This window comes from Triturus cristatus, chromosome 9 (assembly GCF_964204655.1).
Source record: "Triturus cristatus chromosome 9, aTriCri1.1, whole genome shotgun sequence".
Taxonomy (NCBI): domain Eukaryota; kingdom Metazoa; phylum Chordata; class Amphibia; order Caudata; family Salamandridae; genus Triturus; species Triturus cristatus.
Genome location: NC_140592.1, coordinates 1044898490 through 1044970578, shown reverse-complemented (window position 1 = coordinate 1044970578; position 72089 = coordinate 1044898490). Strand labels below are relative to the sequence as shown.

Below are 72089 nucleotides of genomic sequence, written 5' to 3'. Positions count from 1 at the left end.
TATTGTCATTATGGTTGCCGTTTTTCTTGTATTTGACAAGGTCACAGACTGTGAATATAACACTTTCACTGAGTGCCTCCATGATTGCCATACCTGAGAAAACAGTATCCCTCTTCTCAGGCGAATAATGGGAATATTCCTTCTTTGTTTTTCTTCCCCTTCACGCTGCCCTGAGCACTTTCCCATTATCCTGGTCTCTTATATTTCACGGTAACTTTCCTTACACATCACCGGGTGATATTAGATTTCTTTATAGACTCTAATTCATCTAACAATTTTTCACAAATATCTTTTTTCAGCCTTGAGAAAGCCCTGGCCCGATATTGTGCCATAAGGGCGAAACGCGTGTCGGCTGTTCACCTCCGCTTCAAATGTGCTTGTTCGTTTTATTTTGACAAATATAAGCTTGAATGATTGGATCAGCTGAAATACAAGTACTTCATTTGAATAAATAAAACAATAATTTGGATTCACCAACTCATTTGACTCTCTTGCTTTTCAAATCTATTTGAGAAGGAGTGAACTGACTCACTACTGAATGCAAGTATTTTTTTGAGACCATAGAGGTCCAGTGTCTTGAGTCATCCTCCACAAGAAAAATGTTTTATACAAATTGAGCAATTCCCTCCAGAATTGGGATCCCTGGACCTTGGTATCTCCATAATACAAAGGATAGTGGAGTTGGGGTCGCTGGGGTTGTCGAGGTGGAAGTTCAGGTCTCCAAAGAGTATGTAGTTTGTTGAGGCGATGGTGTGGGGTGCGATGAAGTCGGTGATGGTCCTGGCGAAGGGTGTTCTGGGGCCGGGGGGTCTGTAGATGAGGGTTCCTCGGAGTGTGGCTTTGGGGGTGGTCTGGATCTGGAAGTGGAGGTGTTCGGCAGAGGGGAATGTTTTGCTGGAGGTGGTGAGGTGGAGGGTGCTCTTGTGGGAAATGGCGAGGCCCCTCTCCTGGGTAGTTGGGGCAGTATTTCCTCTGGATCTTGTATCCGTCTGGGATGGCGGTGCTGATGTCGGGGGCAGAGGATGCGTTGGTCCAGGTCTCTGTGAAAAAGGTGATGTCGGGCGTGAGAGAGTTGAGTAGGTTCCAGATTTCCATGGCGTGTTTGTGTAGGGAGCGCACGTTGATGAGGATGCATTTTAGGGTGTCGCCGGTGCTGGCGTCGGCGGTGTTGGAGGCTGGGGTGGCGGTGAGGGTCTGGCGGCAGTGGAGGAAGGAGAACTGGCCGTGGGTTGTGTTCGGCGAGGCCTGTTGGCATTCTCTAAGTCCTCCAGGGTTGAGTGGTGGTGTCATAGCAATGGTTAGTGGGAGGTCCAGGGTTCCTAGCGCTGGCCGCAGTCGGGTCGCTAACAGGCACAGACGAGCTTGCCTTTGGACCCCTGGCGGTGCAACCGCGCATCAGCCGCAATTAAGGAGGAGAGGCTGGGAGGCGAGAACAGGAAAATTACGGGGGTATTCCTGGGGGAGGGGCCGCAGGGGCAGCAGCGGCGAAAGGCAAAAGGAATAGGCAGGCACGAGAAAATAAAAACAGTGGTGGAATTAGAGCAAGACACAGATGGGCACAATAACAGTGGCACACCAGGGAAAAATTAAGAAAAAATGTCTGAGAAAGGTTACGGTGGTTGCAGGCAGTCTAATCCCAGTTGGAGCGGGCAAGAGGTGCAAGAGCGGGCAGCAGCCTTGAACCTCCCAAGGTGGAGGTCGGGCCTGGAGGCAAGAGAGGGCACAGCAGAGCTGCGGGGAGAGAGTGGACCCAGAATGAGGGTCGGAGGTCTTACTCTGCATTTCACAGAAAATCCTAGTGAAACGCTTGAAATAATTTTTTTTTTTATCAAAGGAACACAATATGGTCAAGAATCTGTGTAGTAATAATTGTGTCTTTGAGAATTGTGGCAGCTAAATGCGAGTATCAAGAGAATACTGACATCTACAGGGGTACTGGCATTAATGTTTGGAGTACTGAAGTTATGGTACTGAAGTTATGGGAGTTCAGAAAACTCCAAGCATCACACAAAGAACAAACATAACAAATGAGTCACGACTATTCTGCAAGAGAGTGGTAAGTTTGTGGTACGTAGACGGTGGTACATTTCATAGCACATGGTCACAAGTATATTACTAATGCATGATGTGGAAGCACACAGTTATTTGCAGACAGCATATCTTTAATTGAAGAGGTCACAAATTGTGCTCTGACATCGTCTTCCATTGAAATAAAACTATATAGCGAACAAATGATAATGGGTGGAAGTATGTTTTCAGCAAGTATTTGCCTTTTGCACATCACCAAGCAAAGTGTCTAGATTCATTTTGGTCCTATTAAAAACTGTGGGGCAGATTTACAAGGCCCTTGCGCCACTTTTGCGTCATTTTTAACATGGGAAAGTGACGCAAAAGTGGCGCAAGGGCCTTGTAAATAAGCCCCTGTGTATCCATCACACTTCAGAATTACAAAAAATGTGCTTCATTTGTGCTTTCCTAAATGGTCATTTATTTTGAAATATTTGTACACTTATTATACAAGTCTCTCTGTACAAAGCAAAGATTGTCAGACAGTTCAGTTTATAAAATCCACTGGCTTTGCAGTTAGAGAAAGAAACGTAAACATCACTCCCCTTGGTAAAAGGATAGACATAAATTTGTCAAAAGTTATAAACTGACATTTGTCCTCTTTCTTTGAACACACAGCAAATGTGACTCGAAAAAATAAAAATTTGAAGGCATCTTTATTGCTCATTCACATTTTGAACACCAGCATGATTAGTTTGGGGGGAGGGGCTGCACCAACACCTGAACCCCTACTTCCAGAGCCTAGGGACACCTATATCAGAAACCAGTTCTTATTCAATTGTAACTTGAAGAAGATACAAAAATGCCTGTGTGGGTATGCAAACCCTTTTAAAAATACCAAAAGGAATAAAACGGTCAAATGTTTCAGTGAAAGCCTCAGCTTTGGAGGGCTTTTGTTAAACTTCAGCTAGGTTTACAGTACAGGACATAGACAAAATACCAAAAAGTTCCTAAAAAAAAATGACATTACAAATGTGGTTCAAAATTACATATGGGCAATAGTCCGAATTGTCTGCTAATGGAAAAAGATGTAACAGGGTTAAAACAATAGGTCACTTTCAAAGTGTGTGTAGGAGTAATAAGACACTGCTTCCAGTAAGCGTAAATGTGGTAGAGAAGTGAACTAATCATGTTGCTCACTGTGGATAGTCAAAGTAATGCTGGGCCAATAACTACTAACTTCAAAGCGCCCTTAGGGTTTTTCAATATTTGTAAAGTGACCATAGATTTAATAGCATATTCAGATTCTACAATCACAGACATCTCTAACACAAGCATAGTTAAAAAATGAAGAGATGTCACTTTGAGAAAACTAATATTAATCCTTGAGCTAGTGGGGTTTTTGAAATTGCAATACTAGGTTTATTTCAGGATATTCTTGAGTTTAAAGGATGGTCTATCCACGCAAAAATATACGGGAAAATTAATGGAATAGAGACTGTGGGATGGTCTGTTTTAGGTAGGCTGGGAATTGTGTAAAAGCCTGGTTATGTTTGTCCAATATCTCACGGAGAAAGGCCTCTTTTTAGCATTGAATTCAAAATAAACTACTACGAATAAATAATGCAAGGCAGTTTTTGCTCCTCATGTAGGCTGTGTTAAGGAGTTGGAGCATAGAATCAAACTTAACACATAAAGTTCATCCAGTACCATTAAGTATTAAAGAAGATTTGAAAAACAAAGATGTATGAGATGTTAGCAGCTATGGGGTATGTTTCTTCTCAATCATTGATCTCAAGTCAGACTATTATCAGGGCTCTCTAGCTAAATAATCACATGATTTGATTATGTTTGTAATGTCATTTAGGGCTTGTAGAAATTTGCACTTACCATTTGGGCTGACCTCAGTGGCCAGGGTCTTTCAAAAGGCTATTGGTAGTCTTGTTTCACAGCTTCCATGAAGTGTAAACATTTCAGGGTGATATTCTAACATTGCTACAAATCAAAAAGAGCACAGCATTCTGTTAGATAAAGTGTTACAAGTATATTTTGTATAAAACTATATCCGATCATTTAAAAATAACCATAAAAGCAGTTACAAATATAAATAAATACATAAGCATTATGTTAGAAGGACAATACGCATTTAAGTAAATCATAATAAAATTATAATTCATACATTTAAGTGCAGAATATAAAAGCCCAACAAAATTAAAACATAATTGGTGTCCTATGTTGTAGAGAAAGCTTTGTAAAAGAACACACACTAAAACAGACTAAAGGTGAGAAGAGCTGTTGAAGAAATAGTAAAGCGGGTCTGCACCTCACCAGACCCCAACTCCTCAAACCAGGAATTAAAAGATTTTTAGCAAATGAACCCTGCCATTTAGAAAAGTAACTGAAAATGTAACAGAGTTCTCATCACATGGACAAATAAAAATAGCTGCGGAATCATAGTGGCCGAGTAGGAAGTATAAATGGCTTCTAAATACCCCCAATCTAAATCCGGTTAATATAATCCAATCCCAACAAGAGAGCACCCGATCAAAATACGGCTCCGGAGCCACAGTGGTTTCCATCATATCATGATCAATGTTAGATAATTTGTTCAGCTTCACAGCCTCCCTTTCCTGTTGTCTTGGACCAAAATTGTAAATTGAACCTATTTTCTGTCTTTAGGGCATGGACTCCTGGGAGTTGAAAAGATCAGAGATTTCCCTAACTTAGCACTGATCTGTTTAATATAGGAAAGCCATTGAATTTGAGTACTGGTTCACAAGACAGACAATCCTCAATAATCTCCTTTTTAAAAGTGGCCTGCAGATTTAACCATATTGAGCACTATAGCAATAAGGGGGCTAGTTATTATGATGCACAATAAAGGAGACAACCATCTCCTCATACCTTTCCATTTCACAGGCTGGGGATCTAGCAGGCAAACCTAACATGCACCTTCATGCTCTGGAGGGAACTTACACTTTTACAACCACAGACACTGGAAGCGTAGGTTAGGATTAGTAAACACCAGCTTACCTTCCATTGTATAAAGCCAAGTTAATGAGAAACTCCACCACAGTTGCAAATCTCTGGATTCTCCTGGCCAGGCACGGCACCTAGGTGCCCCGAGACTCTCATACAAGAAAGCTTGTGGGTTCTAGATATTGGGTTACCATGGATGGTCAAGCAGTGAGACTTAAGATTGCTTGGACCATAGGCCTTGGCAAAAGCTTTAGTAAGGTTGGTTTCAAGATCAAGTTGGCCGATAAAGTTAACAAAGGCATCCAACAAAAGCTTGAGACCATTAGACATTCTAGCCAACAACACAGCATTGTCTACTTGCAGAATAACTGGAACTGCTATTAACTTTGTGCATATCCTTACTATTCCTAATCAAATCAGCTTCAAGTCCATTATTATATAATAAAAATAACACAAGGGCAAGAACACAGCCCTACCCTACCCCTCTAAACTGTCGAAAAAGTTTGGTACATTTCCCCACATTCCTGTATCTGACAGCGGTTTTGAGATCAAAATGCAAGACTAGTCGAAATACAACTATGCCTTTTTTCACTCACAATTGTTCTAAGATTGCCCACAGCTTAAAGCTAACAAAGCTGTCAAAAGTGTAGGAGTGATCCACAAAGGCTGGGTACATGGAACTAAACTTAGCAATCATATACTTGCTAATTAAAAGATGTATGTTTAAACAGCATAGTACCTAGCAGGTCCTGAAACCATACTGCATCCCCAAGATTATATTATTGTCCTCCATTCAAGTAGGTTCTCTATACAAGACCATTCTTCCAACATTTTTTTCAGGGAAGTCTGAGTGGGAAATTGGACGGTAACAAATAGGGCTCACGGGGTCCCCTTTTTAAACATGGGAACAATAATTGCATGATGCTATGAGCGGGGGAAACCGGTCTTGCAAGCAGTATTTATTAAGTTTGTTTACAATGGTGCCCACAGATCTAAATTTAATTTATAAAGATCCACTGGAATCTCATCCAGCAAAGGATCTTTATTACCAGGACTGTTTTTCACAGCATCAGTAACTTCCTCCAAAGAGAACTGGATGTCAATCGGAAAAGTAGAAGGTAACCAATCTGTATTTCCAATACCACAGTACGGTGGATTATGCATTATACAAGTATTAGTAAGCAGATGCATGACTGTGAGCATAAACAAGTGCAAACAAATAAAGCAAAAAGAAGGCTATTCAGATAATGTCATCACTGTGGAAAGGATTGTGCCAAAAACTGTCTTGTTGGATAGCATTAGGAACAGGGCCGGACTGGCTACCGGGCATTTCTAAGTAAACAATGCAAAACCAAATGGTTTTAAAGTATGCTTTATAACCATTTGTTTTGCTTTGTTTATTTAGAAGTGCACACAGGTCCCCATCCACAAAATCAGCCCTTACCGCAGTGAAATCGGCCCCCAGGTTTGCAGCCCACCAATACGCCCGGTAGCCAGTCCGGCCCTAATTAGGAAAGCACAACATCCATGTGACAAGATACTCTTCTTTCTTTTTTAGGATTAGAACAGTTTTATTCAAGATTTGTGAAGGAATATGCTCTTCAGGTTGAACACCCTTGAGATGATTACAAAAAAAAACTTAAGCATTTTGTTTGGTGACACAAGCAAGAACTTGCATTCAAAGAAGTAAAACGGTTGATTGTAAATGCACCAGCAGTTAAACATTTCGACAAAACGTGTAAATGTATAGTCACAGTTGATGCTTGCTAAGTTGGTTTAGGGCAGTTTTGTGTCTAATCGCTAATAACAAAGAACAAGCTGTGTTATTTATAACTTTAACATTGAAGGGGCCAGAGCTTTACTACTTATGTTTGGGCTATTGCGAGATTGAAACCATATCTATGGGGTAACAAATAGGGGTGGGCGGACAACTCCGTTCCGCCCACGGAATGTGCGGAGATTTGCCCTTCCGCCTTCTGCGATATAGGTGGAGAAACAAGGCAAATCTCCGCACACTCAGGCGTAACGGAAGTTGGCCTCCTGCCCGCCGCCCACCCGCAGTATTAAATAAATTTAAAAAGCACATTTCAAATAACCTTACCTTATCAGCGGCATCCCCGGGGTTCCACCCGTCTCCATTGCATCTTCTTCTGGGAACTGCACATGCGCGGGAGCCCGCGCAGGCGCATTCCTCGGCAGGAATGCGCATGCGTGGCCTCCCGTGCATGCGCAGTTCCCAGAACAAGACACGATTGAGACAGATAGAAGCCCGGGGATGCCGCCGGTAAGGTAAGGTTATTTGAAATGTGCTTTTTAAATGTATTTAATACTGCGGGTGGGAGGCGCGTAACGGAACTATGCGGAGAGTGCGGACCCATCTCCGTGCCTCTCCGCGTAGGTCCCTTACTCACATTACGCCCACCCTTAGTAACAAATCATGAACTTTTTTTTTTTTTTTTTTTTTTTTTTTTTTTTGAAAACCTTTATTTAACAGTTCAATAAGAACAAGTATGGGCCTACAACCCCCCAGGGCCGGCCGCTAAGCAATCAGGGCAATAACGACAAGTACAAACACAGGCAGCACGTCGGGGAGCAAAATCGTACTACTATTACTGTGAACAGCGTAAGTAGGGCACCAGGAGAAAAGGTTTTCATTTTATAATGAGACAAGGCAGTAGGATCAGGTGACAAGCAATTTTAAAACAACAATCACGGATCTGCAGAGTAATGAATGTTAGCGATTTACAGCAATCTGTTAGGTCGATGGCGCAAACACAAGAACATCAGGATGGGGAAGAACATAATATACAGTTGCGCCCGCAGGCCCCCGCCAAAACTCCCCAAGAACACCTCGGAAGTTGTGAACACATGGAACGGCAACGAGGCATAACAACAGGGAGTGTATCACGCTGATCCCAGAAAAAGAAAAAACAAAAAGAGTCAGAGAAGAAAAAGGAGGCCATAGAAAAGAAGATGAAAGAATACAGAATCCCCTCCCCCAACCCCCCACCCTGCACCTCTGCAAATGAGTACGGCCCCCCCCCCCAGCAGTGTGCCTGTCGCCCTGGAACCAGACCCGAAATATAGAAGAGTAGGGAAAAAGAGGTAGGAAAAGACCCCCACCGGGCGGGGGGGTAGAGAAAGTATTTATAAACTTGGAGGAGGGCCTTCATAACAGACCCCCGGCGTTCTCCCTCCCGCACAGTAAGGTTCCCCTAAAGTGAACAAGGAACAGCACCAAGACAATCTTCTCAAACCACGATGGGGAGCATTATGCACCTATTGTGCCAGTAGCCACGTCAGGAGAGCACGCCACCCCTAAGCCCGCCCGTCCACTAGGCGACCACCCCAGCGGGGCAGCCTCATCCCTGACCACTCTTCGGAATTCTGCCCACGCCAACCCCTCGACCCAGCATCACACCCAATGTTCCCAGGCAGAGAAATGTCCAACAACGACAGAGAAGCGACACACACAGGTGGGGTGGAAGTCTCTGAGGAACACAGTCCGCCGCGTGAAGAAACTGGCTTCCCAGGGCTGCCCTAGGATCTGTACTGCATGCAGGGTTCAGGGAGGCAGAAGCAGCCAAAGCAGACATTAGTTGCTGGAGTTGTCCCTGAGTCGTAGGAGGGCATGTACGGGACGAGGCCACCACAGCACACACAGGTCCATCGCCTCCGGGAGAGATCAGGCCCTCAGAAGGTCGAACACACTGTAGCATACTGGCCGGGGCGTCTAGTCGTGCACTAACCTCAGGGGCGGCCGCCACAGCATCCTCCTGCGCGCAGTGTGGGTAGTCTCTGCGTTCGTGTGAACAGGCGGGCCGCCACTGCCCCAACTCCGACGCAACACCATCGAGCCTATTCCCTAGGATCACGAAACCATGAACAAAGGAGGAGTGAAGAGTACCAAGAGCCTCGAGGAGGTCGCCGTACCCCAGCTCAGCTCTCTGCGCTCTTGCCGCCATACTCCCAGAAGTCGTACGCTCACAGGCCCGCCGCGACCCAGCGGACAGGATGGTAGGCTTCATCGCCCAAAGATGGCCGCCAAGTATGCCCGACCCTCACCGGGGCCGAGACAAACGTCGCGGTGTCCACGTCGCGGGTGGCCGGGTTCCGGGGGCAAGCAAAAAACTATCCTTGGTCACGGGCAACAGTCGTCCCCACCACGGACCAGCCCCCGCAGAAATCCGGGGGCGGCCCGCCGCGATCGGGGCAGGATACGGACGGCGGCCGGGCAGCTCACCAGCAAGGCAGGGGCAGCCACCGGAGGATCCAAAATTTGCACCCCCGGTCATGCACTCGGTCCGCTACGCTGGACAGTAGAAGTGACCATGTCGAAATGTAGGCCGAGTCCAGCACCGCTCCGGTGACCGACTCCACCCAGTCACCACTGGCCGCTGTTGTCGCACTGCCACCCGGCCACGGCGTCCACTCGATGTCCCGGCTCCAGGGCCGCGTCGGCCGCAAAGTTCAGATGCGATTTTCTCCGGCGATACCGCAGCTAGCAACTTCGGAGTCAGACAGTCGGGAGCCCCCCTCCTTCAGAAACACGACCACGTAGCACAGGTTGAGGATCTCAGGCAGGATATCCGTGCGGGATGCGGAGGTTCACGGAGCCGGGAGTCTACGCTGCCGTCCCGGTCGCCATCTTGGCTCCTCCTCCAAATCATGAACTTTTAATATGAACTTTTAATATACAAGATGAATGGATGCAGAGCAGGAAGGGCATCATCCAGATTATTGTGGCTGGTTTTGAGATTGCAATAATTTACTTGTCAAATTATAAACATTTCAGGAACTAAAGGGCACATTGTTTGTCCAAAATGCCACTCAAGCATGATGATGAATGTATTGTGATGAATGAACAAAATCGTGTGGTAGCAGCAGGAGAAACTGTTAGCAATTGTGGAGGGACAAAGCCTGAAAAAAATGGATTGATGTATGCAAATCAGATGAGCAATCGGAATGGTAATAAAATACCCTGTTAATGAAAAGATTAATCAGTTGTGTGCATTGACAACATCCTGGAACAAAAGCCACTAAGCAATTGCTTAAAAAGCATTATTGTTGGCCATCCATGGATTCAGCTTTTGATGCATATGTGGATCAAGTAAAGAATGTGTGCTTTTGGATAATCATTGCAAGTCCTCCAGGAAAACCTAGGTAGAAAGATTTGATACGTTTTTCAGGGCCATATAATATTCTTGCCCTTAACATGAGACTTTTGATAGTCTTAATAGATAATATTTTCGAAAGGGTGTGCTATTTATTTCTGATCCACCCTACCACTGAGGTAATTATTGAAATCCTCAGGCATGTATTTTGTATTGAGGGTATCCCCAAAGCATCTCAGGAAATTGTGGGATTTGTAAGGTTTAACTGTATGAAACAGAGAAAGTATCTTTATATGGTCCTTCAGCCAATGGTCATGTTAAGCGCACTAACAATTTTCTTACTGAAGAGATACAAACTACTTTAGCATGCAAGATGGATGTAACTAGGTATTTGCATGAAAAGAAATGGAGGTATCATAATACTCCATATCCTGTGACTTTATTTCCCTTTTTCATTTGCTAAGAGGTAGGAAGGTCAAACGTTATTGACTCCTTCATTGTCATTGAATTTAAACAGCTCAAACAACAATTCAAATTTCAATACTGTTCAAGATAGAATATCTCTAAAATAAAGTCAAAACAGATTCTATTCCAATGTGCTGAATGGGACCAAAAAACAAATTAACTATAGAAGATTAGGCTATCATTAAGAAACCAGGAATGGTTCAAGATTGAGTTATCATTAGGGAACCAGGAATGGTTCAGACAGGGCAATATGTCTTTACATGCAAGAGAAAAGGTATTCGCTGAGTGCTGCACTTCTCAAGGACAGAGAATGGTGTAATAAAAGTTCTGTGTTTGTGCTTTAACCGAGTCAGGAGAAGATCCTTAATATGAGAGAAAATGTAGATTTTCATCAGCTTTGATGGACAGAAAATCGGTATTTTATTAAAGACACGGAGGCTAATATTATGCAATCTTCTTCATTGCGCCACCCACAGCAGCACCTTCAAAGAATATAGAACACAACAAAATTCTAAGATGATCAACAATGAGCCAGAACATCCATGACTCTTCCTTCTTTTTGTGCACTGCCATAAATACAAACATAAGTCTTTAAAATATGAAACTTGAGAATTAGAAGAAGACGTTTATCCACTTTGATGAATAATCCATCTTCTTGTCATATTGTTGTCCACAAGCTGTAAAAGAACAAAATACAATTACCAACAAGGGTAGGGAGAGGTGGGATAATATTAGCCTTCATGTCTTTAATAAAATCCAGATTTTCTGTCCATCAAAGCTGAAGAAAATCTACATTTTATGTCAAAAGCCTCTCTAATAAAAAAAGAACTTGCATGAGTCACAGGTTTAAAATAGAATTTCCTAAAAACAGAATCATTAGACCAATCGGCACATCTCAAAATATCATGTAACTAACCCCCTAGCATAAAGGCTTTTGAAGCTGAAGACCCCCTCACTGAATGTGCACCAAACCTGCTCACATCAACACCAGCATTCCTCATCACCTCTTTCACCGATCTCACCAAGGTTGGATTTGAAACAGCTTTGTGAGGTTTCCTATAGGAAATTAGAAGCTGCCTTTCATTAGGAGGTCGAACATCTGAAGTCCTCTTCTCGCACTCCTTTAAACAACGCAGAACACATAAATGTTCACGTCCATCAAAGTAACGATAGAATATGCTTTCAGAATTTGTTTTCGTTCTGCTGGAAAGATAAAAACAAGCACCCTGGGGATTGAAGATCCTTGCATCCACATCCAAAGCTTTCACATCCGAAACTCTCCTAAAGGATAGTAAAGAAAATAACATTGTCAAGTTCCCACTTAAAATTCTTAAGTCCAATTCACTGTTGCTCCCTAAGTTCTCCAAATATAAAAGAACTTTTGAAACATCCCAAATAGATGAGTATCTGTCCACAGGGGGCTTTGAAACCCTTACACTCTTCAACAACCTCTTCACCAAAAGATTCTGACCTACAGAAACTCCATTAACCAGGTCGTGACCAGCAGCGATGGCTGATCTATGCAGATTGATAGTTCTGTACGCTAAACCAGAGGCAAACAAAGATGCCAAATAATTCACCACAAAGACTACATCCACTGAAACGGGATTGTAATCCCTCTCCAAACGCCAGCGTAACCATTTCTGCCAAGCCAATCTATACATTTTTCGTGTCCCTGGAGCCCAGGATTCCCTGATTAGTTCAGAAGCCTCATTCGAAAGTCCTGGCACTTCCCAAACTCTCCTGAAATTTTCCATGTCATCAGTCTCAACTGGCCCGATAGAACTAGATCGTGTGACTTCCCCAATGAACCCCTCAGGATTTTTGGAAATGTAGGAAGTAGGATTGGACAATCTATCGACATTTCTAAAAGGATAGGATACCAGACTTGTGACTTCCAAAGGGGGGTTATCAATACCAGTGTCTCTTCCCACTTGCGTACCAACAAGGTTACCCGTGTTATCAAGACAAATGGGGGAAAGGCATAAGGCCGAGACTCCTCCAATCCTGTCTGAATGCATCTATCCCAGCTGAGTCCGGATCCAGACGCCAACTGAAAAACTTCTCTATTTGAGTGTTCCACCTGTTCGCAAACAGATCCACATGATGAGGACCCCACATTTCTATCAATTTCAAAAACACCGATCTGTGTAGAGTCCAGTCGCTTGAATCCAAGTGATTCCTCGAATACCAGTCAACTTGCACATTCTTCTGACCGGTATATACTCTGCCTAAACTAAGATATTCTGATTCAGACAATAATCCCAAAACAGTCTCGCAAGATCAGCTAGGTCCTTTGATTTCGGTCCCCCTAGTTTGTTCACATATCTCACCGCTGAGACATTGTCCATTCTCAAAAGGACTGAACACTTTGCCTTGTCCTTTGTAAAACTCTTTATAGCAAAGGACCCTGCAAGGAGTTCTAGACAATTCATGTGCATTGACCTATCCTCTTCAGTCCACATGCCTCCTGTCGAAGTAGCACCGCAGCGAGCTCCCCAACCAGTTAAACTCGCATCCGATTCTATAATCAATTCCGGATTTACTCCGAAAATTGCTTTCCCATTCCAAGCCTCCATATTCCTTAACCACCAGTCGGGTTCCGATCTTGCTTCTCCAGAAAGTGTAATCTCCTGTGAATACTTCATACCACGCCTTAAGTGACTGCTCTCCAGTCTTTGAAGAGCACGATAATTCAAAGGTCCTGGAAAAATAGCCGGAATAGTTGATGACAACAGACCTATAATCCTTGCTAACATCCTCAAAGAGATCACATCTTCGTATCTCCTTCCTTATTTTCTTTATCTTGTCCATTGGTAACCTCAACTGACCCTGAGTTGTGTTTATCAAGAACTCCCAAAACTGAGTTTTATGATTCGGAGACAAACAAGACTTGTCCCTGTTCACTACAAAACCCAGACTCTCCAGAAGGTCTACAGCTAATTTCGTGTGATCTTCCACTCTCCACTTCTCCTGATCCATAATTAAGATATCGTCTAGGTAAATAATCACTCATATCCCTCGCTCTCTCAAAAAGGCAACTACAGAATGGAGCATCTTTGTGAAACACCACGGGCCAAGGATAGCCCAAAGAGGAGACAAACAAACTTCCATAACTTCCCTCCCCATCTGAATATCAGAAACCTCTGATGTTCTGACCAAATCGGAATTGTTAGATAAGCATCTTTTAGATCCAGACCAGTCATTCAATCTCCTGTCTGAAGAAGATCTCAGCATATGCATACCCTCCATCTTGAAATGATGGTATTCTACCCAATCGTTCAGTTGCTTCAAGTTTATCACAGGTCTCATACCTTTCACCTGCTTTTCCACTAAGAAAATATAACGTGCACCTGCATCCAATTCTTCTACAATAGCACCTATCATTACCAACTCCTTTACTTCTTTTTCTACTAACTCCGAAAGAACTAAATCAAATCTTATCATTGGAGGGCACAGATTTTGGACCGGTTCCTCTATGAAATCTATGCGATATCCCAAAACTGTTTGCAGAACCCACGGATCCCTTGTTATCATACGCCAATTCTGGTAAAATTGGGCAAGTCTGCCGCCCAACTTTACATGGGTAACAAAAAGGTCTAGTCTTACCTGATCTTCTCGATCTTCTGTTCCCTCTCGAATTTCCCCTTTCCTTCTGAGGGTTTAAGTTTCCTTGATGGAATCCTGTTTGTTGTTGATAGTTATAATTGTAGGGTTTGAAACCCCTTGAAAAGGAGGCCCTTGTAATACCTTGGCCTCGACCGGGAAATCGACCTCTACTTCTACCGGCCCCGCCAAAAACACGACGGTCAAAGACCCTTTTGATTTCTCTCTGCGATTTTTGCAGAGAGCTAAAAGCACCCACATATTTGCTTATTTCCTTAATGAAGGCTTCACCAAAAAGCATGCCATTGGCCTCCAAGCCACCTTCATTGTTTGCTAGTTCAGCTAACTTAGGCTCAATTTTAAGGAGGATACTTTTCCTCCTTTCAACTGAAATAGCGGTGTTTGCATTCCCCAGCAAACACACCGCCCTTTGAATCCACACCCTAAGTTCTTCCACGTCCAGCATTTTCTTTTCAACATATGCCACCTCGGCCATATCAAAAATTTTGGTGAGAGGTCCCATTAAATCAAGCAGTCTATCCTGACACATCTTTAGCCCTTTCTCCAATCCCTTTTTTGGGTCTCTCCACCTTTTCCAATGAACGCAATTATCTTTTCGTCAAGATTGGGCGTCAATGCAATTTTATTTTCCAAACTTGCTCTAGGGCATTCAGAACGGAGCCTCAATCTCACGTTCTTTGGAATTTGCTTTCTTAGCCACATCTGGACATATTCTGCAACATGAGGAGCAGGGCTCCATCCTGGAGATAACGGGTGCTTTAACATCATCAGGTCAAACATTGACTCACCTAACGGGTCCCTGAGCCCAACATTATCAACTGGCTTATCCCTTTCCTTAACTTCTGCAGGTTTCACCTTTTCAACAATTTCTATTTCTGAATCAAAGTCAGATGATCAACTTCACTCTATCTCCGCGCTACCCGAAGACTCATCACATAAGATGGCAGTATGCCTTCTACTGCTCTGACCTCTATCAAGGTCTCCTTGTGTGTCCTCAACACTTTCATGTTTCGCACATTTACGAATTCCTGTATCAGGGTAGCAGATTTTGCTCTTTTGCTCCTAAAACCGTCGGCGTCCATATTTTTCCTTTTTCTACTCACTTTTCCACCAATTTTAGATATTACAGGACCCTCACCTGCAGACCAAAAATGCTCATCCTGAGACAGATGGCCATTATTTCTTTAAAATTCCTCGAATTTCTTTTCAATCTTGTTATTCAACATGAGAGAGATCCTGTCTTCCATGCCCAAGTTGTCCTGTGTACTTGCATTATCCTCTGATATTTTAATATTTAACACAAAATAAAAGCTTGATAGGACACTCAGAGGGTAATCTTTCCAAAAATGCTACGATATATGAACACACAAGCCAAACCACCAGCTTTCAGTCAGCCTAGTAAAACTAACTTTTTGCCAAAACTGAACTATAGTGTCTAAACACATAAAACAACACAGATCAAAAAAGATCAAACTATATTGCTCCGATCGCTAATCAAATAATCAATCGTAATGTAAATCTCTCCGGAAAAAAACTCTCGGACTAGAAAAAGCCTCAGCGCGAACAGTCAGATTCAAGATAACAGACAGCTGCTCGCGACGTACGCACGCATCACAGAGATGTGCGAACACACAATAGAACGTGTAGCCAGCCTGACTTAGTACGCGTTGCCTGCCTGACTCAAGATGGCTGGGTTCATACTGTGACGTGTAGCCCGCGTGGCAGAGCCTCAACGGTAAACCTGCACTCAAATTTAAATAACAACGTTAAACCTTAGAAACGTATAACCCGAACCATACAATACTATCGCTCCATTCCTGAAGATTATAAACGACTCTCGATACCGCAGCAAACAAATCTCAGGATCTTAGAGATGCGTTTCCCTCAAAATTGCATTTCGCTCGATAATGCCCCGTAAGTCTAGACACAGAGGTCTATTTTCGGCAGCCAATTAACTCTAATTCCTGCATATAAGTTCTCAATAATTCCAAACTCGTACCAAGTTTAAAACCCTTATTAGCCCAAGCACAGATAGTTCTATAAGATGAACAATATAAATATAATATCGTATTTAAGGCAGATTAAAGTAGAAAAATATCAATAGATAGAAGCACATCAGTCATACATGAAAATAAACCATAAAGCATACATAGCAACAATTTAAAAACATATATGAATGAGAGCAAGCGCATGCAAGACTTATCTTCTGGGCAGCAGAAAAAAAAGACGGAAGAGTCATGGATGTTCTGGCTCATTGTTGATCATCTTAGAATTTTGTTGTGTTCTATATTCTTTGAAGGTGCTGCTATGGGTGGCGCAATAAAGAAGATTGCATAATCTTAGCCTCCGGTCTTGCAATAAAATTCAATTAGTGTTTCATTTTGAAATGATTACATTAGTTATGATTGTGTGAGAGGACAGAGTGGGCAGCGTCTACAAGTGCTGCAAACAGTGAGAGCGGGCAAGATAGTGAAAACAGAGTTTGCAGTGATTGTTTCGGTCTGAATTTGCTTGCTTAAACAGTTTCGAATTATGACAACATTCATCAAAATATAGGTACAGAAAACGATGATCGTTATCAAATTAGAGAAAGGTAAAATAGTAAAAGATCAGTCAAATTGCCAGTGAGTTATAAATATTACATTTTATTCCGAAGTTCTCTATTATAACCTGTTTTTTCTCTATGATTGCATTATTATGCAGAGCTTCCATAGGAACCAAAGTAAAAGATTTTTCCCCTTGGTTAAAGGAAATATACCTAATAATGAGCCTTATCCTTTCACCACTTCACTCTTGCAATCTATTTATTTAATTTACCACACTAGCAGGGTAATACATTCTGAAAACTCTGTGAACGCAACCATAAACATCTTAACCAAGAATTGATTTAATCTACAAGGAGCTGGTTCAACTGGCTTCCTGCACTAGCTTTTCTCCTGGTCTATATCTCTGTGTAAGGAAGTCCAGATCTTCCCCCAAGTGACCCTCATGAAATGTAAGGGGGTGAGCCTCACTGACCCATAGAGCCACCCACTTGTACTTGGGTCAACTGGAACAGAGTTTGTAGTCCTTTTGGGCATCAGGGGATTCCTTCTTCCAGTTTTCCATGGCTGTCGCAGTTACAGGATCCATGCATGGCTTTTATAGGAACCAAAGCTAAAGAGTTTTTTTCACTGAGCTAAAGAAAATATATTTATTATGTGCCTTATCCATTCACCACTTCACTCTTACAATCTATTCATCTACTTTATCAATAATAGCAGGACAATATATTATGTAAACACAACCACATAAACCCTAAAAATCTTAATTAATAAGTAGTTTCCTCTACAAAGACCTGGTTCCACTGGCTTACTGCGTCAGCTTTTCTCCAGGTCTTTGTCTCTGGGCCCGAAAGTCCAGATCTTCCCCCAACTGATCCTCAGGGAATATGAAGGGGGCAGCCTCACTGGCCCTTAGAACGATCCACTAGTCCATGGGGTCAACTGGGGCAGAATCCTTGGTCCTTTTAGAAGTCAGGGGCTTCCTCCTTCCAGTTGTCCATGGCTGTCGCAGTTCCAGGATCCATGCAAGGCTGACGTAGGAACCAAAGTAAAATAGTTTCCCCTGGGTTGAAGAAAATATATTTATTTATGAGCCTTATCCATTCACAACTTAACTCTTACAATCTGTTCATTAAAGATTTTCACACTAACACTAGCAGGCCAATATATTCTGACACACTTTGAATGCAACCACACAAAACCTAATAATTGCACTGAAACTGGTGTAATCTACAAAAAGCTGGTTTCAATGTCCACCTGCCCCAGCTTTCCTCCTGGTCTCTGAGCACAGAAGTCCACATCTCCCAACAACTGATCCTCAGGGAATGTAAGGGGGCCAGTATCCATGGCCCATAGATAGACCCACTTGTCCAGGGGTCAACTGGGGCAGAGTCCTCAGTCCTTTTGGGCATCACGGGCTTCCTCCTTCCAGTTGTCCATGACTGTCACAGTGTCCAGCAGGGAAAAGCACAAAAACCCCCAACAGCCCTCTCTCTCCCTTGTGCAAGAGTTTTTAAAAGGGGGGTAGAGGGCTCTAGGAGCCTGGCACCCATGGCCATTCCTAATGTGCCACATCACCTCTCCACTCCTGTCCCAACCATCCTGCACAGCATGCTGGGACATGTCAAGATGGCATCATCCAGGAGTCGCCGGTCACTTCTGCTTTTGGGGTCTCAGCTCCAGCCCTCCCTAAATTCACTGGCAGGGCCTTTCCCACCAAAGCACCAAAAAGGAGCCCCCTACTGTGTTGGCTCCAGGTGTCCGGGCTTCCTCCTCAGTGACATAAAGAAACTTTGAGATGCCACCCACATTCCGGATCAGTGCACAGTGCCAGAGAGCTCGGGGGCTCACCACACCACAAGGGGTGCAGGGGCTATTGCTACTCCAATGTCCTTCCTTTGTTCAATGGGCATGGTACAGATTGACAGGTAATCAACAGATGCAGATTTTCTTCTTAACCACTTCCTGCTCAGGAGCTGAGCGAAATACTTTTAATAACTCTTTTTGTTTCGGGAGGCCTTTATTCCTGCTGCTGGAGAGAACTGTAATTAACTCGGTCTAGTAGGGTAACAAAAGGCATGGGCTCTGGTTCTGACCTGAGACAGAGAAATATGACAATTCTGGATGACCCATAAAATGTACACGTATGTTCTTGGGACCTGCAAATATGAACTGGGTGTAACTCTTCTACCCCAGTTTCATTACTTACAGTATTTTGTAGGCCTAATGGAGAGGAAACTGCACTCTAAGAAAGAATTCCCCCATGTATATATTATATAGTGTCACTCTAGACAACATACTGACTTTATCTATACATGCCCACTAATATTGTGAGGCCTATTTCAGGTAAATACCTGATCCTGCAGAGTTCCCCTGCACCAGGCTACCTTTGTGCCTTTACCGTGCTGCATACAACCGTAGTCTCACACGTGAAGCCAGGACATGTGCCCACAAGCGTGTGCACATGTGTTCAGGTGTAATCAGCAAGAAGCCCCTTACCCAAAATGTGTCACAGCAATCTTATCATTAAAGGCGGACACTGGCAGTTAACATGTGCAGTCTATTTGCCATGTGACTATCATGTGTGAGACACGTGTTGTGAGACTCACCCACAGTAAAAAGTCCAAAACTGGGTGGCAAAAAAAGCAAACAATCTGAGCATATTAAATGAGCAGAACATATTTTGCAACATGTACACATTTGACTAAGTTTACTACTTTTAAGTATTCACAAATTGCACTTTTTGTAATAAGTTACACGTTTGTAGTGAGTCCAGCACTACACATGGCCAACCACCGGTGCAGTAACACCTTCCTATAAAAAATAATGGACATAGGGACTTACTACTAAACGTGCAGTTTGCAAAAAATAATAAACTTTCTCAAAAGTCTAAGGGGCCGATTATGATGGCAGGCGGACCGGCCGCCATCGCAGCGCCCGCCATCGCAGCTGCAACAGGGACCGCTGCGGCGGTACCTCCATACGAATTATGATGCGTCCGCCAGAGTGGCGGGTGCATCCTGTATATTTTACATTGCGGCGGGCGGTGCTGCAAGCAGCACCAACTGCAATGTAAAAAATACATGTGCTTTTACATGCACAATGTGACAGGCACCGCTCAGTGCCTGCCACATTGTACATGCAAACGCAGGGGGGTACCATAGGTACACCCCATGTGCACCCCCCACTCTCCCAACACCCTGGGGGCCCGCAACGGGCCTCCAACAGCAGGAACCGCCAGCCTTTCCAAGGCGGCAATGCAGCCATGGAAAGGCTGATCACAGCCTGCATCATAATATGGATGGCAGTGTCTTCCAGACACCGCAACCATATTAAACCCGTTTTCCGCCGATCGACGAGTCGACTGGTGGAAAAGCGGCGGACGGTCTTTCCGTCCGCCGCGGACGGTCTTTCCGTCCGCCGCGGACCCCCCAGCCATCATAATATGGCGGGGGGTCATTGGAGTCAGGATGGCAGGCGGATCGCCCCCGCCAGGCCGGCAGTGACCCCCGCTGGCCCGGCAGGGGTGATATGTCCGTCATCGTAATCGGCCCCTAAATTAGTACAAAATTGAAGTGAATAACAGTTTGTAGTAAGTTTTGTCATCACTATAATTCTATATGTTACCTTACTTGAGGACATTGTATTTCCTTATTCTTTATTCTTATTTGTTTTGTTGTTTGTGGAAAACGGAGTTGAAGTGCGTAGGTTGTACATTAATTATGAGAATATGTATTTTTGTTGTAAGAATTTTGATTGACATCCCTCTTGAGTGCAACGCTGGAGCTCAGTCGCGCTCCGGAGGATCCACTGTTTACAACTCGAAGTTGGTGTTCTTCCTTATGGGCTTCAATATTTGAAGCTTGTTAATAAACCCTTTCTACTCATCATTGTATCTGGATTGGATTTGTTATGGCACATCACACTACAGTGACATCATCTACAACTTCCGCTGTCCATTTAATGTCACTCAGAAGCCCTCCGTGAAAACGATTCCTCTAATTCACTGTTACCCATCTATAATTCTATATATATGTTATTGTCTATAATGGGTCTTGTATTTTGAGTCAACGAATTGGAATGTGTAGATGACTACATGCAGAAAGTAGCAATGAGAACGGGATTAGACGTGCATTCTTCTCAATTAATAATGCACTGTTCATTTAAAATAAATACTACTGAGGGAGTGGCCTTAATAAACTGACTTACTAATAGTGTGGAGTGCTTTGATAATCCACACATCATAGTTCATGAAAGGAGCAATGACACAGACGATGTAGGGTCACGACCTTGAAAGTCTGCAGCTGATGATGCCTCCGCCTGGTTTATTGCATGTGCGGAAGTGAGCTCCTCTACTTGGGACGTGCTGTCTATGCATGGCTCAGGCACATATCAAGAAAAATGAATATAATTTTCGTAATTAAAAATAATCACAAGAATTCTCCGTTGGACTAATTTAAACATTAATATCTAGCTCATGCTCATGGGGTGTGCCACCAACTGCTTGCATTAAATTATCTTGTGATTCAAACTGATCGTCTTGTAAAACGCCATTGACAGGGTTGGGTCTTGTCCAATAGGTGCACAGCGAGCTGCCAGCACTGTGTATAAATACCAAACTCTCTGTAACATTTTCAGATTTTTGACTGACCGTCCATTCAGGTAAGAGATGAGCTTTGGGAAAAGGAAACTCTGTGATGTAGGTGCATGTTTGAAGCCCACTGAGCGTTTCAATGTCTTGATGCAATTGCATTTATATAGGTTTATACATCGTTTAGTGTTAATAGTACTTGTCAGCATGTTTTGGATATGTTTATCTGTACAAATTGAATTTTTGAGTTGATGATTTTAAGCTATAACATTGTGTGTAAACTAAAAGAAGATGCATGTCCCTAGAGAAACTAGTCATGCTAATTGTTTTATTAAAATTATGGGGCCGATTATGATGGCGGAAGGCCCGCCACCCCCAGCTGTGTGGTGGCGGGCCACCCGATGCCCATTTTCCCCTAGCCAAATCCGGATGGTGGGGGGAATCAGCCCATGACCGTGGCAGGCGCAAAGACTGTCCTCCACTCTTCTGCCACAGGCAATCGACCTGACTGCCTGGTGGACAGTCCACATTGGTTAAAATGGTGGCGGTGCCTAGCTGGCACCATCCACCAAATTACAATGCGGGCTTCAGCCAGCCTTTACATGGTGGTGGAACGGCCATGTACCAATCCCCACTACGATGTCCGCCCGCCATTGTTATCGGCCCCCAATTTCGTAGGGACGGAAGGAAAAGGGAGAATGCAACTGCTGGGCAACACTCTGCTGTGAGCTTAAACCTTACAGGCCCTGGTTAGGTTGCTATTATTTTTCTTGCCATTTTTTCACTTATATAGATATGAAAACAGATGCGGTCAACTTGCTGCCACAGTAGTTAAATATAGCAATATTGTTGTTCCTTTAATATTTTACCTCATCAATAGAACCTGGAGAGAGCCCGGTCCGCACTCCCCCTTCCCTTCTAACGGTGCACGTCTTGTTGCATCTTGTCATCTATCAATCTAAGGGCTTCTCATCTCCTCTGACATGGTCTACAACTGCAGCCCTTTGCCGAAAATAAAGTCCAGGTCCCATAATTGCCAAAATTGTCTCCATACTCAGGAGAGCTCATATCCTTTGCAGCATGAAGGACATTATCTTCTTACCTATGGCCCCATGTGGTGGGCAGATGGTTTCAGAGAGCTCTTAGTAACATCACAGACGCTCACCTGTTGTATGGAGTCTGTAAATGTAGTTAGGTGCTTGTACCCAAATAATAAGACAAGATGTGAGATACAGTGGCTGCCCAGGTTCTCAGACTTTGATTAAGATGATTTTCTGGAATATGAATTCTGGTTTCCTGATTCTTGAGCTGATAATTCAGCCACTAAACTGAATTTTCTCTGCACGTTCATATAAAGGTCAATGAGTACGATTAGGTAATGCATGTTATGTTATTAGTAATTAACAGATCGTCACAGTGCAAAGATCAAGTTTCCTCTTTCTTATTTTAGTCTCCTTAATGAACTTTCGTTCCTTCACAGACCTTTGTTTCTTCTTTGGTGACACAGGACTACAACCCCCAAGCCATGGACCAATGTAAGTGATTGCTGCTCTTAATTTCAGCTTTTGATCACAATCTCATACTGTAAATTATTTGAGGCCTTTAATAGTTTATTGTCAATTTAAATAAACCACAATAGCTCTAATTAGTTACACATCATAATAAAACATTACAAAATAGATACATACAAAAATAACAGTGTTACAAAATATTCACAAGCTAATTTAAAAAGCATTATATTATCAGAATCCATCAATATCCTAACTGTATTTAATTCATCTGCAATACAATCTTTGAAACAGGGTGCTAGTGCAGGATTAGGTGGATGTGTGCTTAGGCAGTATCAACATGAATGTTCATTTACACTGGTGAGCCTTCAGCCTATGTGCACTTCAATGCACTAGCCTGATTTTCTGCTGTTCTCACGAGTTAGCTCAACTTGAATTTTATTCTTACACAATTGCGGGTTGACAGTCAGATCACAAAAAAATGGAGGAACAATCAAAGACTTTAACATGGGCCATGTAGATCGACTGTATGCCACCTGCTTAAGCAATATGACATATAGGAAAAAATCAACATTTTATTGGAACAATTTCCCTTAGACAATTAAAAAAATCAAGTTGCAAATGTGTAAATTAAATACCGGGATGCAAAGGTGCATACTTGCCAATGCCCCATCACATTGCATCTGTGAACTCATTGTGTTATGTATTATGTGATTCTGGCTTTGGAATGTGATGTAATTGACTCAGCATCACCAGCAATTATATTTGAACCCCACATCCAATCAGTTTCCAACATTTTCATATCACAAATGTCAGTGTTAAAGTTGCTGAAATAATCCACACATTGAAAGTAAAGTAGATTGACCCCACTGGTGAGACTCATTGTAGCCAGTAGGTTTAGTACTGGTGCCCCATGAATTATGGACATACCCTCATGAAAGCTTACCTGATTTAATGGCAAGCATCAGCCTCTGAGCTCCCTTCCGTAAATGCCTATGGAGTATTCTCTCCAGGGACTCATTAGGGCTAAAATAAGGTAATTGCAGGTACCTCAGTAATAAACTACTCATGACTGTATAATGTCTGATTGTAGCTCACTACCTGAAGGGACCAATGACAGCACACAGAGGGCAACTCCTTTGTGATGTCACAGCACTCCCAGCTAACCTATCCAACCAGCAGTAAACATAATTATGAAAAGGTGTTAATTAGCAGTGCAGAGCACCTGTGTCAGAATTAAAGCATCAACACATATGATACATTACGTAAAATTAAATTAACATAAATATTCTTGTTGACATCGTTGGTAGATAGCTTACAAATAAGATAGATCAACCTTTATGTGAGAAGTCATTGGTTTAATCAAATGTTTCTCCCAGACTCACGCCATGCATTAGTCATTGTGTGCATTTTAACGTGTTTAAATCTGATGCCCAATTGTTGAAATGTTCTTACAACTATCAGTTTACATATTGAAATGCTTCAAACCCTGACCTCAACTGCTCACATCTTGTTGATGAGTGTTCTGGTAAAGAACGGGGACAGGGGAAATCTCTGTTCAAAGTGACACACTTTAGAGGTCTCATTATGTGGTGAGGAGATGTTCCATGCGTATGTCCTTCTTTCTTGTGCCTTTAACCTGCCCATCTATTCCCACCTACTCCTTCAGTCTTCATGTAATCTTGATTTATTTCTAAGGGCCAGATGCATCAACGAGAAAACTGGTCGCAAACGGGCAGATTAGCAGAATCTGCCCCTTTGCGACCGGTATTTTTGCATTTGGGATGCATCATCCCAAATGCAAAAATCGGAATTTAAGGAATCTGTAAATAGCGATTCCTTAAATTGCGATTGCATTTAAGGAATCTCAAATTGAGATTCCTTAAATGCAATGCATTAAAGTAAAAAAATTAGCGATTTCGCTAATAGGGGGAGCAAATTACCATGAAGTTGAACTTCATGGTAATTTGCAAAAACTTTGAAAAATGCACTTTTGTGCTTTTTTCAAAGTTTCATGTTGCGCACACATGCCCTTAGAGCATGTGTGTGTGCAACATATGTGCACAGATCAATTTCAGGGGTGCAATAGGGTGTCATTTTGACACCCTTGCACCCTTGAAATTGCATGAGCAATTTGCGAGTACCTACTGGTACTCGCAATTTGCTCATGCAATCTCCAATTCATTCCTATGGGCCTAGAGGCCCATAGGAATGAATGGGACGGCATTCCGTAATTGCTACTCGCTTTTTGCGACTAGCAATTAAGGAATTTTAAGGAATCGCTATTTTTATAGCGATTCCTACTTGCATAGGCTTTTGCAATTCCTTAATTGCGATTCCTTAAAAATCGCTATTAAGGAATCGCAAAAGTCTTTGTTGATGCATGTGCCAGTAAATAGTTAGAAAATGAACAAAGCATCAAAAACGTTCTAACAGGAAAAAAGACATGGAAATGACCTGATTACAAAATCTAGCTTATCAGAAAGTCACATTTATTGATGGAAAAGCAGGAAATGTGGGGAAAATGCAATCCTGATTCACAATGATTTGGTTGCCACCGTTTTGCATATGGAGATGTCACTTATAAATGAGGATCTTCTGCCACTTTTGAAAATGTTTCTGCAGTCAGTCTTTGATGTCTAGGGGAGGAGGGATGTGTGTCCCTAGAGGAAAGTCAGACAAGATCGGGATAAAAATGAGGCCAACATTCGTAAAGTCATAGCTTTGTCGGTATTCACAATCATTTGCATTAACTATACACAACTATCCATATGTCTATATGTATAAGGAAGTGTGCAAACATACAGAGAATCTAGAACCCCCATGTATCATAGCATTGTAAGTCAAAGGATGTATTTATATGGAAAACATTTCACTGGTGTAAAAAAACTATTTGACAAACTGTATTTATACTCATTCTCCACGCATTGATGAATCCCTAGTCCCAAGGTATATTTCCTGTATTTGATTAAAAAAATCCTTTATTCTTTAATTAAAATAAATAGCTCAATTGAAACACTACAGTATCCTCATCTAGCAGTTGTACCACTGTCTATTGGCAGAAGAAAACCATAATTTGGATATATGTTTCATAAATATAATTTTGTTAAAAACCCAACCTCAATTCAAATATTAATTCAATGTAACATTGTTTTTTTAATTTACAGCACACAAGCAGAAGCAGGTAAGACATTGTATGGTATACTTTCTAAGATGGGGCAAATTTGGTGGAAGAATTAATTTCATGAAAATTTGAAAAGATTCAAAGGATGCCACTTTACCAAATAATGTGTAATATAACGCAAAAGGAGAGTAGATTTTGACATCACTTTCGACTGCTGACTTATACCGAAAAATGTTCCGTTCTATGCAACTGCCAGCAAACATCTACCCATCCCAGTTCCGTATCTAAGGAGCTCAGTTTAGTACTGTGGTGGACTGTGGGGTGTCCCCCTGATCTCCATCTGTCCACCGCCAAGTCCATTACTTTATTACAATCTCCCCTTACTCTGCAACTCCAGGCCACCCCTTGTGAAGGCAGAATGAAACACTTGGCCATAACCATAGCGGAGGACACACAGTGCTTTTGTACCCAGTAAGTGTGTCTCCTGAAGCATCAGAACGTCCGCTCAGTGCCGTTTAGCCTGTTGGAGTATGGCCCCTCTCTTGACTTTATCATGAGCCTCTCTGACATTCCAACTCACTATTCGGAGATCTACCACGTGGAGTCACACCCCATCCATAAAACTCGCCATCTAAGGGTCTTTGAACGTCGAAGTTTGGGACAGCCTTGAGCCAGTGTACAAATAAGAACCATGTGTGACACAAACACAGTGCAAACATAAAACAAAGATTCCCCAACAGCCCCCAACTACCCCATACCTCAAAATAGCTGAAGTATCTGTCACGGCCGATTTGGCTTGCGAATTCCAACGGGGGGACCCCGCCCTCCCCCCAATGGATTCCCAATAACCTGCCCAAAGTCAACGGACATTCCCTTTAACTGTTGTATTTCAAACAGAGTTACTAGCCCCTGCTCACGTTTCGTCGGTCTGGGCATACTAAATTATTTATTTAATTAAAAAATTTAAATAATGTAATTAGTTTAACATTATTTTCCACAGGTCGCTATTTTTAAGCCCCTGCCTCCATTGGTTTCTATGGAGTTTTTACAGAACCAGTGATTGGTGATTTGAAGTACTAGACTTACTCAAGGTTGGGTTGAAACATATATAAACCAACCTGCTTTCTGCTCTTTTGTGGTTTAGTACATTTAGAAGTGAAGTTTGTGAATGGTAATGGTCTTACTCTTTTGTGGGTTTGTGTTTGTATTAGCATGTATCAGCCTAAATCACTCTTTACATTTTTCTAAAAGCCCTCCTGTTGAGGAGCTGATATTGCCCATTTTCCAACCACTTCCCATGTTCAGAGATTTTTGCCACATTGACAGAGACTTCCGCATAGAAAAGATCAGAGAGCCAGAGGTGCAGGTCTTCACCTGTGGGTAATTTAATAGGATTTTGTAGTGTGTGAGTGGTACCAATGTAGTACTATCAAACACACTACAAAAAGTAGTATGTGAACAGGCATCAGTATCTCTAATGACATGGAAGATGCTGGTCACCATAAATGGGACTCCAGAAGAGTAGTGACCACGGCAGATTTTTACAATGTCCCCCAAAATCCCATTCATTTAATTAAAAGTATATCATCACAGAATCTTGAGGGACTTCTGAGAACCTTTTAACTATTAGACCTTTGTTTTTTATTTGTGCCATTTATTTTGCTTTGCAGACATGTCCCTTGAGTCACACCATTCTTACAGGTTCAGACTTAATATATATATATATATATAGTGATGAAAATTTCAGTTAGTGCTCTCTTCACTGCTAAATAGCTCATTCATTCCATAATATGCCACCCTAAAATAAATTCCTTTTTAAGCATTCTTGGCAGAATTTTCAAATCATCCTTTACAATTGCATCACTAGATTCATCCGTTACTCCCTTAGTATCTGTTAGCATAGGAGTCCTTAGTAAATATAATTAAGCATAATACATGCAAAGCTTTATACTGCCAAGGCTATCAGAGCCAAATCCATCAAAAAGTTCTACATAACATGTGCGCTAGGTGTTAAAATATGAATGTCAATTCATTTTTATTCAATTTGCCAATTACCAATTGTATTGTTCAGAGGGACCAAAAACCCAGAAAACGAATACAAAATTGATCTATTCAGTTTAGAATGGCTGTAACACAAACACCAGTGGAGTTTCCCCTCTTTCACAATTGCGAATTTGTGAATTCTGCTGACTCTCTGTGGTAACGACACGCTATCTTTATGCATTAAATAGAGATTGGTGTGACTTGGCCTGGGGTAGATGACGTATAAAGCAGTTGACGTCCAAGTATCCAGTGCCCTTTAAAACTATTACAGAGCTATCCACAATGTCATGCAAAGTCAGATTGAGTTGCGTTGCTGAGCTTGTGAATACATTCATTCAAATGTATTGTGTAGAAACAAATAGTTTATTTACAATAATAAAAACATAGAGATAAAATTCAAGTTGACCTTAACAACAATAAAAATGTTAATACATGAGTAATGACCAGCAATCCAGTCTATTAACATTTAAAGATACAAATACATTGTAAGCACATGATTCCACATATAGATTATTCCACCATATGATGCTTATAGTTGAAGATGAAATAAGTAAAGCCCAAAAATTTTGACAATTTCTCAATAAATTGATTGTCTTTTGAGCACTGTTGGTTCCATGTCCCCTCAAACAGCCATATCAGTATATATAATAAACAAACATCTTAGGCATTTTCTTTTGCAGGTTAGCTCTAATGAAGACAAGAAATAGTCCTGTTTAAATTTCATATACGTTTTGATTTATTAATCTACATTTATATATGAGTGCAAAATGTCAAGGTCCTCCTGACTGCTATTACTTATGAGGGTTTTCAATCAAGGCCTTGCTCTCTGACCGAGAAATCTATGTGACATCTGTTAGTGGAGGAAGGTTATTGTCTGCAATGATCTTGTCTGCAGCCACAATGCTAAATCCGGTTTTAGAACTGATAAGTTATCTGAGTTGCATTAATATTTTTTGTTTTAATGGATTATCATCAGTTCACGTTCACTTTTAGACCATCATCTAGGCTCTCATTTTGTAGATGTAATAGCCTAGATTGGAGCCCTGCAGGAGTTAAAGAAAATCTGACAGTATGGTGGTAGACATATGCTCAAGTTACGGAGAAAGACTGTTTGCATTATCAAGATATTGGTTTATATTGGATATACATAAGGAAAAAAGTAGGAAGGTGGCTAAAATGCATCATGTTTTAACCAATTGTACTAACATACATTTTCAGAGTGAGTGACGTCCCAATGAGCTGCCTTTTAAGCCAGGTTCCCGCGTGTAGGGATATCAAAAAGTGTAAAAATGAGTGAACAATTGCCCATTTTACTAATTTATTCCATAGATTCCTGTGTTTAACTCCTCTGTATAACCTATGTAGCATTGTTGCATACAACGTGACTTTTTTTTAATGTACTATTGTAGGAAGGTAGGTTCTGACTGCATGGTTGCCCCAAATTTTGCCTAGTGTTTTGCTGGTGTTTGACTAGTCTGACTGGGATCCTGCTAATCAGGACCCCAGTCTATCTGCTTTCTCCCTAAATTGGTTGTGTTATGTAGTTAGGTACACTCCAGATTGGATCCTGGGGTACCCTTGTCATTCCCTAGTATATGGTACACATGTACCCAGGGCATAGGTATCCCAGAGGCCTCCCATGGGCTGCAGCATGTATTATGCCACCCATGAGAAGCTATGCACAATGGAACTATAGGTCTGCCATTGCAGCCTGTGTAATCTGGTGATTGCACCACTTACAAAGGATATAGGTTTACTATATCTATAGGTCACTACACTTTAGGCCTATCAGTCATCCCTCTAGCTGACCTTGACAATCCTGAAGGCAGGGTGCTGGGTTTTACATGAGAGGGTGCCCCTGCATGAGCAGAGCACCCCTGCAGTCTTCGGAGACCATTCTCCCGGGTTGTCGGTGACGCAACCAGACACATAGGTAGAGGTGCATTATATGCTTGCGTAAAATGCTGCAAAAAAACATGTTGTGTTTGGTATCAAACACCTTGGCATCACACCTCCACACCGGTAACCGGTGTCGGAGGTATGATTCCACCCTTCTGCAGCAAGCTGTGTGGGTTCCCTGGTCTTCCCGGTACCAGCCTTCTCAACCCGGGCAACACAAAATGGTTGCTGCCAACCAGGGACACAATTCTGCCCTCCTGCTGCTGAGCAAAGCTCAAGTAGAGGAAGGCAGGACAATAGGCAACCACCTCCTAGACAGGATTTGGTGTATTGGGGATGGGTGGGTGGACTTCCAAAGTGCCTGAAAGTCTGCACGAGGGGCACACTTGGTGTCCCTGTGCATAGTCCAGTTCAAACCAGTCCTGGGAGCCGTTGGCTGCTGCTCTGGCGCAAAACTGGACAGGGGAGTATCCTCCTCACTGCCCTGAGCCTCCCCTGGGAGGGTCCCCAGAATCTGTCAAACCCTCTCCCAAGGGTACTTAAGGGCTTACCTGGCTGTAGGACCCTAAATTCGATTTGGACAAGATTCTGAACAATAAACCACTGACCTCCGACCGTCTGGGCATTCTGGACTTTGACTGGACCCGACTTTGTCTCCCTCTCTGTCCAAAGCATCGTCTGTGCCCATGCACCATACAGGCTCCATGTAGGACATGTGGAGTATCAAGGACAACTGAAGTTATCTCCCTTGGGGTGAAGGAGTAACTCTCCTGCATTCGCAGGCCCCATAAAGCAACTCACCGGTCTGCTGATCCTGAGCTCCCGCTGACTCTGCAGGCTGCAGCAACACAGGACGTGGATTCCTATGTTCCTTGAAATTGAGCTGCACTCTCACCAAGTTAAAGGCCAGTATCCCTCGTGGGGACCGCATAACCCGAACCCCTGTGCACCGCATACTTTTGCAAGTGCTTATGCTTGTTGGCATTCCCCAACTATGTGCATTGGGCTATCGATAGCCCCAACCTTTAAGCACATTTTTTACAAAAGACTTTGGCCTCCTCACACTCTGTGTGCCCTGCAAGCTGTTACTTTGTGAAACTGCTAGAGGTCTTGTTGCAACTTTTGTGCCTTCAGCCTGAGGGTCCACTTGAAGGACAACACTGCTCCAGACCTTCCCTGACTCCCCTTGATGTGGTGAGTCCCTAGGTCCTTGCTGCCCCAGACCGTAACCTTCTTTGACCTTCTTCGTGGGTTGCTGCTGCCAAGGGTTGTTGTTGCTCCCGCCGAACACCGACCCCTTAGCACTCGACATCCTTCATGAGGCAGCTCGTATCCGGCTCCTGATCATCCTCGACATCTTCTGGTCCCTGTAGCTGTAGAGTCAATGTCTCCTTCACACCTGAAGCACTCGACATCAGAGGGCATTCGTCTACCGAGGCCCCTAGTCACTCTTGAGTGACCCAGACTCTGTCCCCTCTGCTTTCAGGTTCTTTCCATCAATGATCCACCTGTGTGTTCCACCGGACACTTTTCTTCTTTCCAGCAGTGGCATTTCTTTGAAGGCTCCTATTGAGAACGAAAGCAGTTTCCGACGCCACTCCGACCCCATGCACCCGACTTTCCTGGGATAGGTAACTCTGGTACTTTGATATCGATGGGTGGGGTGGCTCTCCAGCCTTCTAAGTTTCAAAGGGTTTCTTCGTAATCCACTGAAAAGGGTCCTTAAACTTTAAAGCTGCAACCGAGACTCTCCCATTGAATTGTACGTAGCACGCAGTCGTGTTCTCACACAGCACCCATCCTCCGTGCGGGCCCTACTTACTCACCTTGGGTGGTTCCTTGGGGTCCCAGCGATTCTACAACCTCTAGACTCTGTCTTGACTTGAGTCGTGGTTCTTATACCACTATTTTAGTATTTAATTTGGTCTCCCACTGGGAACCCACTGTGTATTAGTGCTACTTACATTTGTTTCTGTGCTACAGTATTTTGTGATTTGTGTTTATCCACGTATAGCAGATACTGTGAGGTATTTAATGTGTGTTATAATAATAAATAGATAGTTTTACTGTGTGGTTCTCCTTTCATTTAACCAATATGATGAGGTTGCATTCTGGTAAAACAAGCTGCTTAACATTCCTTCAAAACTAAGCCTGAAGGCTGCTCTCCACAGCTACCACTTGGATAGCTTTCTAAGGTTATCATTGACCTCTTAAATCACCATAAGGGTTGTTTGGACAGGTGCAAGGTGCCCACTTCAATCAGTGGACATCATATACCAGGCCAACTTCTCACAACTATCCACCAATTAAGCAATTGCAACAATATTGTCTGGTGTACAGCAGCTAGGCCAGAACACGGATTTATTGAGAGGGAGTAAGTTCTGATTTTCAGCCGAGGCATGCAGATTGTTCATTAGAAATTTACCAAAAAGCTTTCCCTCAACATTGAGGAGGGCAATTAGAGGATAGTTTTTGAGATCATCAGATCGCCCTTCTTTGTATAGTAGATGTAGATGTTGCTGCCGTCGCACTTCTGAACAAGGGTGTCGCCACGGGAACTGTCGCATTGCACCGCATCAGAGAAAGCGCCTCGCATGCCCGAGAAGCATGCCGCCGTCGGAGCTGCTGCCGTCGCATTTCTGAACAAGGATGTCGCCGCTGTAGTTGTCGCATCGTGCGGAAGCTTCACGCATCGTGGGAGAAGAGTGTTGCAGTTGGAGCTGTTGCCGTCGCACTTCTGAACAAGGGTGTTGCCGCTGCAGTCCACGCATCGAACCGAGAACTTCTCGCATCCTAGGAGAAGCGTGCCGCATCTGGAAGATCTTCACGTCTTTATTTCTTTGCACCAGAACTTTGCCGCATTTCCATTGCTGCGAAATTGCTTGTCGTGGAAGCGCAACACATCATAAGGTACATTGACGCAAAGTGTCGCATCTTAAGAACTGAACTGAACTAAGCTAAAAACTACCATCTTAAAGTAATAGTATTGTGTATTTTTGTCGTTTATGGTCTTGTGGTAAATCTATATAAAGTATCTTTTTTTTTATATAAAACCTGTGTGGTGTCCATTTGTAGTGTTGTCACTGGATTTCTGTATGTGGTCACAAATGCTTTACACACTGCCTCTGAGATAAGCCTCTCTGCTCATACCAAGCTACCAAGGGGGTGAGCAGGGGTTATTGTAGGAGTGTACCCCCTTACCCTGACTAGAGGCAAGGGTGCCTATTTGTCACAAGTACCTACCTGTGCCAACTAGAGACCCCCAAATCTAACATTGGTGGTCAGCGGTGAGGATTCTGGACTTGCATTTGTGACTTATGTACAGTGATTGGTGAACACTACTTAGTGAGTGCAGACCATAACGCAACCACATACTTTTTGGTAGATTTGTTTTTGGGATTTTCTATTTTTGCCAAGAACTGCCAAGTAACCACCATGAGTAAAGCAGCATCCATAGCATCTGTTGATATGTATTGGGAGGACAGAGAGAGATGTAGGATACATGAAATGGAGCTGGCCAAGCTCAAGTGGAATGGAGAACTGGAGTTGGAGAATAGGCCCTAGAAGAAAAGAAAATGCAAATGGAGCATTACTTGATAATGAGGAAGTTTGATATGGAGCTCGAGAGGCTGGAGGCCATGAGTGTCTCAGCCCAGCAACAAGAAATGTGTGTAGCTCAGAGAGTGAGCTTTGCTGAGTTGGAGGTGGAATCCAGCTCAGATGGTGGCAGCAATATTCAGTTATCTAGTGCGGGGAGAGTAGTACACACACCCAGAGATATGGCACCTGACTTGAAGTAGGGAGTTAACATACACCAAGGACATGAGGTAGCTCCAGTAGTGCGCAGTGTCCCTGAGGGGAATAGGGTAACTGGTGCTGGTTCATGGTCTTAGTGGTGGGAAGGACACTCTACTGACTCTAGATGAGAGGTGCAGGGAGAGGGGTCCTCCCAAAGTTGAAGTCCTGGTATGTGAGTGTGAAGACCGCCCAGAAGATTGTGGGTTGTGCGACAGAGACAGTCAGACACTGTCTTGCCAGTCTCAAGAGAGTGGTGTGGAGTACGTGTGTGAGACACTGGATGGTGAGGTGAAGGATAGTTTGGTTAACCCTGCTAGGGGTGATCCAATTGTGGGAGAACATATTGTAAGTCCCTGTTTTCCAGAGCTATGCCAACACCTGTTGGAGAGTGAGTTCTCTGACACCAGGAAGCTCACATTGGAGGCAGACCTTTTAGTGGATTCCAGAGGGTCTGGAGAGGCATTGGGGAGTGACCCCGTGGGAAGTGGCTCAGGTATCTTCCAACCCAGAGTGGTGGAAGTGGTGCAGAGTAGCCCAGCTAGGTCCCATTGTAGTGGGAGGGGTGTAGGGGCTCACGTCCTGTATCAGTGGAGAAGGAGTGAGTGTGGGGCTGCGTGTCCCCAGGTGCCCGAAACCGAGTCTCAGAACCTGGATGGTTCTTTAAGGGAACACCAGGCGGGGAGCCTAGGCTGTCCTGATGGGCCGCCCATTGAGGGGGATCCCCTAGTGTCTGGTGAGTGGGGAGTGTCTGTAATCAGACCTCCATCAGTTATGGTGTCGGGCAGTGCCGCTCCAGTTGGGAGGGTACAGAGGTCCAGACTGAGGGGTGAGAGGGGGAAAGAGTCCTCAGTGGAAGAACCAGTGGGTCAGGGGCCAGCCAGCAGGGCTGCGTCCCCAGTGAATGACCATGATGACACCACTTCTGTCCTGGGGGATCTTCGCGCACTGTCAGATGGACAGGGGTCAGGAGATCTGCGCCAGGCAGACTGTCACACAACACAGGAGTTATATGTTACCCTCAGGGGGGGGCATGCGTGCTCCCAAGGAAGTCCTGGTGCACCGGGCAAGTGTTCAACCGCATGGGTTGGTCCCTGGGTTGGAAAGCCAGGTTCAGGTGTTGTCTGACCTGGAGGAAGGGGCAACTGTAATCAGTGTCCTGACCCATGTAGCTGTACCCTCCAGTGGGGAGGGTACAGCACTCTGGAAGGGGGTGCAGAGGGAGGGAGTCCTCGCCTCTGACCCCGGTTCAACTAGAGGGTTTAGACCCTAGGTTGGCGGGCCAGGTTCAGGGTGTCCCCCCTGACCTGGAATCCCAGTTGCAGGATAGAACCCCTGAGCTGGTGGGTGAATTGTGCAGGACACCTGCTACAGGCACCCTGACAATTCTGGAAATGGGTACCGCTCCAGGTGAGAGGGTACAGATCTCCAAGGAGGAGGACCGGGTGTGGGAGAGGCCACCCCAGCCGCTGGGTACAGGCCTGGGGCTGGTGGGTCAGTGCCAGGATGTCATATCTGACCTGACAGCAGGGAGAATGGACAAAGGGTGCCAAGCACCTGGGGCTTCTGCTCCCTGGCGCCACAGAGGTTTGAGAGCCCTGAGAGGCATAAGGCCTGGGTCTCATCCCTGACTACTGTCAGTGGCCACTGTGGCATTTTGCTGTCTGTCTGTTGGGACACACCTGTGAGCCAGTTAAGGTTAGGTGCTGCACAGGTGGTGCCCACAGGTGAAGAGAAGGGTTCCCCATGGATTAGCTTGGTGGGCCCTGAGAGTATGGACAGAGGGATTCCAATAGGTTCAGATTGGTGTAGAACTGGAGTCTGCCCCTGCAGTTGCGGGCCAGGTCCTTGTTCTATCGCCCAAAGCAGGGAAGCCCATCAAGGTAGTGATTGGTCTACCCAGCGTTTTGGCTGGAAGGGGGCTGTGTTGGACTTGGCCCTTTTTGCAGGGTCATCCCTGAACTTTTTGCCTTCCTCCTGTATTTTTTCTGACCTGTTGTTGGCTGTTTTATGACACTGGGCACTTTACCACTGCTGATCAGTGCTAAAGTGCATATGCTCTCCCTATTTTAAATTAATATATTGATTAGTGATTCCATGATTGACTGATTAGGTTTACTTGTCAGACCCTAGAATAGTGCACTGAGTTTGCCCAGGGCTTGTAAATCCAAATGCTGCTGGTGGGCTTGCAGCTCTGGTTGTGCCACCCACAAAAGCAGCCATGTAAAATGTGTCTAAGGTCTGCCATTGCAGAGCCTGTGTGCAGTCTGGTACTGTCATGCTGACTGGGCAAGTGCACCCACTTGCCAGTCCCTAAACATTCCCTTTTTTTCATATAAGACACCCCTATGGTAGGACCAAGGGCAGGGTGCATTGTAAGTATAAGGACACTTTGCTCAAATTGTTTGGACACTAAACGGAGGAGTTTAGCACTGCCAACTGCCGGCTCACCTGTCTCTCACTCGGCGCCCTTCCACCTCTCGGCGCACCCGCTTCGCGGGTGCCCCTTCGCCCGTCTTGAGGAGAGGATCACACCTGACGTTTGCGAGGAGTACTGAGGAGGAAAAGCGGCATCAGGCGTGTGGCTGCAGCAGGGCTGCGAGCGTGCGGGGACTTCAATTCCCAGAAGTCCCTGCTAGACCGACGGAGAGCTTCCGGTCCGCTCTCCCTGCTGGCCCGCCCCCCGCCCTCCTGAGGATTCAAAACACCTGTTTGCAGCTAAACGAGTGGGACACTTTGCTCAAATTGTTTGGACACTAAACGGAGGAGTTTAGCACTGCCAACTGCCGGCTCACCTGTCTCTCACTCGGCGCCCTTCCACCTCTCGGCGCACCCGCTTCGCGGGTGCCCCTTCGCCCGTCTTGAGGAGAGGATCACACCTGACGTTTGCGAGGAGTACTGAGGAGGAAAAGCGGCATCAGGCGTGTGGCTGCAGCAGGGCTGCGAGCGTGCGGGGACTTCAATTCCCAGAAGTCCCTGCTAGACCGACGGAGAGCTTCCGGTCCGCTCTCCCTGCTGGCCCGCCCCCCGCCCTCCTGAGGATTCAAAACACCTGTTTGCAGCTAAACGAGTGGGACACTTTGCTCAAATTGTTTGGACACTAAACGGAGGAGTTTAGCACTGCCAACTGCCGGCTCACCTGTCTCTCACTCGGCGCCCTTCCACCTCTCGGCGCACCCGCTTCGCGGGTGCCCCTTCGCCCGTCTTGAGGAGAGGATCACACCTGACGTTTGCGAGGAGTACTGAGGAGGAAAAGCGGCATCAGGCGTGTGGCTGCAGCAGGGCTGCGAGCGTGCGGGGACTTCAATTCCCAGAAGTCCCTGCTAGACCGACGGAGAGCTTCCGGTCCGCTCTCCCTGCTGGCCCGCCCCCCGCCCTCCTGAGGCTTCATAACAACATCCTACTCCCGCAGCGCGGGACGCAGCCCGGGCGAAGACGGGGCAAAGACAGGGCCGTTTTAGGCCGTTAGAGACCGTGTAAGACCGGACCGGGCCATTCCTCTTGGCTTTTAAGTTTTGTGTCACATTAGTTGACCTTTTTTCCCTACTCACACACAATTGTAAAACCCCTCTCACACAATGTTCTCGCGAGAAACTAGGAGTAAGGCTACTAAGATCTCCAAAAAGGCTACAGGCACCCTAGATGATTTTATCACCAGGACCAATCTCTCAATTGATAATGAAATAACTAAACTTCAGCACAAAGTCTCAGTAGAACTTGAGAGTGCTAGGAGGCTCTCATCTGAATTTGCGCTTGGAAAAAAATCTTCTCTAGGCAGTATTGCAACCTCTAAAACGCCTGATCGCATTACTGGCACAAAACCAATTATAATTTCGGCTGAGGTTCACTCAACAGCAGATGAAATAACTCCTCTTAATTATCAGGAACCTCCTGGGCCTTCTGTTAGAGCCGAAACTGGAAGCCTATCACTGCTGAATTTTCCAAAGGAGAGTGCTGAGGATATCGTAAATGAGGAGACCTGTCAGCTACTAGCTGAGATAGAGTCTAATAAAGGCAAGTCATCTGCCAAGGTTGCACCAAAACACAAAAGAAAACGCAAACACCTAACCGCTTTTGCTAGGAAAAAAGCAAAAGTAGCTCTTAGCCATAATATCACGGGGGGAGCTCCAAGTATGCCTATTGCAACAACTGACATTGTACACGATGTAGCCCCAGCAACTGTAGAAAATACTAATGCTATCACAGATGAACAAATCTTTATCAGCATGTCTGATCACTCAGCTAGTGAGGGGCAAAGAGTCTCGTCTGATATGGCAGAACAAGATGGTGGAAGAGAAGAATTTTTAAAAATAGTTTGGGAGACCCTAAAGAGATTACTTAAACCACTAGAAGTCAGGCTTACTGACATTGAGAACCAACTTCTTGAAGTTGAGAAAAGTGTTATCACTTTGTCAAGTTTAAGCCTTAACTGTACTGATGTGCCTAGAGCCATCCAACAAACTCCAGTTCTCGCCCCGGACCTAACAATAAACACATATTCATCGATTGTGCAGCAAAAAAAGGAGGGGATAGTAGGGAATACTAAAGCCAAACAACCAATTAGTAGTACTAAAGATAAACCTAATTCAACCCCCTCAACTTCTACTGCTGTAAATGCTACCAGTAAACCTTTTCAGAAAAAGCAGGTACATAGTAAGACTTCTCAAATGCCAATTGTTCCCTCTACCCACTCCTCCAACCAGAGCGTATTAGTCCCAAATAAATCTCGACCTAATCCGCTTGCATTTTCCCATATTCCTTCTGTAAGCAATCAATCCCTGCCAGATAAATCTTCTATAAATACTACTCATAAGTCAAACCATCAGTCTAGCCACACGCATAGTAACTTTAGAGGAGGGTATATAGATCTGCCCCCAGACGCTAGTCCATTTGTAGTCGTCCTCACAGGGGTACCAGAATTGGATAGCCAATATGAAGAAAATTTTCAATCTTTAAAAAATAAAGTGATTTTTTGGCTAGACAAATATAAACCCATTCCTAACCAGATGAAAAGTAAGATTCTTATGGTTAGGAGGGTACCATGGGTAGGGCCAACGGCCAAATCAACCACGGGTGACTGTATTGTCATATCCTTCGAAGAACCCCAAAGTGCTGAACTAATATGCAATTGGAAATCGTACGGTGTGAATCCTTCCATCGAAGCTAGACCCTTACCATTTTTTTACCCTTTACCTAGACCCATTCATCATGTCCCCAAGTGGAACTATGTCAACCATTATTATGGCAGTGCTCCCAATTTGGCTAGACATGGTGATTATAATATGTGGTCTGGCATTACCACCTCCAACAGATTTAGTTGCCTTGACGCTGTCGATTGACTTGCCACTATGCCTGACTGTATCTCTAATTTATATGACACCTTCTGTAGCATGGATAAAGGTAATACCAAACTAAAAAATGTACTACATTTGCATGATGAAGATCAGACCATTAAGGTTAGGATGCATAGGACGGTCTCAAATCCCCAGAACGTGGAACTATCTTACAAAGCCAGAGATGTATGTTATAGTAAAGCTAAGGGTGGCCCGGCTGGGGGATCTAATACCGTAGTGAAAGAAAGAGTCAGGGATGCAGAGAAAGACATGCTAAATTCACAGCTAGGCATTTTATCTAAACAGTGTGTAGTCAATCCCTCCAATGTCACCCAGAGTCTATCACCTCGTCTACTTATTTTATCTTGGAACATCGCAGGTGTTTGTAAGAACTTAAAAGACCCTGACTGGGCAGACTATATTGACATCTGTGATATTTGTCTGCTACAAGAAACTTGGGCGATAGAAGTTCCACATCGGGTAGGATTTAAAACTTATGGCATTGAGGCAGTACAGTCCATTCGAGGAAGACCATCGGGGGGCCTATTAATTTGGCTAAAAATCACCTTGCCCATGCAGGTTGATCTTGTTGACACAGGCTCTCCGGATATCTTGGCCCTAAGGGTTACTCCACCCAGTGGAAACAAATGTTACATAATTAATGTTTATAACAGACCGATTGGCCACTCCAAGGTTTCACCAACATTTGAAGCCCTGGATCTCCTCTTGAAAAACGTAGTTGGAGACATCCCGGTTATCTTGGGAGGAGACTTAAATTGTAATTACGAACCTGTTCTGGGCATTTCTGATGTGTTTGAAGATGAGGACCAAGCGTATAATATCCCTCAGCTTGGTACCTCAAAATCTGTAAAATACTCCACATTGGCTAGCCAATTATTAAGACTCACCGCAGACCACGGCCTTAGAGCAGGAAACGGCCGTCTCCCATCGGACTTGCAAAAACAACCAACCTTCTCTAAAGCTAAAAGTAGTCTAGATTTTGTTCTTGTTTCTCTTAGCATCTGGCATTTTTTGATCGATCTGAAAGTAGTAAGCAGGGGGGAAAGCGATCACTATCCTTTAGAACTTTACATCAATATGAATTTGTTTAGTGATACTTCCATAACATCAACTGTAAGTACGTGTGAGGACGTCCATATAAACAACAACAGACGTGCAGTAAGATGGTCACGTGTTCTGGCGGATGGTAAGGCCTTAGCATTGGTATACTCTCTTTTTGAGCAAACGTTTGCACACACAGTTGACCATGCCTTCTTACCTGAACATTTTGATCATTTTGTTGATCTCCACAAAATCTTCTTTTCAGAACTAAAAACGTATCTATCAGATATGCCGAGAAAAAAACAACAATCTATAAGAGTGGCTAATCACGGAAAGTTATGGTATGACCACTCGTGTAGGATTGCTAAAAGAAACTTATTGCTTGCCATTAAAAACAAGACAAAAGAAGAAGTTAATCTTGCAAGGGTTGAATACAAACGTATACTTAAAACATCTAAAAGACTATGGGAAGAATCAATTTGGGCTGAAATGTTAGCTGCAGCAAAAATTAATGATAATGTTGGCTTCTGGAGGCTGGTGGCTAATGGGGGGCATGCTGGGAGAGCTGTGAAAGATGCATTCCTGGATGAGATGACCTGGGTAACTCACTTTACAAATCTTTATAAACAATACGATGGCGACAGTAAAGCGAGTTTAAGGTGCCCCCCCTTTATTGATTCTCCCATTATTGAACCCCTCAATTTTACACTGGATGAGACAGTAAGGGCGATCAACGAACTTAAAAACACCAAAGCCCCTGGTCCTGATAAAATACCGGGGGATCTTTACAAACATGAAGTTGACGTCTGGGCCCCATATGTGAACCGCCTTTTTAATGCTTTATCATCAAACTGCAACTTTCCTGATAGTTGGCGTGCAGCGGAGATTGTGTTAATATTTAAAAAGGGGGATAGATTGACACCCTCTAACTACAGACCCATTAGTCTGATGGACACGCTCCAAAAATTATATGCTAAACACTTGCTATTCAGGATCAACGACTGGCTGGAAGACTCGAACATAATTTCCAAATTTCAAGCTGGTTTTAGGAGTAGGACCAGCACTATTGACCAAATTTTTCGATTTTGTTGTTTGATTTGGAAGTATGTGCACATTAAAAAAGGTCACCTGTATGTTGCCTTCGTTGACCTGAGGGCTGCATTCGATCTTGTCCCACGCAGTCTACTTTGGAAAACTCTAAGAGAAATGGGTCTACCGGGATGCCTCCTAGCCCAAATAGTCGAGCTACATGCTGATAACTTTGCAAACATTAGGTGGGGCCCTAATGGCGAGTTGACACGTAATATTCCCATTGAACGCGGGGTTCGCCAGGGATGTGTCCTGGCCCCTACCTTGTTTTCGCTGTTTATTAATGATGCTCCTGCTTATCTGAATGTCTGTGTTAACGATTCGCCGCGGCTCAATGGTGAAAGGGTGCCTGCGTTGCTCTTCGCAGATGATACATTACTTATATCTCAAACAAAAAAGGGCCTCCAGGCACTCCTTAATTCCTTCAGTCGCTATTGTCAGATAAAGGGCCTGGAAATCAATGCTGACAAAACAAAATGCATGTCATTAAATCCCAGTATGCCAGATAGAGGGTCTTTAACCCTGAATAGCCAAAAACTAGATATTGTGGAAAACTTTTCCTATCTGGGTGTTGTGCTTGATTCCAAACTTAGTTGGAAAGCCCAAATCGAGAAAAGCAAGATAACATATGCCCAAAATGCTAAGCCAATTTTATGTAAAATGAATACTAGCACGAGTAAAAGTGTAACCCCGGTTTTAGAACTTTTTAAATTCAAAATACAATCTGCTGTGCTTTATGGAGCAGAGATATGGGGCGCATGGGCCAAGAATAGCTTTCAAAATCTGGACAACAAATTCATGCGTGCCTCTGTAAGGGTCCCTAATAGTACACCTCTTTTACCTCTCCAACTTGACCTGAACCTTAAGAGAACAGACCACCTAGCTATCTTAAGACCATTAATATTCTGGGTTAGGCTTTGGTCCACCCCGGAATTGATAGAATATAGAAATGGTCTACATGAACTGATGACCCTTGATTCTTTTAATTCCATCCAATGGCTAGTGCATATTAAAAAATGGTTTACACTCCTGGGCTTATATTCCATGTGGGAGGCTCCCGACAAATTGCCCACCTCTTCTAAACTAATAGTTAAGCGAGCTTTTTGGACCCACACGAACAGAAATTTAGTGGATGGAATTAGTGTAGGCTCCGCAGTCCAGTTCTTTTTGTCATTTAAGGATGAGTTTCGTTTTGAACCATTCCTGGACGAGATAGAGCCTCCTATTGCAAAAACCCTTTATTTAAAGTTCAGATATGGGATACTTATGCTTAATTACAACACCGAAAGATGGGCACAAAAAAGAATGGGAGAAGCGAATGTTAAAAAGGGGTGTTGCCCTATGTGTTCCAATGTCTGTTCTGAGAATGAAGCTCATATGTTTTTTGTCTGTAGCGCCTACATGAATGCTAGAAAGAAATGGCTAAAACCAATGTGCAACCTTTTGGGAACCAGGTCCTGCGTTATAGCCTTTAGGATCATGAAAAGTAACTCAACCCAGTACATTGTATTTAGCATAAGTAAATTTCTATACTCTGCCTACATAACTCGTAAGAAACAAGGACAGGTACTTTGAGTTGGAAATATGTATATGTTTACAAATCTCTTACATTTTTAATATTTTTATATATTTTTAAAAATTTGAAATGAGATGAATTGTAAAAGGTATTCATTTTTTGTGCACTATTCTCTTAAATTGCTGCTATGTTTACAGTTTGATTTTTTTTAATGTATGTATGTGACTTTTATGGCCAAAATGGCCGAAATAAAGTAATAATAATAATAATAATAATAGTAAGTATAAGGTAGGACATGCCCTGGAGTGTGTGGCATGTCCTAATAGTGAATTACAGCCATTTTCGTTTTTCACTATTGCAAGGCTACCTGTTCTCCATAGGCCAGAATGGGCAGTTTGGTTATTACATTTTATAATCCTAACTGACTCAGGGAACATGGTAGAAATTCGAATTTAGTATGCCTGAACTCAGAGTGATAAAATACATCTTTTAGTGAAGTTGGTTTTAACATTCTGTGTTTGAAAATACCACTTTTAGAAAGTATGTATTTTCTTGTCTAACCATTCAAACCTGCCTCTGCTAGGCTGTGTATTCCCTGTCTGGAGTTTGAGTGACAGGGCTGGGAAATTCCTGGAGACAGGGTGAGTCAGCACAGGGCTGAACAGAGAGCTCTCCATGTAGATGAGTGGGAGGAGTTGCACCTGGGACCTGAATAGGGCTGTGCTTTCCCTCCACAGTGCTGGCTCCACCCCCTGTGGTGCGTCTGATGTCTCTGCCCTGCACTGTGAAAGGAGAGAAGGAATCATGTCAACAAAGTGCTCTAGGGCTGGGCTTTCCCTCTACAATGCTGGCTCCACCTCATGTGGGGCGTCTGATGTTTCTGCCCTGCACTGTGTAAGGAAAGGAGAAGTCTGGTAAACAGAGTGCTCAGGAACTGGTTTGGACTGGGCAAATGCCCCTCTACCCTCAGAGAACAAAGGATTTTGTGGTATAAGTAGTGGGACCCTGATCCCTAGAATTTCGATCACTTTTGGAACAAGTAGAAACCTTTACTGAGGAGCGAAACCTGAAGAAATTGAGGAGAGACTATCCCTAAGCTGAAGTACTGCTGAAGGGATTGGCCTGCAGTGGTGTGCCTGACTGCCAAAGGAAGGAGAAGAGACTTTGTGTGCTTATTTCAACTTGTAAGGATCTCCAAGGGCTTGGAACAGAGCTTGCCTCCTGCTGAAGTCTCAGGGACAACAGACTTCAACCCCCAGCTCCCCAGAGTTCTTTGGAAGTGCCTGCTGCTGTTTTGGGCCTTGTGAGGGACTGCGTGTCGTAAGGAGCTGGAAGCGCGACTCAACGAAGCCGAAACGTGTCGCCGTCGCTGCTGCTGCCGTCGCACTTCTGAACAAGGGTGTCGCCGCTGGAGTTGTCACACTGCACCGCGAGAAGCGTCTCGCAACGAAGAGGAAGCGTGTCGCTGCTGCCTGCCGTCGCACTTCTGAACAAGGGTGTCGCCGCGGGAGGTGTCGCACTGCACCGCATCGAGAGAAGAGTCTCACAACGAGGAAGAAGCGTGTCGTCATCGCTGTTGCTGCCGTCGCACTTCTGAACAAGGGTGTCGCCGCGGGAACTGTCGCATTGCACCACATCGGAGAAAGCGCCTCGCATCCCCGAGAAGTGCGCCGTCGTCGGAGCTTCTGCCGTCGCATTTCTGAACAAGGATGTCGCCGCTGTAGTTGTCGCATCGTGTGGAAGCTTCACGCATCATGGGAGAAGAGTGTCGCAGTTGGAGCTGTTGCTGTCGCACTTCTGAACAAGGGTGTCGCTGCTGCAGTCCACGCATCGAACCGAGAACTTCTCGCATCCCCGGAGAAGCGTGCCGCATCTGGAAGATCTTCACGTCTTTATTTCTTTGCACCAGAACTTTGCCGCATTACCATCGCTGCGACATTACTTGTCGTGGAAGCACAACGCATCGTAAGGTACATTGACGCAAAGTGTCGTATCTTAAGAATTGAACTGAACTAAGCTAAAAACTTCCATCTTAGAGTAATAGTATTGTGTATTTTTGTCGTTTATGGTCTTGTGGTAAATCTATATAAAGTATACTTATTTTTGATATAAAACCTGTGTGGTGTCCATTTGTAGTGTTGTCACTAGATTACTGTATGTGGTCACAAATGCTTTACACACTGCCTCTGAGATAAGCCTCTCTGCTCGTGCCAAGCTACCAAGGGGGTGAGCAGGGATTATTGTAGGAGTGTACCCCCTTACTCTGACTAGAGGCAAGGGTCCCTATTTGTCACAAGTACCTACCTGTGCCAACTAGAGACCCCCAAATCTAACACTGGTGAAGAGACACCTCTATGATGAAGCAATCAGAAATTTACATTTTGACTGAAAGTTACACTTAGGATTACAAAAATATTTCCCTACATCCGAGCAATAAAGTTGTTGCGGCTAAATTCCCAATGCACAAGGCAGTGGAAACTAAGATCACCACCCTTTGCTTATTTTGAAAAGGATTTCCTTTATTGCTCATCCCGATCAACCAGTATTTCTATTACTCCATCAGCCATCAGTGCTGCAACTCCATCAGCCAGTATTGATTACTCCCTATCAGTCAGTTTTTCTCAGCCAACATCAATCAGTATTTTCTTATCCATCATGGCCAATAATTATCTTCCCTCAATAGTCAGAGCGTTAGAGCCCTCATCGGATGACATTGCTTCTCAGTCAGTGATGTGCATACTCAAAGATCTAGTATTGCCACATTGCATCAGCTAGTATTGCCAGTCCGAAACAGCTGTCATTGCTCATGCAGTCATTGCTAGTCTTGCTCATACACCATCCGGCAGTGTTGTCAATACTACATCTGCCAGTATTGTATTATTCCAGATAGTATTGGTCATCCCTCCATCAGCCAGGACTGCTCATCTACCAGCCAGCAACAATCCCAGTACTCCAGCTCATTACCATCCTGCAGTAGTGCTCATTCACCATCTGCATGTATTGGCAATGCTTTGGCCAGTATTGCATATCCCTCTTCAGTCAGTATTACTCATCTACCATCTATCAGTATTGCCAATACTTTACCCAGTATTGTTCATCCCTCATCAGCCAGTATTGCTAACTCACCATCCGCGAATATTGCCAATACTCCAACCAGTATTGCTGTAATGATTATTCCCCAATCACCAATAATGTTCTTCCCAAATCAGCCAGTATTGCTCACCCCATATCAATGATCTCCAGAAAACTAAAATGACCTAACAAAAAACTAATGCAGATCCTACAGAAGCCATCATAGCTGATATAAGCAAATTTGAGCGCTTTATAAATTCCCAAAAATGTAACACAACATAACAGAAATTAAAACTCCCTCTATTGGAATACATAGGGTCTAATTGACAAAGCTATTTGAATATGTAAGTGCACTGTAAACATGAAAGCAGCAATTTTATTTGTAAATCCGTGTTTGTAATTCATGAACTGGTTTTATAGGCATAAAAAAAGGATGCACACATACTTTTCCGAGTGAGTAAATTCTCCTAAAAATGAGATGTGGAAATACAGAGTGGAAAAGCCTTCAAAGACTGGGTGCATTCACAAATGTACTTCATTGTGGCAATTCACAAAAGTCAGTGATTTACAAGAGCAGAAGTAAATCCATTCCAGGATGGGAATAGGCAGCAACGGCTGATTTGCGGGTGGAGCGGCGTGAAGGTGTGGGGGGGTTGATGCACAAGGGGAGGTGGGGGTTGGAAAGGGAAATGGACAATGAAGAAAACATTTTAAAATTTAAAAACTAGGGAAAAAAGAAAATACTTATCTGCTGCCCACGCTCTTCTGCTCTGTGTCCTCACTGCAGCACAGGCTCTCAGACTCCCCTGTGGCCAATCCTGATGCTGCTCTTATGCTTGAAAGCAACGTCAGGATGGGCCTGAGCAGCGTGAATTTGCACTCTCATTGAGACTGGGAGCCTGCGCTTTCTTGTCTCCAACCCTGCATCACAGCTGGTTGGGAGACAGCTCAGTGTGCCTGTCAGTTTGGCCTGCCTGAGATGGCCAGCCAAACCATCATGCACATTGATCACAGTGCCCACCACCCCTCTCGTTACTGCCCTTGCGATAGCCCCTAAACCCATGACTTGCCCACCCTTAGAATCAGAAAAATAAACCTGTTTGACTTTCGTTTTATTTTCCAAGTTTTGAGACTGGCACGGGGGGGGGGCAATCTCCTCTGTCACAGCAGAGATGCCGCCACTGGGAATAGGAAGAGGGGAATACTTCTGAAAATGGCAGGGGTGTAGCTAAAAGGGCTTCTCACAGGGGAAAAATATTTTACCAAAAGACAAAAAAAAATATTGTGCAACTGTATACTGTACATATAAAATGGATACAGAACTGCTTTTCATGTTCGTAAACAAGAAATCACATATATCGTCTATCATTATTTACATGAATATCAGTCTGTCAAGAAGTTGCATGTGTATTCCTTAGTGAATTGCCTAAATTCACGAGTTTTCACCAATCTTAATAATAAGATCCTCAACGGAGTAAACTTCTAATTTTTTTTTTTTTTTTTTTACATCTCTCACAATTTGCACCTTTAGTAGCTTTAAGTAAAATTCATAATATTCTTCCAATGGAGATGGTTAGACAGGAAACTCTATTAGGCTTAGTTTCTAGATACATTAAAATTAACAAATAGCAAAAAGAGAAGAGGCTACCAGTTACAGCTCCTTTCTATTATTTAATAAGTGTTGTTAGAGCGAATGGCAAGATATGACATGTCCCTTCTGCACCCTTGTGATCACAACAGAAGAGTTGAGGACACAGAATTCATAGATGTTCTGCTGAGATCTATGTTGTCAGATGTGACTTCTGAACTCATTGATGATGATGGCATCAATTGTGTCATCAATGGCAACATTTTTGGTGTTACAAAACGTGGAAAATAGTTGCTCCTCTAAAACGATGTAACCTCTTTATGGGAGTATGACATTTTTTTAAAACTTGAAAACAAAAAAGCTAAACATTTCATGTAATTTAAGTAATATCATAGGCTGCATATAGATCTGTAAAAATGGTCTGTTTTTTACTTGGCGTTCCCTTCCCAAATCCAGAGCCAGTGCTGCATTAAGGCAAATGAGGGCAGCTGCCTTACTGTGCCACTACAAGATGCCTCATGCGAATACCAGTTTATACAAAGAGGCATCAAAATTTGCCTTTTTACTACAAGAAAGGGAGCTCAAAAATAGGAAAATATCATTCTGATTAAGGATCTGAGAATCCTTGCACTGGAACTTCTGAAATGTACAGAAATTGGGGTGATTCAAATGAGACAGATATCCTTGTTCTTCATAGGATCATTGCTTGACTGATCACCTCATAAGTGTGTTGATTGTGTGTATTTTGCATGTGTAATGTAGATTCTTATGGTTGTTAAATAACTGTGCTTAACATGAAACAGAGTTTGATCAATTTTAGTGAACCAAAAACTGACCATCTCTCCATCCTGTTCTCTTTCTTTTCTCACTAGGGAAAAGAAAGTGAAGGAACAAGCGGAGTTCAAAAAGACCACTATGGACGAAAGCAAGACCAAGCACAAGACAAACCACAAGACAAAGGCTATGGCCAGCAGCAAGGACAAGGAATCAGTCCTGGCAAGGGAAAAGACCAAGAAGCAGGCCAAGGCCATGGCCAGGACTATGGGAAACAAGGAGCTCAAGGGACAAGTTCTGGAGTAGCACAAGGAAAAGTTGAAGCACAGGACCAAGGAAAAGGCCAGGGATATGGTCAGGGAAAAGACCAGCCAAAAGACCAGGGATATGGTCAGGGAAAAGATTTTGGAAAAGACCTGGGGAAGGAACAAGGAAAAGACCAAGGAAAAGGTCAGGGAAAAGATCAGGGAAAAGACCAGGGATATGGCCAGGAATTTAGTCAGGGAAAAGCTGAAGAAAAACAAGTAGGAAGCGGCAAAGCACAAGACCAGTGGCAAGGTGACGGAGAAAAACTAGGAAAGGGCCAAGCAGAGGATAAGGGAAAGGGTCAAGAATATGGAAAACAAGGACGGGGTCATGAAGAGAGTCAAGGACAGGGAGATGACGGAAAGTGCCAGGGTAAAGACAAGGGACAAAAGCAGGGAAAGTAACCCAGGCAGTTTCTATTGAGGAAACATGACAAGGAATCCTGCAAGCAAGAGGCATCATCTATGAAGGCATGCTGTACAGCATCTGCATTCAACAAACATCTCTTCAATTAAAGAGCCTTAAAACTACGCAGTCAAGCTCTATCTATATCTTGGGATTTGACATTGTAAAAATGGATAGTTGCACTGTATACTTTAAAATAAATATATGAATCAATTATCACTTGTTCAGTGCATTCCGTCCAAAACAAACATTTTCATTGATTTGTAAAACCACTCTATCTACAATTATGAAGGCCACTTGAGAAACAAATTGCATTGTGAGCTCCTGGAACATATTGTACACATTGAGAGGTATTACTTTTCAGGATGGACTTAACTTCCTTTCTATAGTCCTGAGAACTAAGACTCATCAAATCCACATCCACACTGATGATTTTTATCCACACAGCGGTTGTGTTTGATCTGTTGGGAAAGAGATGCTTTGAATTTGAGAGAAATGCAGTTATGCAGCTTTCTCTCTCCCATCACAGGATTTAGAGATACTCCAGAATGCATAGGTCATGCTAGGCTTCTGTCTCTGTCTTTAGGTAACTCCCTTAATTTCTAAACACAACTCTCCATTGTGTGATGCAATATATTCAGGAGAAAGCTGATGATAATATGGGAAGAATGAAGCAGATATAAGGAAAGAGATGCAGAAATACCAAGAAAAGATCAAAAAGGAGAAAGTTGAATGGACAGAAAAACAAAGAGGGAGGGAGAGAGAGAGAGAGAGAGAGAGAGAGAGTGGTGGAAGACATCCATCTGCCTAGATCATTTCTCACTATATTTCTTTGTTTTGAACCTCTATATTATTGACATCTAGTGTGAACAGAGGCCTGCTAAGCTACTCCTGCACATGCATTGTTTGTTATATCTCAGTTGCTACCTCTTGAAAAGCAGCCCTTGCTATTGTTAACCTTGGTTTGACTGTTTAGTAAGATATCAGAAGCTTATTTTAAGGCAGGATTAAACAAACAGGCCACACTGCATGTTCATTTTGGGTCAGTTAGAAATTGTGGAGCTGGATTCTTGTTTCCACACTACATAATATATGTCATGCATCTTAGAGCACTTTCTTGACCCCCTGACAGTTGTGGCGCAGTACTCCTGTTTTAGAAGGATAAAAATAAAGAAATTAGAATCTCATTTTGGCCTGAAAAGATTAAATGTGGAATTAGCATTAGATAACAGTTTTTGTTTTGGTACTCATGAGATATGGAATGTTGTGTACTTGGGCCTGCTTGATAGAATATTTAGGCATTCACACTTACGACCGAATTACTTCCCATCTGTTCAGGCCTCCTAGCAACACTGCCTACACCTTCTTGAAACCTGGAATTTGATAGGGAACACTTACAATGCCCAAGAGGAAGAGATGAAGAGGCATATTTACAAGGCACTATCGCCACCACAACGTCACTTTTCAGGACATTGTAGAGGCAATAGGGGCTTCGCCTTATATACAAGGCAACGTTAAGCCACTTAACATGGCTTAAAGCTGTCTTGTGAATAAGGCACCCTTTCACGTTATACTTTGCATGAAAGGGGAGGGCAATGGGTGTTGCGGTGGGCGTTCCACCACAACACCCATTTATTTTAACAATGCCCCCTATTTACAAACGTGGTGTAAATAGGCGGCAGCGTCAACATTAAGACCAGGGAAAACCTGGTCTCAACCTGGCAAAACAAGGAGAAATGTTAAATTTCTCCTCGTTTTTGCTGTTTCCATGTATGCTGCGTTGTGCAGCACACATGGAAACAGCAAAGCAAAATTGATTGTTTATGTGTAGAAAGGTGTCCCTTCCTGTACATAAACAACCATTTAATAAATATGATGTTTTGCAATTTCTTTAAGCAGCACACATAGAAGTTACAAAACGTCTTTTAAAGATTGTGTATGCGCAGGAAGGGAGCCCCTCCTGCACAAACAATATTTCCCTCACAGCAGACACCCTTGCACTATGGTGTAAGTGTGTACGCATTGGCGCTAGGCTGCTAAATTTAGCGCCAGCGCAGGAGGAAATGCAGGGCTGTCCATATTGTTGTAAATATGGTGCAGCCCTGCGTTTCAGAAGAGGCAGAGTGCGGCGTTAAGCCGGGAAGGCTAAGGCCGCTCTCCGTCACTTCTTAGTAAATATGCCCTGAAAAGTCTTGCTGTCCTCAAATGAAGTGAATAGCTTTGCCATCATCTATTCAAGAACGGATTCATTCCAGACTCTATCTTCTCTGATCTGTTCAGCATCATGTGAACAGCCCAGCAGAAGCTGACATGGCTTTATGTAGGCTCAGCTGAACTTTGTTGTGGTAGGTGGATCTGGATTGCAGAAGAGTTTCTCAATGATGCCTCAAGTTATGCAGGATTTGTATGTGAAGAGAGTTCTAGGAGATTCAGTACTGGACATGCTCTTAAAACAGGAACTTCATCATGCTGTAGAAAACAAAGGTATATGCACTGAAGGAACTTTTACTGATTGTACTGAAATAACTTAACAACAGTCGTGTAACATCCCATCATGGTGCAGGAGGGGCCCGAGCTCCATGGGGACCAGTTAGCACAGTACACTGGGTCTGGGACCAAAGTGGTAGATGGTGGGATGGGTGGGGCCCTCCATGTACTTTGCAAGGGAGCCCCCCTCAAGTTTCATTACGCCTGTGCCTAACAATGATATACTAGTCCTTCTTTTACAAAAACGTGCTGTGAGGCTTACTGGCACTTCAGAACTACTCAGTAAGAAGAGGGAGGAAGGCTTTGACACATGACAGATAGATCCAACCCTGTCTGTCAGAGGAACACTGGAGAGACTAGTACTACCTTACCTGGCTTATCCTGTAATTTGATTCCAAAATGGAGAGAATCACTGTTTTAACCTCGTCCACAGAGAGGTTGGGATCTATCCTGTTTGGGGCTGCTGCCTCCTTGCAGGAAGTACTTGCCATTAGAGTGCCCAAAAACCAGGAACTCCAAGACGTTCATAATCAGAAGAGGCAGCTGCCAGTTCAGATAATCACAGTTACCTGGAGCGAAAGTAGAACATTGCGCATCAGCTTTAGGGAGCTTCTTTCAGCTTATTCAAAGAGGACTTGGAAATCTACGATCACTATTAAAACGCCTGCAGGAAATATATTTTGGGCAAGTTGCCTGAAGATTTGAAAATGACTACTACTGCAAGACAGAGCAGCCTACTCATCTGAAAGCCTGTAGGACCATCAGCATAGTGAGGTATTCTGCAGCATAGAGGCTACTGACTGTCACACCACACTTATTGCCATCTTTGAACACCTTTGGTACTAGGGCCCCTGCTGCTTTTGAAATGAGAGCTATTTTTAATATTCTTTTAACTGCTCGTCCTTTATTCTCAATTTTAAAAAATGTAAGACGCTTACTATTTCTAGACTTTATTTAAACTATATGCCCAATTCACAGAGGGACTTATGACTTATAAAGTTATCTCTCCACTGAGCACTGCAGTGCAGAGATTCCACCATGACTGCAGAGACTCTGCACTTCTAAGTTTTCAAGTCGTAAGTTCCTTTGTGAATCGGACCCCAAGTGTTCACCTTTAAGTTCACGAGAGTGTGCACTGCTATGATCGTGGGTGAACGAAAGCTATGTCAATTTGTGCTGGTGCACTCAGCCAGCTAGTCCATGCTCCCTCCCTTCCACTCAATGCTATTTCAATTATGAACATTTGGTTGAGGAGTTGAGGAGTTGTCAAGACTGACAGAAATAGGTGACAGTAGATTTGGAATTCACACAAAATATAACATAGTTCTTTACAAAATGCAATCAACTGTAGAGGCCAGCAACTAATATTGGAAATGTACAGCAGATAAAATAAGGTACAATTGAAATATAGAAAAATTAAAAGTTTGAATGTGTTTATGGGACATTATGGCCCCAAATGGACTTTTAGTGCTTGGACAATTAACATGAGAAAATCCAATCCAAATATGTATGATGAAGCTGAAACACTATTCGCATTGTTCCCACATTACAGTTCAGTCCTTTGTCATTGGGTACCTCCTGAGTACTACTGTTATATCTATATAATTCATAATCTAGTCAATGAACTGTGAGAGTGTATCTTCAGTGCTAAAATATGTTTACAAATAACTCAGCAGACCACAACCCAAAAAGTGATTTTGGAATCCAAATCACAAAATGAGGCTGCTAATTGGTGGAAAAATGAAATGAACAAAGACACCTAAAAGGGGTGACAGGTGAACTGGTGATCCAAGTGCCTGTAGTTATAACATGAGATCCTGGACAAGGTTCAAGAAATCAACACTCTGTCCAGACCATTCCCATGAAGATTCTGAGTACCAGGAAACTGGCACCCAATGGGGCTAGCACCCAATGGATTTCACATGTCTCATTGTAACCATTGGATATAACCATGAGTTTCCTGTAGATTTGGAAGCCATGGTGTGAGGCAATTCCATTGGGCTCATTAACAGACAAAAGGTGAATTGAGGGTCCCACCTTTAGGATTAGGGTACAAAAGGTGCTTCCAATAGCAATAGTTAGGATATCATAAGCCACATGGCTATGATTCCAATGATTTGGTGGTAGTGTAGGCTCAGTATCTCAGGCCCATACTGAAAGTCCTCTTGATGCACATTTTAGATGTGCTTCACGTTTGATCGTAGTCCACTGGGCTGCAGGTTCTTGCGGCTCCTGAACTGCCTTTCACATGGATTAGTCTACCATGCGGGTCTCAGTATGCTGGCCCTATATCTGGTCTGCAAGATCAATGAATGCTCATCTCCAATATGGGCTGTACAGTTTGATTTCTTCCAAGCAGGCAATAGCCGAGGATATAGCCTTCTTCCCATCTTTGGGGGAGATCAACTTTGAATCCTGATAAAACAACTCTTATCAGTTGGTGCTGCAAAGCTTCTTGTGTCATAGCAGACAATGTTGATAATGAAAAGGGATGGCATTAATATAGAGTACATTTATGTAAGACCAAAGGCCAAGGAAGGAGTGATGTTTTCTGAGATTAGGTATATACTTGGAGAATAAATAGTCACACCTTTACTCGTCTGGCAAATGGGTTTCTAAGATGAACTCTCATTCACAAATGGTCAATAAAGTCCCATCTAGAGGACATATCTGTTTCCTGTTTCACAGGAAATAGAATTTTCTAACTTAAGAACTATGGCCTTGGTGCAAGACACATTCATGGAATATGCACAACACTTGCAGGGAATACTATGCTCCAATATGACATAAGGTGGAGCTCTTAGCTTGACAGGTCTGGTGTCATTTCATCTCCCTTGAACCGCTTTCTGGTGTTCTGTGTCTCCTGCTGTTTGTGAAGAAGATTTCTAAGCTTCTCAAAAAGTAGGAGCTGTCATATTCAGCCTAAAGTTGAACATGACCCCAAACACAATAGTTTGCAGACAAGGGGCCTGATTCACAAAGAGCCTCCACACACGTGGCGGAGGACCCGCAGTCGTGGGGAAGTCCCGCACTCATGGCGTAAACTCCGCAATGATAATTCTCATTGCGGAGATTCCGCCTCGAGTGCGGAGGCTACCCTATGACTGCGGGGCCTCCGACCCGAGTGCAGACACTCGTTGTGAATAAGGCCCTCAGTGAATAAAGGGGAAGCAGATTAATTATTATTCTCCTCCTAAACTACTGCAATCCCTTGTTAGAAATAATTTTCCTTCTGTATTCTGCCATCCTGTGGCAAATGTATTATTTCTGCTTTTCTAGGTTAAACCTGTGAGTACAGCATAGGCAATGCCATCTTCAAAACCTGTATTTCTCCATACTGGTTCTATGTGAATATCAGGACGTCATTCTGAACACAACACTGGTCACTGCAGAATAAATTGCACATAACTCTTTAAAAACAAAGCTACAAAAAATAAGCTGAAAGACATGAAGCTAAGGCCACCTGTCTCCTCTTTGGTAAAATGTGCCCTTGAGAGTAGGATTTTCAAAACATAATTGTAGGCAAATTTCAAGTCAAATGTGGTAAAGATGGTGGCCCTACCATGGTACATATCATTTCCACTCTGTTTGGCAAAAGGATCTGCTCTCTTTCATACCTGCATTATGCTCATGGGGTCTACACACATCTAAGTAAACACAGACTCCTTGCATGCTACAACAAAAGGAAAATTCAATTCCTAGGACTTCACTTCTTTTTCCTGATTTTATCTATCACATAATAATCTTCTTCCTTAAGCAATACTGTGACCTGCCAAACGTTGTGCTTCACATGGTCCACACCGACTTCCAGCTGTGATGGGTAAATCTTAATAAATCTCATTATATAGCAACTTAGTCAAAGTCACTGTGAGTTTGCCCTCCATCAGAACTATACCTATGACACTTTTGCAAAAAGTACCACATCTTCTTCCACAATTATTACCTTATTCCTTCTCTCTTTCTTTCCAGGCTCTTAAAATTGAACACTAATGAGGGGTGTGACCAAGCAAGCCAGGATGTTGGATTCAAGCTTCTAGAGCTCTGCTTCCAGCCTGAATAATCCTGCATAATGCTGCATGGAGGACAGTACAGAGTAGCCAGGTGAACTGTGGGTGACTCACTTTCACAGGCAAAAGCCATGGAAGGCGAGATCCCCACCATCATGGAGGAGTAGGCTGCGGTGAACCTGCTGGATGAAACCTAGGCAGTCGAGGTCAGGGCATAATACCCGGGTGAAAGGAACCTCAGGTGGGCTCTTGGTGCCTCGTGAAAGGAACCCCAGGTGGGCCCAGGCTTCATCCAGCAGGTCTACGCTTAACAAACTCAATCTAGCAAAAAAACAGCTTGAAACAAACAAGTAAACACACATCTTACAAAACATGGATGGCTATGTAGAGCAGACTATCTGAACAGAAGGATAATACTGGCACTGCAGTGTAGGAGATAGTGCAGGTCGATCACACAGATACTGTTGAGTAAGTCACCTGATCTCAAAGTCTTCCCAATAGAGTTTTTTAAATGTCTGAATTCAAAATTACAACAACCTCTATTAGAAATGTTCAAAGAGGCTAAGAGACATGGAGTACATCCCCCCTGTTTATTGACCTGAAGAAGGCTTTTGATAGTCTCTCTTGGGATTATTTGCTTTCTCTGCTTGAGTTTATAGGATTTGGGTCTGGCTTCCTGGCCTGTATTGTTAGAATAGAAATGTTTGTGTTTGTGCATTGCCTATGTAAGTTAGCATTTCCTGCACCATTTTCTATTTAGACACCATTTTGAACCATGAACGAAACTAATCCTTTGCTATTTCTGCAATGTTAGGTTTTGCTTCACTAATGAATAGACTGTTCATATTAGTGCATACCTTTCTCCCTAGATAGAGGCCCTCTTCCACTTGTCTGGTGGCAGGTACAGGGTGAAACGACCTTTGGTTGTATTAGGTGGTGTGAGATATGAGAATATAAACTTATCTGTTTGTATTTCACTGTCCAGCTGCATCTGCTTGGAAAATTCCACTGTGGGCGTAATTCAGCCCAGTTGCGAGATGTCCATAATGTATCTTTTTACTTGTCGATTTCAGTCCCTCTGCAGCACTCCTAGCGACTGGCCAGACTGGGCTCCTCTCTGAGTGTATATAATAAACAGTTATTGGTTTGTATTCTCTATAGTCTGACCGACTCTTCACTTGGTATGGAAGGCTGAAAGGTAGTCATTAGTGACCCGGGTGACCCTCATCGTGCCACTTCCTTCAGTATAAACCCCTGCCTGAACTTCCGTTCTATGCCACGCTCCTTGTGAGGTTGCAGGCTAGGGTTAGGATGCAGCAGATGCTTTCCCCTCCATCCGATTTGGAGACAGGAATCAGACTGAGTTCCCCTCTCCTGTTTGCATATTTATTCGAACCACTGGCACACATGATTAGACAACCAGACCAAGTCATGGGATGGCCCTGATCAGAGACATTAATAATTAAAATATTACTATAAGAGGAAACTCTGCATCATCTATTTTAGTAACCCCTAAACTTTGGGACCGAGGCAAAGAAGATCCTTGAAACATGTGGTAGCTACTGCAGATTGCAGATTAACTGGTCTAAATTCAAGCTACTGCTGCTATGTCCGATTGAACAGTTCAGTACATGGATAGATTATCATGGGAACCAAATTGCTACATGCAATATCAGATATCTAGGGATTCAGCTGACACCAGATGCTGAAATCGCCAATATGGATAACATTGATCCATTGTTGGAGGGGGTCTGAAGGGACATGCAGGCATGGATGCCCCTTCCGCCCTCCTTAAAGGGGTGCTATTCTTAAGATTTTCACCCTCCCTAGGCTGCTGTACACTTTTCAAACTTCCCCTTCCCTGTACCCCACTCATAGAATAATTTGAAGTCATTGCCGTGATTCTACCTGCGGACTAGGGGTCAATTAAGCGTATCTTACATGTTGCAAACTGAGTTATGATGGGGGTCTAGCGCTGATATATCTAGAAGCATACTGTCAACTCACGCAATTGATAATGGTGAATGAATGCATGAATGAGTGAGCATGGAACCAGGCCCAGCGTATGCATCCAAACTGTGGGCATTAGGTAGGAGCTGCCCACTACGCTATCTATATGACACTATACATTGCCACCAATTACTATTCCGGCTATGCAAACTGTGTTGACAGCATGGAAGGTAGCTAACAGAGGAATGGGCTAGAACAACAAACTTATGGGTCAAACCCTGCTGTGGTGGGCTCAATTATCTAGTCCATACCTGCTCCTCCAGGAAGACAGAACTCATTAGACGCCCCTAAAATGTAAATATTGATGCTGTCCCTTCCACTGAACGGGTAAGTATTATGCCTATATAGAACACCGATTTTTAATTCCTCAGATACAATTCATGAGTTAGAGTGAAATGGGCGAAGGACTTGGGATCAGGAGAGAGGATGAGGAATGGACCTTTGCCCTCATGGCTCCGACAGAGGCAGCAACCATGACAGACTGCGCCTTATACAATATAAATATTTACACAGAGTCTGTTTGACTCATGCACACCTATGTCACTTCGAGAGGGGTCCTGGGCCCGACAACCTGAGATGTGGGTAGCGGAGGGGGGTGTTTTTAGCCACACTGTACTGTATGGTTATGCCCGAGACTGAGGCTCTTTTGAGATGGAATATTTATACATGTATTGCTGTACTTCAGAGGCAATTGGAGCTCACCTCTAAAGTACTGGAAGGCGAGGTCTACACAAACACCGAGATATCACTCCTAGGACTAGGTTTAACACAGGGGAAGCCGGATATTGGCCAAACATGGCGGAGACCGACCCCTGATCTCCTAGCCTGTTAAAAAGGAGGTGTGTCATGGACAGATGTTAATTGTTGTAGGGGGCAATCTGCGAGACCCGCGGTTGCCCTAACAAAGGTTGTAGAAACTGGGGTTGGCGGGGAAGTCATTTAAATGAACAGGCGGGCAATCATGGCGGCGATGAACGGATGCTTTAGTTCTTGAAAGGGGGGATAAGGCTCCACAAACTGATATCAGGCACGCAATGCCCAGAGGGCTCAAAGGGCTTCAGAATCCCCCCCAAGCCCACCCCACCCTTCGTGTGTGTCAGCCCGGGCTGAAACAGCTTCCCGGGCACACATCCGGGTACTTCAAAGGTCTTAAAGACCACTGACTTGTTAACGAGGCTTTGTTGTTTTTTTTACCCCTTCTTAGAATCCCTGCATTTCCAATCTGCCTTTTGCTGTAAGAATTACACCCCCCCTCAAAAATGTTATTAGCCACCCCCCACCCCTCCCTGAAATATGGCTCTAGTTGCGCCTCTGACTGATACATACTGTGTGTATACATTGGCTATGCAAAATCTGGAATCTAATATCAATTATCGCTTTGACTGTTCTCTGATTATCAGATCGGTGATGAGATGCTCGCATGGTATGGCCCTACGTCGTTTTAATAGTTAAAAAGTGTAACCTTTGTGAAATTCATACCTACACGCCTATGTATATCCCTTATGCAAAGTACAGCTCGACTCCTAATATCGATTGTTTACTGTATCATCTTATGCTCAGCCTCCACTCCCTCCCCTTGGTGCTACCTTCCTTTCCTACTGTATATTTATTGCATTTATCACTGTGTATCTCAGCTGTAAAATGTAATAAAATATATTTTTTTTAAGTGTAAAACTCCTAAAAAAGATTTTACAAAAAAACTTAACACACATAGAGAGCCCCTTCCGGACACACATTTCTCGATCCTTGGAGACTCGTGTGCTCCTATTCAGCCAGACGCTGCGGGACGGAAGGTGGCCTGTACTGCCACACCATTCCCTTCTAGCCCCATTAGGCTTCACGTCTTTGCCCACGCTTTGCAAACTCTAAACATTTGCAAATCACTCCAAATTTGGGTACAATTCTATGCCAAAGGGATTCGCCAGGCTCTCCTCTGTTGATTTTGCCTATGATCAACTTCACATATTCACGAAGCGCCCTCTAGCGTCTACAAGCGTGAATGCATGTGGTAAATCACATAAGCCCCTACCTACATGGAGCTGTTGTTCATCTTCACCATTATCTGATAAGAAATTGCCCACCTTGGCAGGTCACTGACATTGGATATAGGCAGGAACAGTGCTTTAAATGGGAAAAAATGAGTGCAGGTACTCATTAAAATAGAGGTGTGGCAAGTGGGCGGGGCTAAGGGCAAGATATGATCATACATATCAAAGCACATATCAAAACACCCGAGAAATGCGTTTATGTCAATAAAACAGATTAATACATTGCACATAATGAAAGCTATGATGTCACTTTCACGCGAATAGTCGCTGCACACCTGATTGACAGTGCAGGGTCTGTCTAGAGACCCTGTCCTGTTAATCACAGCATGACACAAGCCCTCTCAAGCCCCTGCAGTTTTTTTATTTTGCAGATCTATATAACGGGAGCTCGACCCACAGGTATTGGAGCGCTTTACATGAGCACCAGTTATGTTACACAAGGACACATTCATTTTTTAGGTCTCACTGAGCCCAGCGCATGCGCTGGCTCAGAAAGACATTTTGTAAGTGAGTTTTCAAAGTGCTGCTGGCTGGCCTAGCGCTTGTGTTCACGTGACCGTGCACGCGCGAACTTCTAGCCTTCAGCAGCACTTTGAAAACTCGTGCCTCATCGCGATCGTGATCACTTTCGCTTTCAGAGCGATCGCGATGACGCACGCTTTCAATGCTTGTTTTTTTATCTATAGAAAGAAGAACTACTACTTTTCACTGCAGTTCACTTGTGCCAAACCCAGAAAAGAAGACATTTTACTCTAGTTTTTGAGCTAGACTGAGGCTTCAGAGGAACCGCACCCACATTTGTCGAAAGAAATCGGCCACATATGTGCTGTAATATAAAAACAAGAAAAGAAAACACGGTGCACAAGTTCAAACCCTTTACTATAATCCTCTTTACGTGACCCGAGGCTTCGATGCGTGTGTTTTCTAGGCAAGGCTCTTACCTTTGGAATGCCCAGGAGCCTACACTGCATAAACAAATCATGCTGAGATCCCAAGGGGGCAAAAGCACACCTTTTTACACAGTCTTTCAGCACACAAGTGGTTCAGTAAGGATGCCAGCCGCTCAAAACCAGGGAGTGCCCAGAACCAGCAGTGTGGCGCATGAGACGCTATAAAATAATCCCTAAAATACATCTATATGTCCCACGCTTTTAGAAATCTTACAACACTTGACATCGCAATGTGTGTGAACACGTCCCTGCTGTTAATAAAGGTACATTCCTTTTGGTCAATGCTCATTTTGATTCATTACTTCCGCACATTCCTCGCACCATTTGATAACATCGTGTATATATAGCGCCAGATCATTCCCACTTCCGGTGAATCTGTGGTGTAAACCTGTGTATCATGGGAGCAGGCGCGTAACACCCATTGGACTCAAAGGGCTTTAGCCCCCCCCATCGTGTGTGGCAGCCCGGGATGAGACAGCTTCACGGGCACACACACAGCCGCACCCGAGCACTTCACAGGTCTTTAAAAGACCATTTACATGTTAATGAGGCCTTGCTGTTGTTTCACCCCTTCTAAGAGCCCCTGCAGCTCCACTCAGCCTATTGCTTAAAGATTCAGCCCCCCCCCCCCCCCAGAAACTGCTCGCTGCATAATAATTCCAAGAATCATCGTCAGCAGGTGCTCAATAAGCAGTGTAATGTAAGCAAATATGTGTAAAGGGATCACACAGCACATGCTCAGATTGCAAGGGATTGTTCAACGGTGCAATTTCTACATGAGTTGAACTCTGGCTCTATCCTCATCTTTGACAAATTAAACTCAAATATTTCAAGCGCTGTGCAACACACCAATGAAAGACTGTTAATATAAATATAGAAATTACAGGTGAAAGGACTACAAAGATAACAAATGATTCAATTCAAAGGCCAGGAGGGATAATTGTAATGAACCAAGTCAATTTTTGCAAAAGCCAGGTATATATATTTGAAAATGAAATCAGTGGCATAGAGCTTTCGATAATTATCCCATAGCTATGGATGGCAAAGCATTTCCAGCTGAGCGAAAGAAAGCACTATTGCTCGGTTTATTAGGTGACACAGGGCAAGACATTTTAAATAATCTTCAAGAAATTGAAGCACCAACTGGACAATTAATTTGTGGGGTAATTATAAAGAAGCTGTGGTGAATGCGTTTCACAGAAGATCCTAGTGTAACGCTTGAAATAACAAAATTTTTTATCAAAGGAACACAATATGGTCAAGAATCTGTGTAGTAATAATTGTGTCTTTGAGAATTGTGGCAGCTAATTGTGAGTATCAAGAGAATACTGACATCTACAGGGGTACTGGCATTAATGTTTGGAGTACTGAAGTTATGGGAGATCGGAAAACTCCAAGCATTACACAAAGAACAAACATAACAAATGAGTCACGCCTATTATGCAACAGAGTTGTATGTTTGTGGTACGTAGCCGGTGGTGCATTTCATAGCACATGGCCGCAAGTATATTACTAATGCATCTTGAATTGAAGAGGTCACAAATTGTGCTCTGCCATCGTCTCCCATTGAAATAAAACTATGTAGCGCACAAATGATAATGGGTGGAAGTATGTTTTCTGTAAGTATTTGCCTTTTGCACATCAACAAGCAAAGTGTCTGGATTCGTTTTGGGCCTATTAAAAACTGTGTTTCCATCACACTTCAGAATTACAAAAAATTTGCTTCATTTGTGCTTTCCTAACTGCTCATTTATTTTGAAATATTTACACATTTATTAGACAAGTGTTTAAATGTTGTGTTTAACACAGTGTGTTAGAGCGACTGCAGTGCCTGTGCTCAGGCCTGGTCGCCCCCACGCTCCTGTGCTGCTCCTGCCTTGCCTGACTGCCGCTTCCTTTGTTTGCCTGCTGCCGCTTCCTGTTACTTCGTGATCGGGCGACCCAGCCGCCGCTGAGCCGCCCGCCCGCACCAGCTTCTTCCCGCCGCTGCCTCCCTGTGGCCCCGCCCCCCGCCAGCCCATTCGCCGCCCGCTCCCGCCAACCAGCTGTTCCGCCCACCCGGCTCCCTACTTAAGGGGACCGTGCCACCTGATCGGGAGCGACTGCAGTGCCTGTGCTCAGGCCTGGTCGCCCCCACGCTCCTGTGCTGCTCCTGCCTTGCCTGACTGCTGCTTCCTTTGTTTGCCTGCTGCCGCTTCCTGTTACTTCATGATCGGGCGACCCAGCTGCCGCTGAGCCGCCCGCCCTCACGAGCTTCTTCCCGCCGCTGCCTCCCTGCGGCCCCGCCCCCCGCCAGCCCATTCGCCGCCCCACTCCCGCCAACCAGCTGTTCCGCCCACCCGGCTCCCTACTTATGCTGCCCTCACGCACGCGCAGCGTTGACGCGCAATGGGCGCGCCGATTGTGCGCCGAAGGCGTGCCAAAGGCAAGCCCGTCTGCGCCCGTCCGCGCCTGGACCGCGCCCAGTGCCAGGACCCCTGGTCCCCACCGCCGATGCAAGACTACACGACAGACCTACAACACCGCCACTCTCAACACACTCAATGCCGGCCGGAACCCTGCCTGCTACCGAGCCACCCCGAGGTGCACCCACGGACCCTTCGCCTGCAGAGCCTGCCGATTCACCTGCTACCGGACCTGTGCCGCCCCCACCGAGTCCAACACCAACAGCAACCACCTGAAGTGCATCCTGCTCAACACTCGCTCCGTCCACAGGCACGCCGTGGAACTCTGGGAACTGCTCGACGCGACAGCACCAGACGTCGCCTTCCTCACCGAAACCTGGATGAACGCCTCCTCAGCGCCCGACATCGCCATAGCCATCCCGGACGGATACAAGATCACCCGGAAAGACCGCGTCAACCAGACGGGAGGAGGCATCGCCATCGTACACAAGAACACCATCCGCATCTCGACTAACTCCGACGAAACCTTCACCGCCGCCGAACACCTGCACTTCCAGATACACACTGACCCAAAGACCACCCTCCGAGGCACCCTCATCTACAGACCCCCGGGACCACGCACACAATTCAGCGAAGACATCGCAGACTTCATCAGCCCGCACGCCCTCCCCTCCGCCGACTACATCCTCCTATGGGACCTCAACTTCCACCTTGAGAACAACAACGACAGAAACACCACCGCCCTGCTGGACAACCTCGCCAACCTTGGACTCAAGCAACTGGTGAACACCCCCACCCACTACGCCGGCCACACGCTTGACCCCGTCTTCTCATCCAGCAAGCACATCTCCTTCAGCCACGCCACCGGACTCCACTGGACCGACCACAGCTGCGTCCACTTCAGCTTCAGTAGAACTACGAACCACCACCACCCGCAACAGGTCCCTCGCCGAAGCTGGAGCAAGATCACCGCCGAGCAGCTCACCGCCTCCCTCAGCCAGAACACTCCCACCTGCACAACGGACCCCAACGAAGCAGCCAGCAACCTCACCAAGTGGCTGACCGCCTGCACCGATGACCTCGCACCACTAAAGAACCCTCCCAGCAGACCCGGCAGCAAGAAAACCCCCTGGTTCACCGACGAACTCAAGGAATCCAAGAAGAACTGCCGCACCCTCGAGAAAGCCTGGCGGCTCGACCAGACCACAGACAACAGGACCGCCCTCAAGCACGCCACCCGCAAACACCATCAGCTGATCCGCACCACCAAGAAGAGGGCACTCAAAGAACGACTGGACAACAACGCCCACGACAGCAAGGAACTCTTCAGCATCGTCAAAGAGATCTCCAACCCCAGCGCCGGAAACAACGACATCACTCCCTCACAAGACCTCTGCGACTCACTCGCCTCGTTCTTCCACCGCAAGATCGCCGACATACACAACAGCTTCGACGCACAGACCACGCACCCTACCACCGAACCACTGCCCGCCACCACCACCCTCTGCAACTGGACCTCGATCAGCACCGAAGACACCACCTGCACAATGAACTCCATCCACTCCGGATCACCAACCGACCCGTGCCCACACCACGTCTTCAACAAAGCCGACGCCATCATCGCACCCCATCTCCGAGACACCATCAACTCCTCCTTCCACACCGCCACCTTCCCGGAGAGCTGGAAGCACGCCGAGCTGACCGCCCTCCTGAAGAAAGCAACGGCGGACCCCACCGACCTCAAGAACTACCGTCCCATCTCGCTCCTTCCTTCTCTGGCCAAAGTCATCGAGAAGACCGTCAACAAACAGCTTGCCGCCTTCCTCGAGATGAACGGATCCCTCGACCCCTCGCAGTCCGGGGTTAGGGCCAACCACAGCACCGAGACCGCCCTTATCGCAGCCACTGACGACATCAGAACCCTGATCGACAACGGGGAAATAGCGGCCCTCATCCTCCTGGACCTCTCTGTGGCGTTCGACACTGTCTGCCACCGCACCCTAGTGAAGCGCCTCAACAACATCGGAATCCGAGAGAAAGCGCTGGAGTGGATCATCTCATTCCTCACCGGAAGAACCCAGAGAGTCCGCCTCCCTCCGTTCAGATCTGAGGCCACCGAAGTCATCTGCGGCGTACCACAAGGATCTTCACTCAACGTCTACATAAACCCCCTCGCAGCCATCGCACCAGGGGCGTAACAAACGCCCCCGCAGCCCCCGCGGTGCGGGGGGGCCCCCAGTCTTCGGTTAGGTGAAGGGGGCCCCCTCAGCTCTTCGGGAAAGAGCTGGAAGAGAAATGCTTGCTCTAGAAAGCAGGTGCAGTCTGCAGCCTGCTCAGAGCTCCTCGCGCTGACCCAGGGCAGGACTGAAGAGAAACAAAGTAACAAGTTACATTGTTTCTCTTCAGTCAGAGCCGGCCGGAAAAAGGATGGGGCCCCGCACTCTTCAGAAACACCCTCTTCAGAAACACCGGGGCTTTCGAGGAGAGGGGTTAGACAAGTAAGGAGCAGGACAGATTGTCGGTAAGTCTAGCAGTTTTAATTGTGAGTTTTCATTGTGAGCTCCTTCAAAAAACATGCTATGTTGTGGGTTGATAACAAATGCCTGATATGTTTTAAAATGCAGCATTTACATTTCTACAGATAGGTTATCTGGGACTTTAATTAGTCCCAGCTGTAAATATCCTCCTGTCGCTGACCCTTTTCTTTGTCTCACACCACTAACAAGTGCAGGATATGTTACCTCCTGCCAGGCCCGGTTCTAGAGGGTGGGGTGGGCCGGGTGGGCCAGGCCCACCCAAACATGAGCCATGGCCCTCCCAGTGAATCTGCCACCGATGTACAACTACATAAAAACTGTGCAGATAACTGGTGATTTACGATCCTGCTGCAGAGTAACCATTTGTCTGTTGGTAGTTTTTAAGTGCTGATAAACTGAATTTGATGGGAATAGCTCAGTGGGTTGTTACCTCTGTCACAGATATCCTTGTGTTACTTGCAGTTCAGAAGTTACTGTCCTAACATAGGACAGTGACCTATGAACTGTCTTTAAAGAGCTGCATACAAACTTCGCTTTTTTGTATTGTGATATAGTTAGAACTTCTCCATTCCTTCATTATTCTAATGTTGCCAAAAAGAGTTTGTTTGGGCAGTTATACATTTTAATCAGTAAAGCTGACCCCCAACCACTGGAGTACTCTTTAAATCCTGAGTTTGTGCTTCTCCAGTCCAAACCCCCGTAAAATATATTGCCCACCAGTATGGATGACGTGATTTCTACACCTTGTAATCCTCATTGGTTTATGTGACATTCCCCATAGACTGATTTATTGTCTCTGTATAATGCGTGCTGTTATGTAAAGTACTGTGACACCCTACACTCATATGAGTAGCGCTGTACAACAAATGGAATGGATATGAGAGAGGGGCAATGGAGAGATGAGGGGCACAAGTGGAGGGTGGCAGTGAGGGAATCCGAGGAAGAGGTCATGGGGTGGGGAGCTACGGAGAGATGAGGGGCGCTGGTGGAGGGTGGCAGTGAGGGAGTCAGAGGAGGTCAACGGGGTGGGTGGAACTACAGAGAGATGAGGGGCACTAGTGGAGAGTGGCAGTGAGGGAAGCCGAGGAGGAGGTCCTGGAGTGGGGGTGGAGCTGCGGAAAGATGAGGGGCACTAGTGGAGGGTGGCATTGAGGGAAAACGAGGATGAGGTAATGGGGTGGGGAGCTACAGTGAGATGAGGAGCACTGGTGGAGGGTGGCAGTGAGGGAGTCAGAGGAGGTGGTCACGGGGTGGGGGGAACAGCAGAGAGATGAGGGGCACTAGTGGAGGGTGGCAGTGAGGGAATCCGAGGAAGAGGTCATGGGGTGGGGAGCTACGGAGAGATGAGGGGCGCTGGTGGAGGGTGGCAGTGAGGGAGTCAGAGGAGGTCAACGGGGTGGGTGGAACTACAGAGAGATGAGGGGCACTAGTGGAGAGTGGCAGTGAGGGAAGCCGAGGAGGAGGTCCTGGAGTGGGGGTGGAGCTGCGGAAAGATGAGGGGCACTAGTGGAGGGTGGCATTGAGGGAAAACGAGGATGAGGTAATGGGGTGGGGAGCTACAGTGAGATGAGGAGCACTGGTGGAGGGTGGCAGTGAGGGAGTCAGAGGAGGTGGTCACGGGGTGGGGGGAACAGCAGAGAGATGAGGGGCACTAGTGGAGGGTGGCAGTGAGGGAATCCGAGGAGGAGGTCACAGGGTGGAGGGGAACTACAGAGAGATGAGGGGTACTGGTGAAGGGCGGCAGTGAAGAAATCTGAGGAGGAGGTCATGGGGTGTGGGGGAACTACAGAGAGATGAGGGGCGCTGGTGGAGGGAGCAGTGAGGGAATCTGAGGAGGAGGTCATGGGGTGGGGGGGCTATGTAGAAATGAGGGGCACTAGTGGAGGTTGGCAGTGAGGGAAGCAGAGGAGGAGGTCATGAGGTGGGGGAACTACAGAGAGCTGAGGGGCACTGCGCTGGTTGAGGGAGCAGTGAGGGAATCTGAGGAGGAGGTCATGGGGTGGGGGGGCTACAGAGAAATGAGAGGCACTAGTGAAGGATGGCAGTGAGGGAAGCCAAGGAGGAGGTCATGGGGTGGGGGAACTATAGAGAGATGAGGGGCACTAGTGGAGGGTGGCAGTGAAGGAATCTGATGAGGGGGTCATGGGGGGGGAACTACAGAGAGATGAGGGGCACTGGTGGAGGGTGGCAGGGAATCCGGGGAGGAGGTCATGGAGTGGGGGGAAATACGAAGCTATGAGGGGTGCTGGTGGAGGGTGGCAGTGAGGGAATCTGAGGAGGAGGTCATGGGGTGTGGGGGAGCTACAGAAAGATGGGGGACACTGGTGGAGGGTGGTAGTTAGGGAGTCTGAGGAGGTGGCCATGAGAGGGAGTGGCTATGGAGAGATGAAGGGTACTGTTGGAGGGTGGTAGTTAAGCTATCTACAGAGAAAGAGGTCAAAAAAGAGGTCAAAAAGACGTTTGCACCAGCAATAAAGCCGGCCCTGTCATGGCCTTTCTGTTTTCATTTATTTAATTAACAGTCAGGTGATTAGGACAACTGTGGAGCATACTTTATCATGCATGCTAATTATTTTTACTGCTATATTCAATGTTTCAAGTTTGAAGGTGATTTTACTATTGTTTTTTACTGGGGATAGTGAAAGTGGAACTGAATGGTGGCTGATATGGGGCTAGGGCCCAAGGTCAGGTGTGAGATAAGGTGTGATGGAGAGGGGTGGTAGAAAAGTGGATAATCAAGCCTGTAAGAGAGTGCGCTGCAGAGTCAGAGGTCAGGTGGAGGTAGTAATGAAGAGGGTTTCTCCCTGAAGGCTCGCACAGAGGAAGCCCGGGTAGTGTCACTTGCTTGATACTCCCACCTTAGAAACTTCCTCCTCCCATCAAAGGGACATTGCATGGAAGAAAAGCACTTTTTGAGAGTGATAACATTTAGAAAGAGACTTTGAAAAGAGTGCGTTTTACTGTGCCTTGTAAGAGTAAGGAGAGATAAAGGAGGGCCCAGAAGCAGGCCTGGCTAGATATATAAGCGATAAATTGGGCCAGCAGTGGCCCACCCGAATGTACCCTTGGCCCACCCAAATAAAAATTCCTGGAGCCGGGCCTGCCTCCTGCCCCCAATTTTACCATTCCCCGTCCCACCCTTCGTGTTAGTTGGCACTAGCTTGGTTTTATTTTACCTTTGCCAATGCTTGATTACTTGCTTCACAAGCATTGGCTGCCGCTGCATGGCTCCCACGTGCTGGCCTCACACTTCGGAGCTGAGGAGACCCGTCCCCTGTTGCTGTAGACGCCTCGGTGCTGTTGCTCCACCCTGGTGTAGGCTGCCAGCTCCTCACCCTGCTCCTAAACCTCTTACTCATCAGCTCACAGCCTCACATCTACCGGGGCACATGAGCTGAGCTACCGGGAGCCGTTTGTGTTGGTCTTGGCGCTGTTCTGTGGTATTGCTTGCTGTGCTGGAAGGAGAGAGGGCTCCTTCCTGTCCACCTCTAAACAGGTGCCGGGGACTACAGAGAAAGGGGGCCGGGATTGACAACCCTTGTTACATGTGACAATAAATGACCTAGTATTACATTCTCTCTATAATGGTGAGTTCAAATCAGAACATGCCAAATGTGGCCCTCGGGGTAAACGCACTGCTACTGGGCACCAGAGACACACAAAAATCACTATTCGGCTCCCGGGCATCGGCTAAGCTTTATCCAAACAGTTCTGAAGTGCTGCTCACGTGGCATTAAGAAGTCTTTTCTTGCACTTTTTCGTCGAACAGCACGTCACAAAGACCGGTCTGTGTGCAACCCATTAATAAAACAAATTGCACCTCTGCCAGTGGCATAGTGTTAACTTTTGTTGAAATAGTGCCACGAAACACGCTTATGCTGTTTGTGAGCGCTATCAAACACATAAATTGTACCTATTTCAGCTGCACGCAAGTTACCAACTGAAGCGTGTTACAATAGCGCTTAATGGAAGGTCCTTGCTCTTCATCTGATAAAATGAAAAGCATGTCATGCTTTGTTAGCACTGGAGTCGTAGAAGAATATGGAAGGATTTGCTGTCTTCGTCTTTCTTTTCTCATCTTGGTCTCTTTCAATCTTACTTTCATTAATCTTGCACTTGATTTACTAACTTTTCCTACTTATGCCTACTGCTGATTTTTGTTTCTACTCATATGTTGCATACTTCCTCTTACTGTGCTACGTAACCTCTTAATTTTACCTTTCTCTTACACCTCATATTTGTTCCCACTCTTACGTTTTATTATTCCAACATACTCTTGCTTCCACTTACAATTTATTACGCCTATTTCCTCCTGCTCTTACTCATTTCTCCTCTTACTCCTATTACGTCTTCTAACTGCTATTTTCTTACTTTTGCTACCGTATTTACCAATGCCCTTATTACCATTAACTTAGTCCTACCTACTCCTACTTGCACTCTTACTCCTGCATACTCCTACTTGAACCTACCTTCCACTACTTTTACATCTAAATACTTCAGCTCTTCTGCTTAGCCCTTCTTATGCCTATTCTTACTCATACTTGGGAGAGGAGTTGGCCTAACGGCTAGGGCGGTCGACCTCGAATCTGGGGAACTGGGTTCGAGTTTCAACAATGACGCTGAACATCCTGTGATTCTGGGCAAATCACTTAATCTACCTGTGCCTAACAAATATGAATGTGTCCTCATGTAACGCAACTGGTGCTCATGTAAAGCGCTATGATACCCGATACGGGTCAAGTTCGAGCTATATAAAACTCCATATAATAAATAAAAATAAAAAAAATGAACAGGATCTGCTCGGTCGCATTGGAAGGTAAACAAGCATTTGCAATGCAATTGGTCTCGCATTTGTGAGAGTTAGAGCTATTGACATTGTAAAGGACAGTGTATTTTACCTATGTGTTTTCTGCTTGGAGTGGAGTGAATGTGTGTGGTGTCAAGTGGACATATGTGGTTTGGATTGGAATTGTTAGTTGTGGAATTGTATTGTGTGGATTGGATCTGTGTAGCGAAATAATGTAATTATGTGGATAGGAATTGTGTGGTATTGAGTGTACTGGAATTATGTGGAGTGGGATTGTGTGTCATGGAGTGGGATTGTGTGTCTTGGAATGAGATTATCTGGAATGGTATTTTGCATTGTGGAGTAGTATGTAGTGGAGTTTACTTATGTGGTGTGCTGTTAAATATTATAGCATGATGTGGAATTTTGTGGTGTAGATTGGATGTATGTGGTGTGTTATGTAATTCGGTTGTTGGTTTGAATTATGTAGTTTGTTGTTGAATTATGTGGTGTGGAATGGAAATGTGTAGAGTTGAAATGTGTGACGTGGAAGTGTTCGCTGCTGGGTGAAAATTATGTTGAGTGGTATTATGAGGCATGGTGTGAAGTGTAGTTATGTGGAATGTTGCTACGTGACAGACTGGATTTATGTGGAGTGTATTTATGCAATATGGATGAGAGCATAATTATGTGGAGGTTAATTATGTGGTGCTGAGTGGTATTATGTGGAGTAATTATGTGTGATGAATTGTGTGGGGATGAATTGTGGAATTGTGACGTGTGGAATTATGTGGCATGGTGTGGTGTATAATTGTGCGGCGTGGAATTATGTAGCATTTTGCAGAGTTGTATTTTGTGGAGGGTAATTCTGTGTTTTGGAGTTGCGTGTAAATATGTTGTGTGACGTATAATTATATAGGTTGAAGTGGAATTATGTGTACTTGAATTGTGTAGTGTGGAGTGTAATTATGTGGTTTGGAGTGCTATTAAGTTGTGTGGAATGTTATTATGTGATGTGGACTTATGTGGTATGGAGTGAAGTAGAAATATATGTTTTTTCATTTTTAGGATTGTGATTATGTGGTATGGAATGTAGGGTTAAATTATTTATAGTTGAATTGTGTGGCATGGAATTATGAGATGTTCAAATGTGCTCAGTTTGGTAGAATTAGTTAGCGTGGATTTGAGCAAGCTGTGCACGCTAAGGCTTTTATGTCATGGGGTATAAAGTTGACGATTGTCTATTTTTCTTTGTAAAAATTATTTGGGCTGTTTCTTTACCTTCCGGTACATTTCTGAACAATTTGTTTAGCTAAATTGTAATGTTGCTTTGTGTGCACATGCAGGGAAGAACGAGTGTATGCAAAAAATCATCCTATGTCTCAGTATTAACTTCCACACCTCTAAACAATAATCCCAATCCTAGAATGAGTTATCCGTTTGCTTTACAACAGTTAGTAAAACAAGGAAGTGCTTTGCGAGTCTGTAAGTAGCAAAGGTTTTAAAGGGACTTGTTTTTGTGCAAAGTATTGCTTTTCCCAGTTCAAGGAAGGGATAAAAAAATATCTTCAGATAATAATAGGGGTGACCGGACGGTGCGATAGCAGAATATTGATTTGGGTGGATCTGGCGAGGACTGCGGGCAGCAAGTGCTTGATACGCTATTTGCATAAGAAAATACTATATTTTTTTTTCGTTATCCTCCATTAGTTATTAGTAAGGAAGGGGGAAGAGAAGCGTTCACCGACAGCATTCAGTTAGTCTTAGGGACAAAAAGAATGCTGTGGTCTGTGGTAGATGGCGCCCAGAAGGCATACGTATATGTATCAGGAGCTGCCAAAGAAAGGAAGTGGAAATGCGCTTTAGACGTTGCTGGTGTTGATGGCTACTGTGCGGTTGCAGACTTCGCTGGGCTGACAGTTGGTGGGGAAATGCTACGTTGTCATTGTAGGTTTAATTCATGAATCGCTCATTCTCTCTGGTGTTTGTCCTTGGGGTACTTGTTGACTGGTGCTACAT

General features: G+C 44.6%; 1 protein-coding gene across 1 annotated transcript; it reads left to right on the top strand.

The window, feature by feature from the left end:
* The first annotated feature begins 22809 nt into the window (after positions 1–22809).
* LOC146799330 (uncharacterized) lies at positions 22810–49056 on the top strand. The gene is made up of 3 exons (XM_085626886.1): positions 22810–22861; positions 26002–26018; positions 48228–49056. The coding sequence occupies exons 1-3, from the start codon at positions 22852–22854 to the stop codon at positions 48837–48839; spliced, it is 639 nt and encodes a 212-aa protein (XP_085483012.1). The 5' UTR covers positions 22810–22851; the 3' UTR covers positions 48840–49056.
* The last annotated feature ends 23033 nt before the right edge of the window (positions 49057–72089 follow it).